At 37.1% G+C, this 51,555-nt stretch overlaps 1 protein-coding gene and 1 pseudogene across 3 annotated transcripts; one reads left to right on the forward strand and one right to left on the reverse strand.

The window, feature by feature from the left end:
- Positions 1–310: 310 nt before the first annotated feature.
- On the reverse strand, positions 311–38,888 carry PPP1CB (protein phosphatase 1 catalytic subunit beta). Of its 3 annotated transcripts, none has more exons than XM_072767892.1 (9): positions 38,774–38,888; positions 38,417–38,556; positions 20,089–20,220; positions 17,634–17,864; positions 15,649–15,753; positions 12,899–12,970; positions 7,881–8,032; positions 4,944–5,078; positions 311–2,148 (listed from the first exon to the last, which is right to left on the reverse strand). In XM_072767892.1, exons 2-9 carry the CDS (start codon positions 38,466–38,468, stop codon positions 2,044–2,046), a joined length of 984 nt encoding a protein of 327 aa, XP_072623993.1. In that variant the 5' UTR covers positions 38,469–38,556; positions 38,774–38,888; the 3' UTR covers positions 311–2,043. The 3 variants fall into 3 exon arrangements, with proteins under 3 accessions (XP_072623993.1, XP_072623995.1, XP_072623994.1); XM_072767894.1 differs by having other exon boundaries at positions 38,709–38,876; XM_072767893.1 differs by having other exon boundaries at positions 38,656–38,861.
- Positions 38,889–42,217: 3,329 nt separating this feature from the next.
- Positions 42,218–43,964, forward strand: LOC140593744 (transketolase pseudogene; annotated as a pseudogene).
- Positions 43,965–51,555: the final 7,591 nt, after the last annotated feature.

A 51,555-nucleotide genomic window follows, 5' to 3' on the forward strand; every position in this document is an offset into this window, starting at 1 on the left:
ACTGCCCTGTCTCTTACCAAAGGTTTATTTTTCTAGACTTCTTCCTATGACTACTAAGAGTACATCTAAAATTCTATTAGAAATTGCTCAACTTACACTCAGATTAATAAAATATTTAAATCACATCACATAAAAGCCTGTGTAACCTAATACATCACATGTAGTACATGAACACCTCCAGAAAAGAATCAACTCAATGTATGTCAAAGACATTAAAATCTGTTTGAACAGAATGTGTTTAAATGTCTCATTGCAAAAGGAAAAAAAAAAAAAAAAAAAAAAGGAATAAAGTGACCAGTCAGGCTTCATATCAATTAGACAACTTTTACTAAATGAGAAAACTACATTTAAAATGTGCTTTAAAACAAAATGGAATTAGAAAAAAAAAAAAAGACATATGCATTTGAAAGAACTTTTGCACTGTGCTGAAAATCAAATCTCTTGCAGTAATACAATACGCCAATTCATAAAATATAAGTTAACAGAATTCTCAATTGAACATTTTCAAAGACAATATTAAGGTCAAGAATTTCACATCAATGGTAGCACATATAGAAGGGCATTATAAATATGATGTCCATCCCTATGAAGCTTACAAATTTGACAATACTCAATAAAAGCTTTTAGAATCACATTCAAAAGGGTCTCATCCAAAGAATCACAAATCTGTGTCCTATAAGTTCTCCTTCTAAAATCTTTATGTTGACTCTTCTACTCCTTGTCATTTGTTAATACTAACCCTTTAAAAAAAGAGAACAGGAAAAGAAATGCTGCAATAAACCCTTGATCATGTACAGAAATTATTGCTACTATAGTTCACTACAAAGCATGTCTATACAATATTGTATGAACTTTGATCATGAAAAATCAGAATAAAAATCTTTAGTGACATAAGCCTTACAATCGTATACAACATTCACATGGCAATATTAGACAGTTAAGCACCCAATAACCATTTTGACAAAATGTCCCACTGACCAGCATTCATTTAAATACATCCTTCGTACAGAGGGAGGAAAAAAGAGATAGTGTCAGCTTTCCAAGGCTTGTCAAAAAAGGATTCTCATGTTCTGTGGATCTAAAAACAAATAGCAACAACAACAACAACAACAAAAAAACCCAAAAAAAAAAAAACAAAACCAATGCAGGTGAGGGTGTTACCAGAAAGTTAAGCATGCCAAAAGGTGTTTCGTGCGAATTAAAACCTAAAGCCAAGGTACCACATAATCACATTACCAACTAGTTGGGTAATACTATATGAGCCTTATCTTAAAGTTAAATGAAATGCTACTGCACAATAGAGCATCAATAAGTTAAAAATTAGAGTGCACAAATCCAAATCAGTGGCAATTTCTGTAATAAAGCAAAATAGTCACTATCAGCTGTAAAGTTTGCCCAGTCAAACTGTTTGATTCAATCACTGGATTGGATAGTTTGCCTGTTTTTTAAAAAATATCGATCTCTAAAATTCCTTTTTATTGTAATGAGGCATTAAGTTTTCTTAGTAAGATCAAACAGGTACATAAGTAAATAAGCAAGGGAAAATAATAGTTGGTGAATGTCTTTAAAGCTCTTCCCACATTTCACTTGTAAAAATGTTCAGGGAAAAAAATGTGAAATATTTGCCATTATTCTAGCAAAAACAAAACAAAACAAAACAAGCTCAAAATAATTAAACAACCAAGCAACACTAAAACCACATTACACAGATGGATCATCATGCTTTCATCTGGTTTAACTATCACATCTAGTTTAACTGGGATGCTTTCAACTTTAAAAACTGTGATACGTGAAGATGTAACTTTAATGGGTAATTTTGAATTTGGATTTAACTTTGCTGAATATAACAGGTATACTTATTAGAATACAGTGTAGCACATCTTTCTATTAGAAAAAAATTTAAGATCCTTTACCCGTCTCCTTAAGTTAAAGGTGTGACATCATAAAGGGTGTCAAATGGCTGGATGGTTTTACAGTGCACACTTATATATTATGAAGTATGTCCTTAACAAATCTGATGGTTTCTTTACAGAGTTCCTTTCTTCACCTTTTCTTCGGCGGATTAGCTGTTCGAGGCGGAGTGACAGGACGTCCTGAATTCAGTCCACCATACTGGTACTTAGCTTTCTTTTCAGATGGTTTCAATATCTTAAAGCAAATAATTTATTAATAGTGTTATTCTTTCAAGTGCAGTAAGTTTAAGAAAATCATTATAAAAGTGGGCTTTTCAAGAAATAACAAATTATAAATATTTACATAATTACATAAATTGGAATTAAAATATAGAAAAAAACCCAGGAAAGTTCCATGCACATATATCACATTTAATGTGTGCAAATGACTAAATATTTGAATACTGTTATTATTTGTCATTCCCAATAATTAACAAAAGCTCAAGCACACAAATTCTATCAACTATCCAATCCTTTAAGTAAAAAAAAAAATTTATTTTCATTTAGTTAAATAATTTCTTTATTTTGAAAGAGAGAAAGAGAGGGTGTGTACACGGGGGTTGGGTAAAGGGAGAGAGAGAATCTTTTTTTTTTTGGAGAGAGAGAATCTTAAGCGAGGCTCCACTCCCAGCATGCCAGCTCAATCTCACGACCCTGAAGAGTTGGACACTTAAACGACTGAGCCACCCAGGAATCCTCAGGTGAAAAAAAAGTCTTAATTAATGTACCTCTGTGGTGAGGAAAGAACACTCAGTTTATAAGTCAAAAGACTAAGCTGGATAGACACATAAAAAGATGCTCAACATCACTTATCATCAGAGAAATACAAATCAAAACTACGATATCTCATACCTGTCAGAATGGCTAAATTTAACACAGGAAACAACAGATGTTGGCGAGGATGCGGAGAAAGGGGAACCTTCTTACACTGTTGGTGGGAATGCAAAGTGGTGCAGCCAGTCCAGAGGTCCCTCAGAAAGTTAACAATAGAACTACCCTAAGATTCAGCAATTGCACTACTAGGTATTTACCCAAAAGGTACAAAAATACTGAATCAAAGGAAGACATGCACCCTGATATTTTCAGCATTATCAACAAGAGCCAAATTATGGCAAGAGATCAAATGTCCATTGACTGATGAATAAAGATGTGGTATAGATATACAATGGAGTACTACTCTAACCATAGAAAAGAGTGAAATCTTGCCACTTTCACCTGAATGGAACTAGAGTGTATTATGCTAAGTGAAATAAGTCAGTCTGAAAAGGACAAGTATCATACAAAAAAAGAGAGAAACATAGGGGCAAAAAGGGAGAGAAGCAAACCATAAACCGTAAAATAGATTCTTAACTATAGGAACAAACTGAGGGTTGATGGAGGGAGGTAAGCAGGGGTAGAGGTTAAATGAGTAATGTGTATTAAGGAGGGCACTGGTTATGATGAGCACTGAGTGTTACACCTAAGTGACCAATCACTAAATCCTACTCCTGAAACTATTATTACACTGTATGTTAACAAACTTTGGCACTATTTCTTTAGAGGGTAGTCACAACCTCTTTCGCCTTACTTTTTTACGTGTAGATCTTTAAAAAAATTTTTTAAAGATTTTTTTAATTTATTTGAGAGACAGAGAGAGGGAGAGGGAGAGGCAAAGACACAGACAGGCAGAGGGAGAGGCAGGCTCCATGCAGGGAGCCCGATGTGGGACTCGATCCTGGGTCTCTAGGATCACGCCCTGGGCTGAAGGCGGCGCTAAACCGCTAAGCCACTGGGACTGCCCCTTAAAAAATTTTTAAAATATATTTTATATTAAAGTCCAACTGTTTAAACTGCACAAGTTGACGATTTTTAAAGTATTTACAGAATGTACAACCACTGCTATAATTAATTTTAGAGTTTTTGTCACCCCAAAAGAAATCTCTCCCATAAGCAATCACTCCCCATTTTCATTCTCTACTACTCTAACTCCCTTCAACTCCAAGGAAACACTAATCTTTCTCTATTGATTTGTCTTTTCTGGCTATTTCACATAAATCAAATCATACAATATGTGGTCTTTTGTGACTGGCTCTTTTCACAGAGATAATATTCTTCAAGTTCATTCATGTTGTAGTATGTATCAATACTTCATTACTTTTAATTATCAAATAATATGTCATTTAATGGATATTCCACATTTTGTTTTCATTTTTACTTAATGGACATCTGGGTTGTTTCCACTTTTTGGCATTATAAACAATGATCCTATGAATATGCACATACCTGTATTTGAATACCTGCCCTTCAATTCTTTTGGGCATACCTAGGAGTTGGATTGCTGGGCCATATAAAAACTTAATGTTTAAATTAACCTTTTGAGGAACTACCATACTGTTTCCAAAAGCATTTTACATTCTCATCATCAATGTTATGAAGGTTCCAACTTCTCTACATCTTCACCAATACTTGTTATTGTCTGACTTTACTGTATTTATTCTGGTGGGTATAAATAGAGTTTAAACATACATTATAGACAGAAAATTTCAATATTTACACAAAATGTGTTGAAAAGATTCATGAAGCATCTCTTAAAACTATTCAGAGCATCATAGTATCTCAGTGAAAAAGAAATTAATCTAATCCCACTATGTTAAATGTTGAAGGATAAGGTCAAGTTCCTATGCTTGTGAACAAGAATGATTTTAAATAGCACACTATAAAACCAGAGTTGGTATATTTCTTGCAAAAGGAAACAAAATTTACGTTATTCGTTGAATTCACATTCTTTTAGTAGGTTAAGCCCCTATTTAAAGAAGTCATATAGGAATTTAACAATTTAAACACCTGCAATTTAGGTTCTCCCAAACTCTTAATATTTGATATGTACCAAAAAGTCTAGAATCTTTGTGAATAAAAACAGAAATCTCTAACAAATCCGTGATAATCACTTTTAAATAAAACTGATTTATATATAAATATAAACAAATATAAATAAATTATAAATAATTATACCTGAAATGAACACATCAAAGTTTCATCCACACTCATCATTCCACCAGCATTATCAAACTCGCCACAGTAATTTGGGGCTGAAAATAGGGTTACCAATTGTCGTTTAGCAAAAAATTCATATCCGTCTTCTACCACCTGTAAAAGGAAAAGTCAAAAGAAGAAACACACCTAATTATAGCTAATTCTCAACTGTCTATATTATTGAGATTAATATGACAAAAAAAGACCTAAAAATACACACTACTTTTATTTTTAAACTTGTCTAAAAATATTAAAATTGGTATGCCTTTCCTATAATGGTAAGGACTTAGCTTAAATGAAGTAACAGTATATTTGTGATAACTGAATATCTAAAACCATACCATACCATTTCCAAGGCATTACATATGCTAATCAGTATAGTATCTCCAGGAACCTTGGACATCAAATACTTCTTAGATGATGGCATTATATCACAACTATAGAATCCTTAATTCTTTAATGATTTAACATGATTTCTAGAATCCAGATAGCCAATTTCTGAGTGATTTAAACAATTTATGTTTCTCAGCTCTACAAATCTGAGAGAATAGAGGCAATGACACAAACATTATATATTTATTTACAGTAGGCAATAATAATTTTCTGAAGTCTTTAAGCCATCCTTTGATTCAGCAAAATTATCTTAACAATACTTGCTAATAAGAAAGCACCTTCAGGGGCGCCTGAGTGGCTTGGTCAGTTAAGCACTGAATCTTTATTTCAGCTCAGGTCATGATCTCAGGTTCTAGAGACTTGAGCCCTGCATCAGGCTCTGCGCTCAGCTCAGTCTGTCCCTCTCCCCCACATGTTCACGCTCTCTCTGAAATAATTTTTAAAAAATAAAAAAAGGACCTCCAAAATAACTTACATTTATTATTAATTTATATATATATTTAAAGATTTTATTTACGAGAGAGAGCATGTACATGTGCAGGGGGAGGTGCAGAGGGAGAGGGACAAGCAGACTCTGTATAGAGGCCCACATGGGGCTTGATCTCAGGATCCTCAGATCATGACCTGAGCTGAAAGCAAGAATTAGACTCTTAACTGGGCCACTTAGGCTCCTCGAAAATTATTGACATTTTAAAATAATTCCTACCTTAGTTATCAGGCACACACTTCTAGGATTTAGATATTAACCTTTTCCGCTATGATCTTGGTCACCTTAGCTACCCCAGCTCAGCCATACATAATGTTTGGCACTCATATTCTTTGAATTCTTGAACAAGTTTGCTTGTTCATTTATTCATTCACACATTTACGAAATGAACAGGTTTATTTTAAAAGGATGTATTTGTAGTTTGTGGTGTTTCCCAGCATATGTCTCTTAATTTTAGAGATAATATGTTTGAAAATAAGCAGAATAAGATTTTGCAAGTGTCTGGAAAAAGACTGTCCAAATAAACACAGTTCAACAACAACTTTTTAAAAAAATCATTGTCCATTTTTTAAAAGATCAGTGAATGGAAACCTAAGCTAAATCAGTGGGTACCTTATTAGGAAACTTAGCAACTCTGCACTGTTACCTAGTAGTAGGTACTACATTAATTAGTTAAATCATAAACACAGTATTTACCAAAGAAAAATTTGCCAAAAGCAGAGGATTTGGGGATGTGACTTCATTTCAACTCAACTAGGAAACTCTTAGGAAAAAGGCATGTGACACACAACATATGCAAAAAATGAGAAGCTAGTCATCTTTGTTTACCCACAGGATTACACAAAGTAGTAATCAAGTGCCATGGGGAATAAAGCCCATGTTGTAGAATAGCATATACTTAATAAACTCTGCTTTAACAAAGAAATAAAACAAGGAATCTTTAAAAGTATTATACTTACAAATTTCAAATACTTTTAGTACTCTCAAAAGTAGTGAGAAAAAAATTTATAAAGATACCTTTCAGTGAATTTACTTCATACCAGTTATGTTTTAGGGAACAAGAGGACCTGATATGTTAAATCATTAAGCTTTTGTTAATTCATTTATTTAAACACTAAACACACACAGTATATAAGTTTTAAAGGCAATAGACATTTAAAAGTCAACAAGTCTCAATCTCCTCCCTAAAGATTATACAATATAGTAGTGGTGGTAGGCATTAAAAACAAAACAAAAACAAAAAAACCCAACCCAACCAAATATGTAAACCTAAACTATATATAGAAGGTAGAGTCCAATAAACTTTCATTTACTTACCACCTTGATTTAGTAATTACCAGGATTCTGCTACATTTGTTTCATTTATCCTCCTTTTCTTTCTGCTGAGGTGTGTTTTGTTTTGTTTTGTTTTGTTTTTAAGTAATTTCAACACCAAACCTGAGGCTTGAACTCAACAGGCTGAGATCAAGAGTCGCATGGTCTACTGACTGAGCTAGCCAGGTGCCCTGCTGATATGTTTTAAAGCAAATCTTAGACATGTCATCTTACCTCTATATACCTGAGTATGCATTTCTAAAAATATGGATGTTCTTCTTACATAATAATACTATTCTCACAAGGTTAAAATAACAAACAATAACTTCTTAATATCTAATACCCAGTCTATAACAATTTTTCCAATTCTCTCGTGTCCTTTAACAATATTGTCATTGGATTCTTATCTAAAATACATAAACATCATATTAAAACGGGATCAAATATTTCTAGAGAGCGTCAGACAAGCACCAAACAAATCTGTCAGCGTTGCAATATACTACAAAAATGTATTGGCTTGAAACATTTCCTCTCAGAGGGTGAGAAGGGTTAACAGATCATTAGATTGTTAATTGTGAGATGAAGGTATAGGCATCACCTCACACCTACTACTTTCCTTGTAGAATTAGCTTTCTTGGGTCTCATTTTCCTCAAAAACAAAAAAAGCAGATTTGTGTGATGTTAATAAATACTAAAATATTCAAAAATTTTATATTTCGTACCTGATGAGCTCGACAAATCAAGTCTAAATCATGACGATTCAGAAATTTACTGACTACATCAGCTCCAAAAGTGAAGGAAACGCCACGATCATTTTCTCCCCAGCCTTGCACATCCTTATCTGGGTCAGACCACAGCAAATCACAGAGCAAACCTTTAAAGAATAAAAACATAGCAATGAAAAAACAAAGTTTATAAACTGTATCACATTTTTTCTCATGCTCCCTAGTATCCCAGTCTGCCAAATTTAGCCACTCTTTGCTAACCCAATCATGTAACTGTAACTTCGCCTGGCTGAAAGTAGCACTTTCCAACTTTCCACAAAGAGGAAATACATGTATGGCACACTCTACGTACACAATACATAGAAAAGGCTGTTCACATTTTTTTTTTTTTAAGATTTTATTCATTTATTCATGAGAGACAGAGAGAGAGAGAGGCAGAGACACAGACAGAGAGAGAGAAGCAGGCCCCATGCAGGGAGCCCGATGTGGGACTTGATCCTGGGACTTCTGGATTACGTGCTGGGCCGAAGGCAGGCGCTCAACCACTGAGCCACCCAGGCATCTTGGCTATTCACCTTTTGTACAGTTTCTCCATATGGATAAGCAATTGACCCAGCAGCATTTCCAGAATAGAGGTTACTTACACTATTTCTAGGTGCCAATCTATTCAATTAATCTATTTCGTTTATTCCTAAGCCAAATAATATACTAAGGCTTTTAAATAATCTTTATATCTGGTAGGGGTAATATCCCAACTTAGTTTTCTTCAGGATTGTCTTGGTTAATTTCAATCCTTTGTTCTTCCACATATGTATTTCCCCAACAGTTTGTGTAATTTCGTGAACTCAACTGAGATTTCAAATGAAACTGTATTTAACCTAATGACCAATTTGAGGGAAGAAAACATTTTCTACAAAGACCTAGAAGATTTAAATGAAATATGGATGAACAAAATCAGAACAGATCCTTGGCTTTAGTTCCAGGCAAAAGAAAAGAGGTCAGAGCTAAAAATATTTATGAGTATCTTTGTCATACTCACTGTTGTATAAACCTTAGGAGGGACTCAGACTGCCTTGGGAATGTCAAGTGACAAGACCAGTACATGAATTCTGAGGAAGCAAATATTTAATAGAGGCAGAGGAAGGAGAAAGGGGAGTGAGCAAAAAAATATTGAGAAGGAATAACCAAAACAAAAGGAAGAGGTTAATTAGAGAGATCTCCTTAAAGGGGTAAAAATTATCCAGACATAGGAAATGGTTAAGATTCAGGTACAATGAATAAGTGGAACAGGACAAAAGGCAAAAAATGTGGCACTTAGAAGTATATCATCAAATCTTTACGAAAGTAGTTTCTTGATGGATGAGAAGAAAATGGTTAGAAGTCAACTGTAGGGAGATGAAGAGGGGTGGATGTTGAGATGGTGATATTAAGTACTTTTGTAAGAGCTATGGTGCCAAGGAAAGGAGAAATCAGTATTAAGGGATGATTTGTTTTTAAAATGAGCCAGTTTTTTTTTTTTTGACGATTCATAAACTTCATAATACAGGTTCTATCAGGAAAGGAGAACTTCGAGTCATGATATAGTCTGTCTTAATAGGAGAATTCTCTAAAAACATCTTGTAGAATTGGTGGTAATGTACTCTTAATTTCTATCACTATTTCCTATGCTCCTGCTATGATGCTTTAAGAAGTCCACCAGCATACAAAATCCAATGAGATAGTCTCAATTTACAAGCTCTGATTTCTCAAGAACCACAAACTGATTTTTTAAAACACACACAGACTAACCCCGACACACCACCAGTGCTCTATGATATTTTCTAGTTTGTTTTCTAAAGTGAAGCAACGAGCAGGAAACCAAGATATTAATCTCCAATTTTAAGGTGACAATAAAACTAGAATACAGTTGCTTTCAGAATTATTTGGGAAATATGACAGTCTACATGCATATAAAATAATGGTAACAACAATGTGGATTTTTCAAACATAATGGAATCAAGATAATCTCAGAGTCAAGGTTTGGATATTTTATAATTCAAGTCCTAATGAACAAATATCATAATCATTTGGCTGTTTTTAAAAAATGTATGAATTTATAAATTAAACTTCTAAAGATTATAAATACCAAAGCTTAAAAGACCATTTTCAACATTTCAAAAACTTGCTTCACCCTTGAAACTGACTTGTCTGAACTATACTAACAGAACCTGATGACTTGAAATATACATTTATATCGTACCTTATTTAAAATATAAATTTTAAATAAATGGCCCATTATTTATTTCTTAATTCCATTATAGTTAACTTACAGTGCTATATTAGTTTCAAGTGTACAATATCGTGATACACATGCCCTATTATTTAAATACTAGTTTCTATTAAGTTTAGTCAAATTTATTCTAGAATTATAATCAAAATGTGGTAAAATCCATGCTTTTTTTTCCCTTTTGTACTCAATGTACTTGTACAAGTTAAGTTATGAGACAACTTAACTACTACATGCAGTATGTCAGTGGCTTACTGACAAGTGGATCTCTATACCTGTTTATAATGGTTGATGTTTAATCATTAGTAGCATTTTGACAAGTAACATTATCAAGCTTTCAATACACTGAGCAAAACAATCCAATTACACTTGAAATCAAAGACCAAATGCATGTTCCTAACAGTTCAATTTGAAGGTTTAGCCATGTTTTGCTTAGGTATTGGTTCATGAAGATTTTTTAATGACTACATTTTTATAGACTCTTTGGATCTTATGAGTAGAAAATGGAGAAAAAAAATAGGGAATAAACTTAGTAACCCATCTAGTCCAGCCCTATTTATGAATAATCAACTCCCTTTACAAAATTACCAATAAATAATTCTATCAGTAAGCTAAAAGAGCTTTGGTTTTTCATTTACAGGATGTTCTTAATATAGAAGGATTTCTAGACCTTATGGCAGTCTAGTCCTCATTTTGAAGATATTCAAGTTTGTTGAGAACTGATGACAATAACACACAAAAGGTGGGTCTGATTACACAAATGATAATGAGATAATTAATCAAATAATGTAAATCTGTTTTAAAAAAAAAACTGGTAGAAATTGAGAAAAAGGACAGTTTTGCTTATGTTACTTTCTTTTTTTCTCTTAAAAGTAGGCTCCATTTCCAGAGTGGAGCCCTACTTGGAGCTTGAACTCAGGACCCTGTGATCAAGACCTGGCTGACTAACTGAGCCACCCAGGTGCCCCTGTTAATGCTTTTTAATAGTAAGACAGCTTGATATAATAAAAATACATTTGTTCTTTGTTCCCATTCCTGGCACAGAGCTCCTAATAACACCTTTGGAATCTCCTGAGTGACAGGGATATCTTTTGTTATTCATAAAGAGCCCCTTTCTACTAAACCTGAGTTTATGCTAATGAAGTGATCTAGGGGCACCTAGAGCCCTTCAGGTTTGGGCCAGTCAACAGAAAGACCAAACACATGTTTAGAGGATTTGAATTTTCAGCTGCCCTCTCCCTCTGGAGAGGAGGGTTGGAAATTGAGCTCTATAAAAAAAAAAAAATCTCTTAAATAAAAAAATTTTTTTTAATAAATTCAATTTGCCAACATATAGTATAACACACAGTGCTCATCACATCACATGCTCTATAAAAACTCTTGAACAATTAGATTTGGGAAGCTTCTGGTTGTTGAACACACTGATACCAAAGGATGTGGGAGCTATTCACCAACCAGTATACCCTCCTCTACAAATCTCTTCCATTTGGCAGCTCCTAGGTTGTATCCCTTTATGAAAAACTGACAAATATAAGTAAAGCATCTGAGGATGTGGTTGTGGGAATCCTAGAATTTTGGGCAGTAGTGTGGGTCTCCAGAGAACCCCACTGGAGGCTGAAAACCTAAGTGCAGGCAGTCTTGTGGAATGGACCCCTTAACCTGTGGAGTTCCAGCTAACTCCATGAGTTAGTGTCAGAATCAAATTAAAATGTTAAACACTCACTTAAGTGTTGGGAGAATGGGGTATGTTGTGGAAAAACCACATACACTCAAAGTCAGAAAATGCCATAAAGGAAAGTATTGATAGCTTCAGCAAAAGGTGAACTAAAAAGCAGACCGTTACTGCATTCAATTCATAGGTTATCATAGCATTTTATGATATGAATGCCAAGATTAGTATAGGTCTTAGTACACACTGGCACTCGACTATGAATAATTACCGTTTAAAAGCCAATAGAAAACTAAGGCAACTGTGCCCAGAATTTATTTATAAAATTAAATTATCATTTGTTAATCAACAAAGAAATTTATCCTCAACTGGAATTTATTTACTTTTGCTTTGACTTGCTTCACTTACCTAGGAGTTATTTTAAATGTCTGAATAATTTTCATTATTCTTTCACAAATTTTTCACAAAACTCACCATGTATCTCTACAGCTTTCTGAGCTCTACAAATTTGAAATATAGAAGAGGCAAAAAAATAACAGAAAACTACTAGATAATTTTTAAGAAGTATTTTCAGCTAAGAAAGATTATTTTAATCAAAACACGTATCAATTTTTTTTAAAACCCGTCAAAAAATTTTTTTAAATTTATCTATTCTTTTTAAGTAGGCTCCATGCCCAACGTAGGATTTGAATTCATGACCTGGAGATGAAAAGTTGCATGCTCTAAGCCAGCCAGGAGTCTTCTTTTTGACTAATTTTCAAGTTTTTGAAGGGCATAACCAATATTGATATGAATGAAGTAATGCCAGGAAAGTAAGGAGGATCAATAACAAGATCTTTTGTGATAAGTTTAACAGAACCATACTACAGCTATATATGAAATGTAAAAGTATTGCACCTTGGGAAATAATGAGCGGGAAGTGAAATATATTACTTCAAATAATCTGTAGTTAGCTTATTCATGATTAAAAAAGCTCTATTATTTATTACATAAACCAATCCTACTTCCACTAAGTATATAATTAAGTTCAAACATGTCAACATTTTACATAAATCAACTAAGTTTCTCTATATACTCAACCTGTATCAGGGACATCAGTGGGTCTCATAATTCTCCGAATCTGTTCCATAGATTGCAGATCTGGTGACAGTCCTATAAATAAAAGAGAAGTTGTAATACTGACATCTAAACAATATTCACTCAAATAAAGAAGCGTTTAGTCAAAGTATATTCACTACGTAAAATTAAACATACTTAAGGTATCCTTTTTAATGTCACTTTTAATATACTGAGTTATTAAATAGAATCCCACTTTGATGTAACAGAACATTGTGATTATGAATTTGCCACTTTTCCCTACCAGGGAAATAAAATTCCCTTTTATTTCAAAAGATTTCTCCAGGAAAGAAATCTTACCACTCTTCTTTCTTTCCAATCATTCCCTGCCCTTCTACAGGTACATACCCAATTCCAATACTTCCTACCACTTTTTACCTCCCAATCTTAAACATGTTTACTTCCATGTTTAATTGCCTCACTCTGTCTCATAAGGCCTTCCTACACCCCACTCCAACATGTTCATGACCTTCTTAAAAGCCTAAGTGTTGATCAGAAGGATGAGAAAAAACACATGAAAATACTCTGCAATCTTTAAAGTAGTACATAAATATAAGCTAGCATTTCTCTTTTATAAATTGAAGTATCATCACATACTTTTTATATACATTTCTAATTTTAGCTAATGTTCAAAACTATTTCCTAAATGTTTAGTATCTATTATAAAATATTTCAATTAGTATAGTGATATATGTCCTATCAGAGAATAAATCATTTTTTACCTCAGGCTTAGACAAGTACATCTATCTTTTCAATACTTTTCTACTTTAATTCTTACTGTATATTGATAAAAATTAATTTTCTTAAAGTATTTTCATTAAATTACTTCCCTGTACAAAAACCCAATATGGCTTTTAAACCATTCAACAAACTCCTTTGCACTTCAGTACTCAAATCTCTATAATTTGATACCTATCATTCCCCAACATGTACTTGACATTCTAGTCAGGCCAGTCTTCACACATTCCTTGAACTAGAAACATAAAAAAACCTGTCTCAAATTCTTTTTACCTCTCCAAAGTCTACTCATCCTCCAAAACCCACGCTTCCATAAACATTTGCCTAACAATTCTCTCCCTTTCCAGGCTTCATAAAAATCACTGCCTCTACAAGTACTTTGACAGAATTAAATCCCATTCATTACACAGTATGTTTTGAAATATACTTTTTTAAAAAAGATGTACTGATTTTAGAGAAAGCACACATGGGAGGGGGCAGGGAGGAGAAGAGGGAGAGAAGCAGATTCCCTGCTAAGTGTGGAGCCCCACATGGGGCTTTGATCCCAGGATCCCAAGATCAAAACCCAAGCCAAAACCAAAAGTCAGACACAACCGACTGAGCCATCCAGGCAACCCTGAAATATATTTTATCTTACTTTTTGGAAATATACATTTTGTCAATAGGTTTTTAATTTCTCAAGACATCAGTTCATATACAATCTAGCAAGCTCAATTACACTTGGATTCTGATGAAAAGTATTTAAAGTATAGGCAGGAATATAAACATGATCCTCTCATTTTTACCAATAGTAGGGCTATCTTTCTGTCAAAACTGAGGTAAAGGAAAGACGTTTATTCAAACAGAACTCTGCTATCCTCTTCACACATGAAATTCTTTAAAGGTAAGTACTATATTTTCATTCTGTATAAATAATCATAAATTTCCAGTTACTAAAAGAGATTTTAATCCAATCATGAAATGGGCAAAAGACATGAACAGAAATCTCACAGAGGAAGACATAGACATGGCCAACACGCACATGAGAAAATGCTCTGCATCACTTGCCATCAGGGAAATACAAATCAAAACCACAATGAGATATCACCTCATACCAGTGAGAATGGGGAAAATTAACAAGGCAGGAAACCACAAATGTTGGAGAGGATGCGGAGAAAAGGGAACCCTCTTGCACTGTTGGTGGGAATGTGAACTGGTGCAGCCACTCTGGAAAACTGTGTGGAGGTTCCTCAAAGCGTTAAAAATAGATCTGCCCTACCGACCCAGCAACTGCACTGCTGGGGATTTACCCCAAAGATACAGATGCAATGGAACGCCGGCACACCTGCACCCCGATGTTTATAGCAGCAATGTCCACAATAGCCAAACTGTGGAAGGAGCCTCAGTGTCCATCGAAAGATGAATGGATAAAGAAGATGTGGTTTATGTATACAATGGAATATTACTCAGCCATTAGAAATGACAAATACCCACCATTTGCTTTGACGTGGATGGAACTGGAGGGTATTATGCTGAGTGAAATAAGTCAATCGGAGAAGGACAAACATATGATCTCATTCATTTGGGGAATATAAATAATAGTGAAAGGGAATAGAGGGAAAGGGAGAAGAAATGGGTAGGAAATATCAGAAAGGGAGACAGAACATGGAAGACTCCTAACTCTGGGAAACGAACTAGGGGTGGTGGAAGGGGAAGAGGGCGGGGGGTGGGGGTAACTGGGTGGCAGGCACTGAGGGGGGCACTTGACAGGATAAGCACTGGGTGTTATTCTGTAGGTTGGCAAATTGAACACCAATAAAAAATAAATTTATTATTAAAAAAAAGATTTTAGCCATGTTTAAAACAGTTTTAATGATCTGAGTTTTCAAACAAGCACTGCTTTGTTTTCCCATGGTGTGCATCTTAGTTACCATAGGTCTTTTCTAAACAATGGAAGGATAGTAAGAAAAACCCATAAAGCAAATTTATTAGTCTACCTCCATGACAACAGAAGATCTTTTCATCCACAATGGCAGCTATAGGCAGACAATTAAAACAATCGGTGAAGGTCTTCCACAATTTAATATTAAACCTTCGTTTGCCTATAAAAAGAATAAGCAAATAAATAAGTCTAAAACTATTTTCAGTTCTTATCTCATAGTTACAGCATTATGGGTAACTTTATACAGCACTTTGTTTTTTCTGTATTAAGTATTTCTTGAACACTTTTAAAAAGGCAGTAAATTTAATAAACATTTAGCACCTTTCCATAAAGTTAAAAAAAAAAAAACCTGGAAGACTGTGTTATGTATTTTATGGAAAAATATATCAAATACTTTTGTCTTTTATTAAAAATTTTTTTGACGTTTTTGTCTTTTAAGATCACTATAATAAAGCAATTTTGAAATAGTCTAACAGACTATTAGTTTATCTTTTGCATTCAACATGCACATTAAATACCTAGCCAAATATGCAGAAGTGAAAGGGGTGCCTCTAGAGACTGTCCATTTTGACTCTAATGCATTGAGTAACATAGCATAAATTTACTGCCAAGAAAGGACAATTTCCAAGTGCTTGACTGGTACTCACTTTTGAGTGAATTACAACTTGGCACTACAGTAAGTATAAATAGAGACACAAAGGCTATAATTTTCCTGTGGTCTAGCATAAAGAGCTACAACAAAGACAACCTCAAGCGTATGTTCACCTTTTCAGAGTTACTTGATTTTCCTGAATTGGGCAGTAAGTTCTAACAACTAACCCAAGGGAGGGAGGAAAGACATAAGCACTAATTTCCTATGTAATAACTTGTCTCTCAATGAAAAAGATTAACTCAAAGCAGTGTTTACAAGCTGTTCTCACATGAATATTTCATTTCATGTCATTTCTATCCTTTAGGATATTCAAGCTCATGTTTTATCCTTAAGAATACATCTCTACTGATAGAGCTTTAGAAAAGTGGTTACGGTTAGATGTACTATAATCCACTTCTCGTTTACTGGTCTGATTTAAACAGTTGAAACCATACATTACACCTCAGAAATAAAAATGCAACATAAAATCAAATGTGGCATCATTCCTATTAGAACAGAGCTCCACAAGAACAAAGATCTGTCTTGTGGATAGCTGAATCCCTAGTGTTTAAGGTAGTTCCGGGTATATAACGCTTCCTTATAAACACTTCTCAAATAAATGATCATATAAACCAAGGAGACAGGAGTTTGAAAAAGATTACCAAATTTAAGGTTGGAAAAAAAGCAAAAATAGATTCTAATGGAGAATTCAGCTCAAAAACCGGTAAATTCAATTTGAAAATCATTGTAACTGGTTCTAAATTATAATTAACCAAACATATGTTCTTTCCCATGCTCTAACAAAAGCAAAAGACCAAATTCGAATATAGTAATTTAGTAGTAACACTTGGAAACACTACTATAAAACACAAATCTGTGATTTCTTACTGATGAAAAAGTACAATAAGACATACCAGAGTAGTCAGTATCCTTATCTCTGTAGGTTTATAGGCATAGATTAAAATTCTAATAATAAACTTGAACTTTTAAATAATTTCATACAACTTCTCAGTATTTCTTGTAACACAGGGCCAATGAGAATTTCCATTATATCACAAGAACACTGAGAACTAAAACCTTAATGGACACTAGAAAACTAGAGGATACTATCTATAGTGACCTGTTTTATGTGGATATTTTACTCTGTAAACTAATTACAAGAGGACCTTTCAGTTGAGTAAGCTGCAGTCAACCTGAAATAACACAACCAAGGAGATTCTAAGGAACCAGCTTAATTAGTAACATGTGTCCCAGTTTCAGGGCCCTCCTCCATGAAAGACTCTTCTTGGTCCTATGCTTCATATTATATTTTTTTAAAAAACTTAAAGGAACTCCTTTGAACTGGAAAATTATATTAGGGAATATTAGGGAATTTTCCCATTAACAAAAAATAACTTATTTTTACTTACATTCATCATAAAACCCATAAATGCGATTGATGCTAGCACACTCATGGTTTCCTCTTAAAAGAAAGAAGTTCTCTGGGTATTTGATTTTATAAGCCAATAGCAAACAAATGGTTTCCAAAGACTGCTTTCCTCTGTCCACATAATCTCCTAAGAAAAGATAGTTGGCTTCCGGTGGGAAACCTCCATATTCAAATAATCGCAGTAAATCTGTATACTGTCCATGAATATCTCCTGAAAACAGAAAAAGCCAATTTTAGAACATTTGGTTACTGTGGGAAGCAGCTTCAAATGATTTGCAATGTTTACACTCTTGTGTAATCCTCTCCCCTTGAATGTAGGCTGGAGCTGGTGACTAGCTTCTAACAGGATACAGCAAAAGAGGGATGGGCTGTCACTTCTGAGATAAGGTTACAAAAGATCATGACTTCCATTCTGCTCGTATTCTCTTGCCTTTTCCCATTCTTGATGCTGAAGCCAGCTGCCTTATGGAGAAGCACACACGGCAAATAACTGAAGGAGGCCTCTGGCCAACATCTCATTAGGAACCAAGCCCTCAGTCCATCAGCTCATAAGGAATGGAATCCTTTCCTGCTGAGCCTTGAGATGAATGCAGTACCTAGGTCACAACCTTGTGAGACCCAGAACCAGAGGACCCAGCTAAGCTGTGCCTGAATCCCTGATGCACAGAAACTGTGAGGTGATAAATTCATGCTATTTTAAGCCATACAGTTTTGGAGTAATATGTTATACAATAGATACCGAACATGATAACTATTAGCTGGTAATTTAACATAGGTAACTTGTTATACCAAACAGTAAGACAAATAGCCAGAATTTAGAAATATTTAGTACAACTAACTTCTACTACCCTCAAATTATTTCTATATCAAAGCATTTTAAAGAGTACCTTAGAATTTGAATCATCTTAAGATGTTATAAATAACTACATTTGATTTAGAGTCACAGAAGAGATTGATCATTTCCACAAGAATTTTTTTTTAAATTTATTTTCAAGTAATCTCTACACCCAACATGGGACTCAAACTCACAACCCTGACATCAAGAGTTGCATGTTCTACCAACTGAGCCAGCCAGGCTCCACAAAATTTCATGCTACTTCTTGTTACACTAAGCTAATTAACTAATGAATTCAACAAACATTTTCTTAGCTAATACCTTTTATTAGCTAGGTACTGTACCAAGGAGCACCAAGCACATGACTTAATAAACACAAGAAAGAGAAAAAATTGTTTAAAGAGCACCCTTAGGGCAACCCGGGTGGCTACAGTTTGGCGCCTGCCTTCAGCCCAGGGCATGATCCTGGAGTTCCGGGACCCATATCCGGCTCCCTGCGTGGAGCCTGCTTCTCCCTCTGCCTGTGTCTCTGCCTCTCTCTCTCCCTGTGTCTCTCATGAATAAATAAAATCTTAAAAAAAAAAAAAAAAAAAAAAGAGCACCCTAAGCACCTAGAGCTTACAAGGTATGAATGTGAATCACTAAGAAACATGCACACAGGACAATGAAAATTTTACATACAGAAATAATCCTTGATTGAGCAAGGATTATTTTCCCTACACTATTTCCCACTGTTATGTAAACTATGAAAAAATGCTTTCTGTACAATTTTAAAAAATATTTTATTTCTTTATACACAAGAGAAAGAAAGAGGCAGAAGGAGAAGGAGGCTTCCCTGCAGGGAGCCTGATGCAGGACTCGATCCAGGACCCTGAGATCATGAGTTGAGCCAAAGGCAGACGCTCAACCACTGAGCCACCCAGGTGTCCCTTTCTGTACAATTTTTGTGGCTATGATGTGATTCACTCAACCTAGAGTTGTAAGTTTTTGTTTTGGGCCAAAAGCCACTATAAGACTTTTAAAAGAATATAAACTGTAATGTAATATAATCTTCAAAATAAAATCACAACAAAGGTAGAACACCATGGATAGTGTCAAACTGACCCCTAAAACTCGATTCTTGTTTTTTGTAACTGGTGTATCAGAATGCCTATTTCTCCACAACCTTGACAACACTGGATTATCAGTTTCTGATACTTTTTTTCCTCCCAATCTCACTACATTTAGGATTTGTTTTTAAATTGCATTTCATTGATTTACTAGTGAAGCTAAGGATCTTACGTTTACTGGCCATTTGAATTTCTTCTAAAATCTGCCTTCAAAAAAAAAAAAAAAAAACTTTCTCTTATATAGTCTTTCTTGTTTCTAAGAACTAAAAAATATGAACAGCGATCTTTTTATCTGATGTATATGTAACAATCATTTTCTTCTTGTAACTTACCATTTTATGAAAGTTTCAATTTCCATATTTTATGTAAATCAACCTACCAATCCCTTATACATAAATATTAAAATGTTTTCTCTAGATCTACCTTTAATGTAAATAGGGGAGAAAAACTGATATTTAAAATAGAGCTTCCAACTTTACTCATTTACATACCACAAATTTTCAGGGGTGCTTCCAACTCCAAAAGAATAGGCTGGCTGAGAAAGATCTCCCGAGACTTGATACATAAGCCCCGAACTTCTGCTTCAGTCATCTGCACAATCTTTCCTGGACGACATCCTCGTACTGTTAAACAATAAATAAAACGGTCAGTTTTTAAAAATTTATCTATAAAATAATAATCCTTAAAAAAAAAAAAGTCATACCCATATTTTGGAGATCAGGAAAGTCACACTGTCAGTAAACTACCAGGTACCCTGTTGGGTCCTATGACTAACAGATTATTCCAGGGATCTCTGGATTCTATCTCTATTGTTGCTGGTTCCTGATGATGCTCCTAAAGGCTACTGCCACAGAAACGCAGTCCTCTTTGCTCTCCAGTGGCCAACCTTGAAGCCCAAGAGACCCAATAGTTGCAGAGACAGCACCTTTGAGTACAGCCTACCCTCTCAGCAAGTCTTATATTTAGGAAAAGGCCAAAATACCATAATTAAAAACCAGTGGTTATGAAGAAAGGAAATTAAACAAAAGTAGCTGTCAGCAGGTGACTTAGTTTCACACACTTCCTCAGATTATGAGCAGTCCTATGAATTAAAAACCTTCACCTCCATTTTCTGATCAAAACAAAATTTAAAAGGTGCCAGATAGTCATTAAATTTTAGTGATTATGTTCATAGTAGAGCAGTAGCCAGTTTCCCAAAGTGGTTATAATCAATTTATAACCCACCAACAATGTTGCTCTACTTCTTTACCAACACTGAGTATTATTAGTGTTAAATTTTAGCCATTTTGTTGGGTGTATGGTGGTATTTGATGAGATTTTAATTTGCTTTTCCCTGATGATTAATGTTGATTACCTTTTCATGTGCTTAAAGGGCTATTTGGATATCGTTTTTTGTGAAGTTCATTTGTTAACTGACTGTCTTTTAAAAAACGGATTCGTAGAAATTCTTTATATATACCAGATGAATCTTTTGTTGGATCCATGTATTTTAAGTATCTTTTCCCAGTTTATGGCTTGCCTTTTCTCTAATGCTTTTTTTTTTGATGAACAGAAGTTTCTTAAAGACTTATTTGAAGGGGGAAGGAATGCGCATGGGGGAGGGAGGTGCTGAGGGAGAAGGAAAGGGAGAATCTTCAGCAGACTCCCCACTGAGCAAGGAGCCCAACAACTGCTAGGTTCTATCTCATGACCCTGAGATCATGACCTGAGCTGAAATCAAGAGTGGACATTCAACCAAGTGAGCCACCCAGGAACCCCAAGAAGTTCTTTATTTTAATGCATTTAAATCCATTTTAATTAATTGTAATCAATCTTTTTTGGTGTGTTTTACATCTAGTTCAAAAAAATTTTTCTCCTCTAAAGGTATTTCATTATGTTTCCTTCTAGATTTTTTTTTTACTGTGTTCACCTACCTTGTATTTGATAATCCATCTCAATTGTGTGTCTGGTTTGAGGTAAAGGTCAAGTTTCATTTTTACCCACACAAATATCCAACTGATTCAGCATCTTTTATTGTAAAGATCACCTTTTCTCCATAGAATTGTAGGGGTAGTGTTGTAGAAAAATCAGATGACCATACACGAATGGGTCTATTTCTGGAAACTCTATATAGTCCCATTAATTAATACAATTTGTTGTTACATCAGTACTTAATCTAGGTTTTTACATTTTCAAGTATGTTTTAAAATTGGCTTTTCTAATTTCTGACACTCCAACCTGTGGGAGTTTTAATTGGGAATGAGTATAGTCCAGGAAGAATTACCTTAACAATTTTGAGTCTTTCAATCCATAAACATCATATTTCTCCTTTTATTTAGATTGTCATGTTTCTCTCAGCAATGTTTTGTAGCATCTAGGTGGCAGTCTTGCACATTTTCATTAAATGGAGTTGAGGGGGCACTGCTTTGTAAATGTGTTTTCTTTTTCATTTTCCAGTTGTTCAATATTAGCATACAAAAATATAACTGATTTTTGAATACTGACTTTGCTTCCTATTCTAACAGTCTCAAGATCCCTTTGGACTTACTTTACTTACTTACTTACTTACTTTACTTACTTACTTACTTATTTATTTATTTATGATAGGCACACAGTGAGAGAGAGAGGCAGAGACACAGGCAGAGGGAGAAGCGGGCTCCATGCACCGGGAGCCCGACGTGGGATTCTATCCCGGGTCTCCAGGATCGCGCCCTGGGCCAAAGGCAGGCGCTAAACTGCTGCGCCACCCAGGGATCCCTGGACTTTCCAAGTATACAATCATATCATCTCTGAAGACAGTTTTACTTCTCTTCCAATCTTTGTATCTCTTTATTTTTCTTCTTCATTGAATTGGTTAAGACCTCTACAACAATGTTGAAAAAAAAATCTGCTAATGATCTTGTCTTGTTTCTCAACTTAGAGGAAAAAGCATTCAATATTTCACCATTATGATAACTATAGCTTTACACATACTCACCTAGTTTGCTAAGAATTTTTATTATGAAGGGTACTAAAATCTATCAAATACTATATCTCATCTATTGAGATAATCATGTAATCCCACCTTATTCTGTTAATATGATTTATATTGAGTGTTCAGCTTACCTTGGATTCCTAGAATAAACCCCACCAAATCTGACATTATCTTTCTTATTATAAGATTCAATTTGCTAATAATATGCTCACAATTTCTGTGGCTATATTTATGAAAGATATTGGCCAGTAATTTCCTTTCCTTGGTATCTGCCAGATTTGGGTGTTAGGGTTTGGCTTTAAAAACCACCACCACCACCACCACCACCACCAAGTTGGGAAGTGTTCTCTTTTTCTGTTTTCTGTGAGAGACTGTATAAAATTGGCCTAATTTCTTCTTTAAATATTTAGGTTGCCAGTGGAACCAAATGGTCTTGGAATTTTCTTTTTGAGAAATACTTCAAGTACAAATGTATTTTCTTGAACACATATAAGACTATTCAGATTTTCTATTTCTTGTGTCAGTTTAGCCAAAACAATTTTTCATCTAAATTATAAAATTTATTAGCATTATTTATAAAATGTTGTTGTCCTTCAAAATACATTATTTTGAAGTGATTTTCTCTGGATCACTTGAGAATAGATTGTATATATCATGCTCCTTTACCAGGATATTATTTCATAAGAATTATTCTCTTATATATAGCACAGTATAAAATAACAAAATTCAGGGAATTTATTTTTTAAAGATTTTATTTATTCATTCATGAGAGACACACAGAGAGAGGCAGAGACATAGGCAGAGGGAGAAGCAGGCTCCATGCAGGGAGCCCGATGTGGGACTCCATCCCGGGACCACAGGATCACACCCTGAGCTGAAGGCAGACGCTCAACCACTGAGCCACCCAGGCACCCCAAGATTCAGGGAATTTAACATTGATATAAATCTTTAATGTTAAGAATATACTGTAATTTTAGTAATTCTCCTAATCATGTCCTTTATAGTATTTTCTTCCCCTCTCGTACAGAATTCAAGCCAGGATTACATTACTGCTTTTATTTGTTCCATCTCTTTATTCTCCATTACTAGTTATGTCTCCTGTATCTTTTTGATATTGGTAATTTGTTTCCTATTTCTACATTATTAGTCTTTCTAGGGGGGTTTTTCATTAATCTTTTCAACAACTTTATTTTAAAAAATCATACATTTCCTTTTTATTGGATTTCTGCTTTTTATTATATCCTGTATCTTTCCTTCTACTTTTTTTTAAAAGATTTATTTATTCATGAGAGACACAGAGGGAGAGTCAGAGACATAGGCAGAGGGAGAAGCAGGCTCCTCGCAGGGAGCTCAATGTGCAACTTGATCCCTGGAAGGCAGAGGCTCAACCACTGAGCTACCCAGGCATTCCTTTCCTTCTACTTTTTTGAGGGTTATAATTTGCTTATTCTTCTTTTGTCTGAAATAGAAGTTTAATGTTCAGGCTCCCCCCTACACTAAAATATATAAAGTTCTACATCTCCCTCTAAGCATTGCCTTTTGCTACAATTGCACAAGTTTGACATGTATTTTCCATTATTGTTCAGATCAACATATTTTTTATAATTTTCACTATTTCCTCATTAACCAGTAAGATATGTAAAAATACACTGCTTATTTCTAAATATTTGAGAATTTTCCAATTATCTGCTACTGGTTTCTAGTTTATCATTACTGAAATCAGAGAATCTGAGATCTCAGATTTACTGAAATGTGCTTTGTGGTACATCATATGGCCTATTTTAGTAAATGTTCATTCCATACTATTTGAAAAATATCGTTGCTGGGTGAAGTGCTCTGTGTGTGTGTCAATTAGGTCAAGTTTACTGTGTTGTTTAAATTTTCTAGACCCTTACTGATTTTTTTCTTTGTTCTATAAGTTATTGAGAAAGGTCCATTAATTAATCTATATGATTGTGGTTTTGCCTATTTTAACCTTTTGATTCTATCAACTTTTCCTTTTTGTGCTTTAGATCTATATTAAATATCTAAAAACTTTAAGGTTGTTCTATCTTCCTGTTGAATTCATCTTTCAACATTATGCAATACTCTTCTTTACCTCTAGTAATACTTCTTGCCTTATTTTTTTAAATAAGTTTATTTACTTTTTAAAAGATTTTAATTGAGAGCGAGCGAGGGAGCGAGAGCATGTGCGACTGCATGCACAAGCAGGGGGAGCAGCAGAGGGAGAGGGAAAAGCAGGCTCTCCAATGAGCAGGGAGCCCAACCCGGAGCTTGATCCCAAGATCTGGAGATTATCACCTGAGCCAATGCAGACACTTAACTGATCAAGCCACCCAGGCACCCCTTAACTACTATTTCTGACATACACAGCCAACCAGGTTTCTTTTGGTTAATATGTGCATGATGTATTTTTCCCATTCTTGTACTTACCCATCTGTGCCCTTAAAATTAAAATATGTCCCTTGTAAACAGTAGTTAGGTCTTCTGAGCTTTGCCTGGAGTTTTTACTTCTTTGATATTTACTATAATTATAGACAAAGTTAAGGTCTTCCATCCTGTCATTTGCTTTGTTATCACATTCTCATTCCTTTACTTTTCTTACATTTCTTTGGAATAATATTATTCCATTTTCTCCTCTATTGGCTTTTTAGTTATATATTCTTTTTCTTTTGGCAGTTACTCAAGAGATAACGCACTTTTGACTTAGGTACCACTTTCTGGCCTTTTGTTCTATAGCCATATACCGCTTCCACACATTTTAAACCCTATGAGCCATAATTACTATTTTAAATAGTATTAATTTATATTTACACACATTTATCCTTATTGTTGTTCATTTATTTCTGCCGTCCTGTTCTGAGATCATTTTCTTTCAACATGAACTTTAATATCTTCTAGTACCAGTCTACTATACCAATAAATTTTCTCAGCTTCTGTGTCTTTATTTTTTCTTCACTTTTGAAGGACATGTTTACTGGATTTAGAATTCTAGGTTAGCATTCTTTCTCTTCTTTCAGCAGGTGAAGAGACTTTTCTATTGTTTTCTGGTGTGTGTAGTTCTAGGTGATGTATGTATCAACCATCATTGTTCTTCTCTGGCAGCTTTTAAGATTTTCATTTTCTTTATTTTCAGTGGTTAAGTCTATGATGGGTCTCAATATGGTTTTATTTGTATTTTCCTACCTGGAGTCCACTGAGCTTATTTAATCTGTATTTTGGTATCTTTCTCAGTTTTGGAAAAACTGGTCAGTATTCTTGGTCAGTATTTCCTCTACCTGTATCTCCTCTCCACCTGGGACACCCATTATACATGTTAAACCTTTCCACTGTCTCCTGCTTTCTCTATTTCCCCCTCTATTTTTTCCCCTCAGCACCGCATAATTTCTACAACATTTTTTGTAGCTTACTACAACTCCTTCTGTTTCTAATGTCCTAGTAATAAGCCCAACTCTCAAATTCTCTTTAATTGTAAAGTTTCCAGGTCTTTGATAAAGTTTTCCATCACTTATTTATCTTGAGCATATCTAATCAGTTAAAGTCTCTGTGATTATTCTAATATCCGAATTGTCTATGGATTTGTTCCCTTTTTTCCTCTTGATTTTTGGTCAATTTAGCCTGTTATTTCACTGAATGAAATATCTGATTATGGATGAAAATTGTGTAAGTTCTAGATGACATCTTCCTCTGTAGAGTGTTGTTTCCTTTTAGCAGCAGGGAGAATAACAATGACTTACATCTTCTTGAGGACTGTAGTCTACTTCAGTTTTGCTCTCCATCTTAGGGAGTGGCCATGATGGAATATCAATGGAAAACTCACAGTGTAATACAGCCCCTCTCACTTGGCAGGCTTCGAGGTTTGCCTCTCTGGCACTAAGGTGATGCTGGAATCTCTGCTTGGATTTTTAGCTTTCCAGCTTACTGTTTTATTCTGGGTTTTCCTAGGATCTTCTCTTGCACATGTGTACCTTAGAAGTGAGTCAATGAGAAATGTGTGGGAAATATCAGAAAGGGAGACAGAACATAAAGACTCCTAACTCTGGGAAACGAACTAGGGGTGGTGGAAGGGGAGGATGGCAGGGGGTGGGGGTGAATGGGTGACGGGCACTAAGGGGGGCACTTGACGGGATGAGCACTGGGTGTCATTCTGTATGTTGGTAAATTGAACACCAATAAAAAATAAATGTATTATAAAAAAAAAAGTGAGTCAATGACTTTAGGGGGACCTGATTCTGGGGTTAGAGTCTATGTGGTTCTCTCTTCTTTGGGATTCAAGTTTCAACTGTTTTAATCGCCTCAGACTTCCATCTTTCCTTTAGTCCAGTTAAGACTGCCACTTTTTGTTTGGGATCTATTATTCCTCTGTACCTCCAGGAAAAAAAGCCAGTGATTGGTGAGCTTACTGGTGCTTCCCTTTTTACAGAGATCAAAACCCTCAAAAATTTTGTGTTGCTCAAGTAAATATAGAAAAGGACACAAAATATGATTATAATTAGCCATACATTATTCAGATAATTACATATAAAGAAATTTGAGGAATAACTTGCAAATGCCTAGATACTAATGGGTCATAACCCCCTATTTAATCAATCCTGACAGTATCAGTCACATAACTTTGGTGAAAGCACCAAAGTCTCCTACTCCTGATAGGTAATCTTTCTGCACAAACATGTCTACATCAGGAAAGGGGGAAAACATGGAGCTCTGAGGGTCAAATCTGGCCCAACTCCTGCTATTGTGAATTTTTATTTTTTTAAAAATTAAGGGAAAAAAAAGACACATAAAAATTATGTAACTCTTCAGTGTCCACACATAGTGTTCTTCTACCAGAACACAACTACTCTTGTTATTTATTTTCTTCCTCTCACCCCCATTAAATTATGTATTATCTATGGGTACTTTCATCATACAATAGCAGAGTACATTAGTTGCAACAGAGAGACACAGGGCACTCCCATCACTTCACACTGCTTCTCATGGTACTACAAACTGCAGAGATACCCTTATAACTCAACAGCATCTTGAGTGTCATGCTTCTTGCTGTACTGCAACAGTTCATTCTACTTTTATTACAGTGCATACTCATCATGTCAAAGCAGAAAAACAGAATGCAAATGTTATATTTTTAAAGCACAGTGCAGTGTGGATTATTATTCTGTTACTGAATCAGATGGCTAGGCATTGTAACATTACAGCTGTGCTCAAAAAAATATGTATATATGTGTGTACACACAGGGGTGCATATATATTTACAGTACCAGACTAAGCACTCATCACAACATTCCCATCTCACCAGAATCAATAGAAAAATTTGAAAATTTTAAATGGAATTTCATCATAGAAGAATTTCTTCACAAAAATAAAATGAGACTGCAACCAAAGTTAAGTTTCTAACTGGCTTGTGTGTTAGCAAGAAACACCATTCACTAATGGTGAGTTAATGAAATGTTTGATTAGAAAAGCCAAAGTATGTTCCAAGAAAATAAACTTGTTTAAGACTATTAACCTTCCTGTAAAAACAGTTCTTGAAGTGTTGAGGACAATGGGAACATCAATAATCAATCAAAAAACAAGACAAAATGATTTTGAGTGGTCTTCCTTGGCTCTTGGTGAGTTCACAAATATTACTGATACTTACTTAACTGTTGGCTTATTTGAGGAGCCAATATGAATTAAGTGACCGAAGAGTTAATCTCTATGAACCATCTATGTGGAACTACAGACAAAAATATTTTCCAGAAGTTGAGAAAAACAAAACAAAAAATGATAGTGGCAAAAATACATATGGAGTGCAAAAAAATCTAGTTAGACAATTATACAAAGCTTGTGAAAATTTAACATGTTTATACTGTATGGAGCAATTGCTCAGCAGAGAGGCATTTTATTTTTAAATTTTATTTATTTAAGGGGAGAGGGGCACAGGGAGAAAAAGAATCTTAAGCAGGCTCCTCATCCGGCTCAGGGCTTGGATCTCATGATCCTGAGATCATAACCTGAGGTGAAATCAAGGGTCAGATGCTTAATCAACTGAGCCACCTAGGAGACCCAACAGAAAGATATATTAATCTATCACATATTGTTGAGCCACTGGTATCAATAGTGAACATCATTAGTGTTCATGAACTTAACCACTGCTCATTCCATGAGTATTAGAAATAAAAGCTAAATATCTTGAATTACACTACCACACAGTAGTGTGGTTTAACGGCCCAGTTGTGACAGTAGTTTAACGGCCCAGTCGTGACAGTTTTATTGTTTTTTTGAGCTCAGAGCCAATTACTGAAATTTTTATGAATGACAGCAATCATTATCACTATTATGGGGAGTTTTATAAATTAGATTTTGGGGCAAACCTGATAGTTTCTTAATGATCCAATCTAAAATTCTAAGGCAAAAAAATACTTAAACACAAAATGTATACTGTGGTGTCATTTTGATAACTAATGCTGCTTGAATCACAAGCAAATGTCAAAGCTGCTTTATATACTCCCAGTGTTGCCAAAAGTTAAAGCAAGATCCTCATTTCCTCACAGATTTGCACTGGAGATATTTTCAAAGATCAAGCCACAATTCCAACAACATTCTTTAGATCTCAATGCTAGTACAAAATATATCAAAATCTACTTAACTGTGTAAGCTCAGTAGTTTCCACCTAGCCCTCTACTGGAATTAATTAGTGTGCAATGTGATGACACACTAAAAGGCAAATATCAAGAGAGGAGTAATAGAATTCTATAAACGCTTTCCAAATGCCTAAAATCATTAACTAAAATCATATGCCTGTGGACTGATATCAGTATTTGGCAGCACCTATCTGTGTTAAGATATCTTCCCAAGATGAAATACAGAAGATCTCATTATAGATCAGCTTTAACAGGTTAACTCTTGCAACTGAGCTTCAATTAAACAAAATGTTATCTTCTCCCAAAAGAAATCCCCTCTTCTCATGATTACACAATTGTATTCACTCATTATAGTTCAAATTTCATATTAACTTAAAAAAAATTTTAAATGCAGGTTTGTCTTTTAAATTACAAACAATATGTGAAATGCAGGTATTTTTGTGCATATGGTGTACATACTAATTTTGTTTCAATAACCACCTGTTTTCTCCAGCAAGTTCTTACTAGTAACTGCCTTCTCTAAAACAAAAGATGCCAAGAAAAAAGAAGCAACTCCACTATCATGTTTGCCCCATGAAATCTTAGTAATCCTCATTAACCTTTAATATTTTAATTCACACTTACTCTACTCTATCCTACCCGCCCCCAAACTCACTCAAAGTTATATATGAATCAATAGCAAAGTTAACTTAAATCCAGACTTCCTAAATTTCCTAATTTTTTTCTGTAGGATAAAATGGCAATTTTTCCATATTTAGCACATAAGTCTCCCTTTAAGCCACATAAAGTAATAAATAAATAAAAATCTTACAAGTGGCTAAAATGTGTAATTTTTGTTTTAAGTGAAACAATTAGGGAGCTGTCATACTTTCCATTTATCTTAAATCTGCTAATAGGAATAATTAATGTGGACTTTAGGAGGTCTGTGTAATACCTCAAACCATAATAGTGTGTACTTATGTGAACATACATATTTTTCTGAGAAGGCCTATGGCTTTCATGAATTCTCAATGGGCCCTATGAATAACCATAAGTCAAAAACTGATTCCAGATACACTAGTAAGCAATTAATGAGAAAACAGTAAGGAAGAAAAATAACAGATACAAGTAAGACCCAGATGTTTCAGGAACAGAAGAAAAGTCCCCTAGTTCTGTGATTATCAAAGTGTGATCCCCTTCTCCACTATGTTGACATCTGCATGGTACAAAAGCAATAGTGGGCAAAACTGCTAGCACCATAGCACAAACCAAATCAGTGGCACCAAGCTGTACTGGTAGTCACAGATAGCATTCACTGCCGTGCACTTAAAGTGAAACACAAAAAAGTTAAGTGTCACTTAAGAACACTCTCGAGTAGTAAAAATTATCAATTTTATTAAATTTCCATCGTTGAGTATATACCTTTTTAATATTTTGTGTGATGAAGTGGAAAGTGTCCATTTCTGTATACCAAAGCACAATGGTTGTCTTCAAGAACAGCACTCGTGTGACTGTTTTACCCAAAAGCCCAACGAGGCACATTTTTCACAGAACATCTTTTTTATTGGAAAGCACAACTGACAAACTATAGTTATTTACAATTAGGTATTTAACAGATACTGCTGAAAATGAACAAAGTGAGTCTGTCATTTCATGGAAAACAACTGACAGCATTTGTGCTAATGATAAAACCCAAGCTTTCAAGTGAAAGTTAAAATTTTGGAAACCTTGTATCCAGCACCACGAACTTGACAGCTTCTCCATACTTAAAAAAAACTTCTAAAATCTTGTAGTACTAACAAGTATGATTTTTCTGAAATCTTACAGTATTAAAAAATACAATTTTAAAAAAAATATTTTATTTATTTATTCATGAGAGACACAGAGAGAAAGAGAGAGAGAGAGAGAGGGAGGGAAGGAGAGTAAGAGACACAGGCAGAGGGAGAAGCAGGCTCCAGGCAAGGAGCCTGATGTGGGACTGGATCCCAGGTCTCCAGGATCAGGCCCTGAGCTGAAGGTGGTGCTAAACCACTGAGCCACCCGGGCTGCCCCAAATATGATTTTTTAAATACTGTATAAGAGGTGTTCAACATTTGAACATCCGCATAACTCAGTTTAACCAATATTTTCCAAATGACCAATGCATGTTGCAAAGAATGTGTAAGATACATTTAAAGTGAAAGATTAATGCATTTTCATGAAAATTAACAAAAAAACTGATATTTCAGATTCCATATTACAACTAACCTTTATACTCCTTCATTTTCCAAATACCTATCTGTATGATTAACTTCTAATAAAACCAGACATTACAGGGATTTACTTATCACATTTTTTGTTGCTTTAGAAAGCATTATTTATGCTAACGTGTAATGGGTCATTATTATTTTTAAATGAACTAAAAAATTTTTTTAATTGTTTAATTTCTAACACAGTACCAGTAACACACATAAATAAAAGCTCTTATCCTCTATTCTTTTGAGGAATATAATGTGGTCCCAAGACTCAAAAAGTTTGAAACCCACTGCTCCAGTCCCTAGCCAAAAGAAGGCATACAACAAATCTCCTTAAATTACCTTTCACCATGTTATTCTGCCTAGAAATATCTGCCTCTCAACACCAACACTAGCATGTCAAACCAGATTACAAACTCTGGATGATGGAAATACAAAAGAAGTCTTTTACACATACATACACATATATGAGAAGAGTGGGAAAAAAAAAGAGAAGAGTGGGTTGTATGCGATTAATACAATGTGGAGGACACAATATGTTAGATCCTCACAAGGAATAGCCATCTCAAACATTACTATGGGGAGTGTTCAGAGCTCAGCAGCATAAAAAGTCCTCCATTACAGTTCAGATTTATACTAAATATTAACAGCAGCTAACATTTTCTGAGCTTTTATGATGTATTAAGAATTGTTCAAAGTGTTTTATCTGTTCAATCTTTACATATGCATTATGAAGTATATACTTAGTATCACCCCCAACATGCAGAAGAAATTGGGCCAGAGCTGAAATTAAAAACATGCAGAACCTGTACCTTAAACCAGTATAAATATCACCTCCCACTGTATCAATACTGATGAATCTTGAGTAAATACATTAACTGAGTAAACATCTGATTATCATTCAGGATTAGTGTAACGCATAACTACTGGAGTTTAGGCCTGATGTTCATAAAATACAGTCCTCCTTTCTGTCACTGTATAATTTAGATCTGTCTCTCACTCAGAAGCCTGGGCATTTTCTCTGATTACTTTGGCTCAAATATCTGATAAATATTCAAATAACATAGATGAAACCTACAAATACCTATGAAGTTTCCTTTTCAATTTACTAATTGAAATAAAAAGTCATTATAGCCATAAAATATAACATTAAAGAAAGCTATATAATAGATGTCCTTAAACTTCTTTTATTATGAAAAGTAACTTTTGATTTCTCTCATCTTGAAATGGGAGGTAAAATTAGGGGAAAAGTTAAAGTAGTGTTAGATAAATACTCAGAGCAAAAAAATACTTTGGTCAACCTGTAATGACTAGATGGGAATTTAGTAATATTCTGATGAACATTCTGGGGACAAAATTCCTTTATAGTGAAACAACCCTGTCAAAACCTCCAAATTACATAGTGTTGGCATATATCAGAACCCAAAGGCAATGCTCCAACTATTACTTAAAGACCTCTTGTCCTTGCACAGACACAGGTAAATCTGGGAAGGCAGAAAGAGTCCTGAGGCCAGGGATTTTGAGAAAGGAGATATATTCATCTGTCTATGTATCTGATCTCATAAATCACTCTGCTACACATGTGAATAGAGGCAGAATAAAGGCCAACTGCTGCTGTCCTTTTATTACTTTTTCTATTGCATTACAGATACCCACCTAGAGCAGGGACTGAATTCTCCATCACTAGGAAAAGACTGGCTACTGGTTATTTATACTTGCTTAACTTCAGGATGAGTTTCTGCATTTTCAGTCTTCCACCTCTAGCTGTAGAATAAAGACTAATTTCCATTAAAGCATTTTCAATTTTATTAACAGATGGAAAGTCCCTGTTGCATGGTATATCTCAGAGAATGAGAAGTAAAAAAAATTTGCATTCCACCTACTAATAACCAAGACTTCAAAGGTAATCCAATTCAATCCTGGGGAAAAGTAGAGTTGTACAAGAGATGTGACCCTGATCACTTTCTCCTTCCTATATTCACTGATCCTCTATTTTTCCAGGAAAAGTAAGCCTTGAAATGGCTACTTAGAGCTGCTAGAAGGGAACGGATTGCTGCATAAGGGTATAAATTTGTATCCACTCAAAATTAAATCCTAGAAGATTCAATTGGGAATTCCCATCCTCCACCAGCAGCACTGCATTTACAAACCATTTCTTCTCTTAGCATCCCTATATCCCAAGTCTTCCAGAATAAGCTTTGTTTCAGAAGTACTTATTGATTTTAGTTGTTGTTTCTAGATATCTTGACATTCTTATATACCTGTATTATTTTACCTGTTAAAATGGAGAACACATGCCACACTAATGAATACTGTTAAAAAGCATGGAAAATAAAAGAAAAAAAACCTACTAGATACAATTTGCTATCTTCCCCATTAAACCTAAGTCTTAATATAATCCTGTCTCTAGATTCATATAGAAACAGATTTCTAAATCCCAATGAATTCTAATCTTGGATTTAAATATTTACCAGAAAATCTCCAGCTCCACATTCAAATAACAAAACAAAAACACTTTTGGATTACTTCAAACTTGTCTCACACTTACTGGAATGAATTAAGAGGAAAACAAACTTTATTTCTGAATCAGTTAAAAAAATGTACCACACCTTTATATATACTCTAGCTTCTCATTCAGGAAGAAGTTAGGAGAGAAAGTATCCCTCAGATGATCATCCCTATTCCTCAACCTGCTTTTTCCTAACAAATCTGGTTTTGAATCTATACACACTTTCCCTGCGGAAGTTGAGGTCGAAGCCGAGGTCACCAGGAGCACCTAGACTACTAGCACTTCCTTCAAACTGCTTAACCTTTAGACTTTTGGGTCATAATTAAACAACTGAAATTGGGGTGGGGGGGGGAGGCTTTAAACAGTCTGGCAGTTCCTCAAAAGGTTAAACATATAGACTCACCGTATGACATGATTCAGTTCCTAGCTGTTAGAAGTGCCCACACAAAAACTTGTACATGAATGTTTATAGTGGTATTATTCGTAATAGCCAAAAGGGGAAACTGCCCTAATATTCTCAAGTGATGAATAAATAAAATGGGGTATATTCATACAATGGAATATTATTCATTCACAAAAGGAATGAAATACTGAGACATGACACAATATGCATAAATTTTTGAAACATCAAAAAAAAGCCAATCACCAAAGACCACATACTATATGTTTTTATTTATATGAAATGTCTGTAACAGGCAGAATCCATAGAGACAGAAAGAATAGTGGTTACCTAGTGCTGGGAGAGGGATGAAAGGAAAAAGAGGTACTGTCAAACTAAATATATTTCCCGGGATTAAGAAGCAAGGGGCTAATGGGAACAGGGTTGTGTTTTGAGGGTGGGTGGTGGTGGTAAGAATGTCCGAAAATTGATTGTGGTGATGGCGGCACAACTGTGAATATACTAAAAACCATTGAATTATACACTTCAAATAGGTAAATTACACAGTATGTGAATTATATCTCAATAAGGCTTTTATTTAAAAAGAGCTTTAATGTGTTTTTATTAATCTACTTCATTTTCTCAAATCCATTCTTTTTTAATCTTCAAAAGGACATATAAGAAAACTTCCTATAGGCTTAGTCTGTCTTGGCCTAACTGAATTTTTAGAATACATAATCCACAAGAAAGGAAATGATCACAGAAGGTTCACAAATTTCAGGCATATATATACACATATAATATACACAATAAAATATGATATATATAATAAGGATGTATTCATTATCAACAGGTACAACCCAGTTTTTAAACACCTGGATCAAGTCTAGTTGGGAACAGAGCTAATGGGAAGCAATTTTTCACCCTATCCTCTTCCCAAACACATCAATCTACTCATTTCACTTTACCTCCTCCCAAAATAAAGCAACATTTATAATTTGAATAAAGTTTGCAAGGGGATTATGTTATACTCCCACTGCCATTCTAACTCCTTTTTGAACTAATGATCAACGTAAAAAGCCTTCGCTGGGTTTTCATTGGACATCCACAGAAACTAGATTTAATTTAAACAGTCAAGAGCACTATTATAAGCTACAAGAATGTGGTAACAGGGTCACTACAGGGAACAGCATGGCAGGTGTCTTTGGCTTTTAGTTCTAAGTAAAACTTAACCCAATATACTGGAGGGATATGCACTATTCACACAAAAAAATAGTATATGGTTTTGTATTAAATAAATTTTTAAATGTTCTAAAAGCGCTTTGAAAATATTATCAGTCGTATGCCCACTCCAAAAAAGAAAAAACACAGAATAACTCATAAAATGTAGTTACTAAAAGCTGATTGGTAATTTGATATAATAAAGAAAAAATTGAGAACATGTTTTGGAATTATGATCAACATTTTAAAATGAGACGAAGTCCTAATTTCTCCCCCTAATGTGGAGACATTCTGACTAAATTTTAACTTATATGTTCATTTAATACTTTAAAAAAAAACCTAACTATAGTTATTCTGCTAGGCAGCTTTACAAAGTACCATCATTTGAATCTGAGTTAAATTTAACCAGCAAGTAATATTACTGAAAACCAAGGCAGACAAAAACATTTTTTTTCGCTTAAATACTAAAAATAATTACTTTTTAGAAAATCCAAGTCTGTTCTGGATGTCTCTGCACAGGTCTAGATTTTGGAAAGGGAAAAGAGAAGGAGGCCGCAGAACCTAAGAATCCCAAGAAGGTACTGTCAAACTAAATATATTTCCCGGGAGTAAGAAGCAAGTAATGAGGGGATCCCTGGGTGGCTCAGCGGTATAGCGCCTGCTTTCGGCCCAGGGTGTGATCCTGGAGACACGGGATCGAATCCGACATCTGGCTCCCTGCATGGAGCCTGCTTCTCCCTCCGCCTGTGTCTCTGTCTCTCATGAATAAATAAATAAAATCTTAAAAAAAAAAAAATGAAACTCTACTGATAGGAGGGTGTTGAATATATGAACTGAGAGGAGGGTGGAAAAGCCCAGAAATCACTTTAGACTGGGAGCTCTTTTGGATAAAGAGCCTGTATTTTCTCTTTGGATTCCTGGTGACTAACCTAAAGCAAGTCAATAAATTCTTGTTAATGTAAAAGAGGAAAAATGTCTAGACTAGATTTCTCACCAAAAAAAAAAAAAAAAAAAGGCGGGGGGAGGGTAAGGTGGGAGAGAAAGAAAGATCGTCCAAAGCCAGAACCGAACATTTAATTTGAATTCACAAAACTAATGGAATCACTCAGCCTTTTTCCTTCCATATCTTTCTTCCAATAAACTTGAACAAGCTTCTAGTGAAGCTACTGATTATCTTAAAAAAAAAAAAAGTGCATCTGACTTAAAAGGTTCAAGCTTAAACACTTAAAAACACGTAAATCTACTGTTCTATGCCTATAAAGTATACAAATACGTAAGTGTATGAAAAGTAGACGTGAAGAAGCTGAGATACAAACATTAGGTATTAAAAACAGTTAAATTTACAAATCAACTCTAAAATGGATAAAAAAAAAAAAAAAAAAAAAAACTAGTGAGCCTGGGCTTCCCCAAAAAGTTAACGAGACATTAAAATGTCCTAAGTTCCCTCTTAGAACAATGCACAATTACAAACTACAATTCTTTTTTTCCAAAGTTAAGTATCTCATCTACCCAGCAAGATGTTCACATCTGTTAAAAGTCCACCAAGTCTTAAGCAGTGAACGCTGACTACAGGCACCAGGGGGCCTCCCAGGAATAACTTGGTAGTAAAGGAAAAGGTAAGTAAGCGTTCCTGGTAAAACTTTACTCCTAAAAGACTGCTGGAAAGCTTTCACATCTGGAGCAAATAAACCGTAGTTTGTTACACAACGGGCACACACACAACGGATGAGATACCGACTGGGAAAGGGAACTAGCCCGCCCCCTCCCCATCCGTCCCCCAAAATACAAACTTCTTTGATGGTTTTCCAAACCTAAGCATAACACTGCGCTTCACCGTAGTAAACAGTTACCTTCAGGTGATCTGAAAGCAAGAAGTCAGCCAGTGCGTATGCACTCCGACGTTTCCAACAGAGAAGACTAAATTTTTGTTTAAAAAGCCTGTAACTTGTTTTCTACACACTTACAAAGCGACTAGCGGTGATGTAAATTTTAGGGGTAAAGGGATTCACAAACAGAAGACTTGCGATTAACTCTGAATATTATCCTGACCTCTCCCATCTCTTTCTTCCCTTTCCCTCAATCCTCCATCCAGGCACAAAACTCTTCAATAAAAGCAGAAGCACCCGGAAACTTCAAAGACTTGCCAATACCTTTTAAACACAGGAGAGGCGTCACCTCAGACCTTTCCTAAGTTTGTGCAGAATTTAAATCCTGCTCAAACCTGTTCGTGAATTCTCAGACCCGAAAGCCAATCCCGTCAGCAAACGCGTCTACCTATTTCTTTCCTGGGTGCACCTTCAGCTCGATCAGAGACTTCTATTTCACTAAGTCAAAAAAAAAATTTTTTTTAAATAAAAAATAAATAAATAAATAAAAAGAGGTTCTCCACTCCCGCTAATGTTATCCTCTCTTTAATCAGAGTTCGTCCCGTAGCATCGTGTTAAAAGCGCCGAGGAGATCCAACAATGGTCTCAACGAGAAGGTTCTCATAAAATTCACTCCCCGGAACAAGAATCAGAGGCAGCCAAGGGCAATGCACAAAGAGAACAGAGAAGAAATACACGTTCCACGGGCACACAATGCACAGAAGCCCGCATCCCCGCGCCCTCGCACCCTCCTCGGGAAGGGTCACCCGGCGCCCCTGGCTCGCCCCCCGCCCCCCCGGCCGGCGCGAGGCCGTGACGGTGCCCGAGGGCCGGCGGGGGCACCGCCCGCGGAGACGGCCCCTCTCGCACCGCCTCCCCCGACCGTGTTCCCGGAGGCCGCTCCCCCCCTCAGCCCCCGGCCAAGCAGCCTCCCGGCCCCGCTCTGCGGCCGCCGCGGGGCGGGAACCGGGGTCCCCCCACGGGCTTGGGCGGCGGAGGGGAGACGAGCGCTGAAGGGGGCGCCCCCTCCCGCGGCCGGCCGGGCCCCGCACTCACCCTCCAGCAGTCGGGTGATGAGACTGTCCACGTTCAGCTCCCCGTCCGCCATCTTGTCGGCACCAGACGCTCCTTCCCGGCCGCGGGAACAAGGGCTTCACGGCGGCGGAGGCTGCGGCGACGGCTCGGCGCTCCCTCACCTACAAGTCACGCGGCGTTTCGACCCCGGCTCCAACTCCCCCTTCTTCCCCCGGGCCCTCCCCCCACCCCCTCCCCGCCAAGTAGTGGAGCGCGCGTACCCTCGGAGGCACACAAGGTAAATAAATAAATAAACAAGTGGGGCCCCACGAACCGGGCCGCGTCAGACCCAGCCGCCACCTCCTCCTCCTCGGCACCGCCCAACTCCGCAAAGCTCACCAGCGCCGCCGACGGCCCCACCCGCAGCGCCACTCACTGCACACCGCCCTTCCCCGCCACCGCGCCACGCAGCCCTCCGCGCAGGCGCACGGCGCACGCCTCCGCGGCCTCCCCCCGCCCCCCCCCCCGCCCTGGCCTTCGCGCAATCGCACTGGACTCGGTTCTCCCGCCGCCGCCGCCGCCGGCGCCGCCGCGCAGGTGCGTCGCGCTCCCTCGCCGCGGCCACTGCGCCGAATCGCCGCGGCCACTGCGCAGGCGCCCCGAGGCTGGCGGGGTTCGCTGGGGCCCGGGGAGCTCCCTTTCCGCGGAGCGCGCGTGGGCAGCGCTGACCTTCCCGCTTCCCGGCTGCTCGGGCCGGGGCGCCCCGCACGCAGCGATGTTGGGCCGTTCCCGCCTCGCTTTTCTCTTCTTGGCTTCCTTCCCTAGTGTTGCAAGCAAGTCACGTTTCCGTTCACCGGGAAACGTGGACCACACTACCCCTGGTGGAATCCCAAGTTTGCGCGTTTGGGAAGCCAGAAGGGGTTATACTATGCTGGAAAAGTTTGACGTTGCAAATAAGGGGTATCGTACCCTATCGTTCCACAAGGCTAGTTGCCCGAGTGTCCCTGGATGAAATACATGTTAAAGTGGGCTCTGGAACGGCCAGCAATAATATTTTACGTGGGAACCGCTCCCTATCTTCTGTACTCTGTTCCACACATCTTATATTTCTGTTCACTTTGTGCATACTATTTTTTTTTTATGATTTTATTTATTTGAGAGACTGGGGGGGGGGGCGGAGCAGAGGGAGAGGGAGAAGCAGATTCCCTGCTGAGCAGGGAGCCTGATATGGGGCTTCCCATCCTCCCAGACCTGAGCTGAAGGCAGGTGCTTCAGGTGACTGTGCCACCCAGGTGCCTTGTGCATACTATTTTTTCCCCAATGCTTTCTTTGTTCATACCTCCATTATATTGCTTAATCATCCTGCCTTGCAATTGTTTATGCATTTATCTCCTGCAATCGACTGTAAGCTTCTGCAAGGTAGACCCACCAATTATCTAGCATATAGAAGAGAGGGGCAAAGAAACATGGAAGTTCAGAAAGGTTGGTTGCCCAGGTGTTCCTTCTAATACATAATTCTGCCTCGAGAGAGGTAGAGGAAGAGTAGCCATGCAAAGGATCCAGGCAAGCCAGAGTTTTTTGCCTGTTCTAAGAGGGTGGTCAGATCAGAGGTCTTTACTCATTCCTAAGGTGTTTGTCCAGAAACTCAAGACAAAATACTATCCCAAGCTCAAGCCAGTGCTTTTTCTTCTCACATATCATTAATTCTAGCTAACATCGGGATTCCTGTATGTGCTCTGGTACTATTTTACATCTTCTACGTTATCTTATTTAATCTTTAAACCAGTCCTATGAGGTAGGTACTATTATCTCTACTTTACAGATGGGATTAATTGACGTACAGAATGATTAGATTGGTAGCCCCAAATTACACAAGTGACTGACAGATCTGGGATTCAAAGCTAGTCATCTAGTGCCAGAGTTCGCATTCTTAACAATTGTGATATACTCCCTTTCAGTGTATGTAAACTGTGATGCTTAAATATGCATGTACCATCTCACAAACTTGGAAAGTAGAAACCATAGGTTTTGTTTGTTTGTTTATTTGTTTTGAGGGGCAAGGAGGAAGCATTGTCCAATCAAGTGCTTTATAATGGCCCAGATGACTTATTAGGGCTAAAACTTCCTAATGCCTTCCCCCCCCCTTTTCTTCATTTTGGGATTTTGCTTGTACATAGAACAAGTGACAAGCTATAATGGTGATCCATTATAGAGTAGTTTTCACAGACTCTTATTTCCAGTTCATCTCGGGGCCTTTAGGGGTAAAGAAATGGCTCATCACACTCTTGTTCTATTAAAGAACACTTTTATATCAAAAGAAGGGATTTAAGATAGCTTATGAAAATACATGCAGTAGGATAAATTAAAAATAAGTACAGAGAAAAATAGAACAAAAGAAAACAAAGTGGGAAAGATAAAATAAAGCCACTAGTTTTGTATGCAAAGTGCATGGCATAAGGAACCCTTGGCTTGCTAGGGATAGGCCACAAATATGATTCTAAACTTTTTAGCAACCAGGGAAAAGATCAGTTGCAAGTGGAATAAATATACTAGATGAATTGGAACTGGAATTTGAATACACCAGCTGTGGAGTTGGATCCCACTTTCGTATATCTCTTCCATGAACCTCTTAAAGAGTAACAGGATGCTGGGAACAGTTAAATAAGTGACTGCTTATCTTCCAATTTTTTATGGGGCCCATGAATCCTATGAAAAAAAACCAAAACAACTTTGAGCCTTGTCCACGATTAGGGTTTAAATACATGCAAACATTTAATGAACAAGGGATGCCCAGAGGAAAATCTATTACACAAGGAAAAAGTAAGCATCTTGAGGGAAATCACCACAAGTGGTTCAGAGAGAAGCTAGTCTCAGCAGAGTTGTGGGAGTCAGAAGGGATTGAAGAGTGGTCCTGAGTACTGCACAGACATCCCCTTCTCCAGGTTTTCTAGTGCTTTGGAATCCTGAGAAAGAAAGGGCAATTATAAAAATGAAAGAGCTATATCATTAGAGGCCCAGCCAACTTTTCTACAGGATCTCTTTCCAAAAGAATTATATAAGAATTCAGATTCAGAATTCCTCAGATTTTGAAGTTTAACTGGTTCATATACTATATATTACTTAACACCCCAGCAGCTTCTGGGGCATCTCACTATAATCTGAAACACTATTTTTTTAAAGAAAATCATATGAATATTCACATCATGTAAGATAAATAAGACTACATTATGTCTTATATCAGTACAAGTCAGATGTGCCATTAAAGCAGCTCCCTTTTCTTCCCAGAATATAATGTAGTCATTGAAGGATACAAAGACAAAATATAAAAATCACCTATAATTTCACCAACTATGGAACTTTCCTGTCTTATACCTGAATATAATCCTATTTAATAAAATTGGAAAAATAAAATAAAATAGGGATCATATCTCCTTTCCATTTTATCCTACTTTGTTAAGTGAGTTTTGGTGCCACATTTATGTGAAACTCAGTTTTCAAAGTTTATTTGGATTTTAAAATGTGGATAAGAGGGTCTCCTGGGTGGCTTGGCCAGTTAAACATCTGACTCTTGATTTCAGTTCAGGTCATGATCTCAAGGTCATGGGATGGAGCCCCACATAGGACTCCATGCCCAGTGGAGAGTCTGCTTGAGATTCTTTCTCTTTTCCTGCCTCTCCCCCTCCCCATTCATGTGCACGCATGTGTGCTCTCTCTTTCAAATAAATAAATCTTTAAACAATGTAGGTAAGGTATTGAGGACAGAAGAAGAGGTAAGAGGTGGAGATCTGCAGGCTGGAGAAGACAATGTTACAGGCAGTAGCAACAGAGGCAGTTGGAGCCACCATGAGGTTCAAGGGTAGGTGGGTACCAAGAAGAGAGAAACGCCACTTGGCAGCTATTGACACTAAGGAGACTCTTGACCTGAATGTGAGCAGTGTCCTATTGGCAGAGTGGAGATCATCAGTTAGGGAAGCCAGCAGCTTGGAAGCAGAGACATGAGAAGGCTGCCAGTGGTGTAACAGACATTGGTTGGACCAGGCACTGTGGTTGGCAGCAGCCCTGTAGAGCACCCATACCTGGAAACCAGAAGACTTTAAAGCAGCGGACTGACAGGTAGTGGTTCTGATTGCATATAGGAAATTGCCTCTTTGTCTTTATGAATATGTGGCAAGAGTCAGGAAAGGGATTACCACGGTAAGGCCCTGTTCCTTGTTAGACCAGCGTTGTTAATCTCAGACCAAAGGGCAAACTGTTAAGTGAGACTCCCAGCCCAGTGGGACTTTAGATAGTGGTATGCTGGAGCCAGCTTACACTGACTCATGGGAGTCCATTGTTAATCTTTCAGGAATTCTGCAAGCCAGCTGTTAAACAGGGCCATTATTTAAAAATTAAATTATATAGACTTACAAATAAATTACTAGAAACAAAGGCAATGGTTATTCAAAACTCATCATATCCTATTTAGTTTGCTACATTTTACTGTACTGTATAGTCTAGAGATTGTTTATATCTGTTGTATCTGTATGGGGGAAATACTATATGCTACTGTATATCTCTTTTCCAAATCCATGTTCAGTGACGTCATATTGGCCATGGGAGGAATATTTACATTAAGGAAATTAGCAAATGCTGTAAATCTAAAACTATTTCTGCTACATAGCTTGTTGTTAAACATTTCATTGATCTCTTAGTTTTATGTATTTGAAATCTTATGAATTAGGGATATCTATATAAGCATATAGATATATAGATATATAGATATTTAAAACATAATGATAATGTAATTCAGCAACATGATTCAACAATTAAATTTTCTTTTCAGGACAAGATATAGTTAATGCATCAAATTTATAAGTTACTTTGTGATGGTAAATGCTCTAAAAAAATATTTAAGCTACTTCAATTCTGTACCTCCATTTTCCCCACAGGACACATAAAATGTGATGTTATATTAACCCTCTGTGCGAATTTTGCCTTATTAAACATCGTGCCTTATTTTATTTAAAAAAAAAAAAAAAAAGCCCGGTGGAATTAGCAGCCAATACAAAGGGCATCTGCTTCATCTGGACCAGCCGCCCAGAAAACGCCATCATCTATAACAACAATGAGGATTTCCAAATCAAACAAGCCAAGGTGGTCCTGAAGAGCAAGGATGACCAGGTGACTGTGATTGGGGCCGGAGTGACCCTACATGAGGCCTTGGCTGCTGCTGACCTGCTGAAGAAAGAGAAGATCAACATTCGTGTGTTGGACCCCTTCACCATCAAGCCCCTGGACAGAAATCTCATTCTCGAAAGCGCCCGTGCGACCAAGGGCAGGATCATCACTGTGGAGGACCATTACTATGAAGGTGGCATAGGTGAGGCAGTGTCCTCTGCCTTGGTGGGTGAGCCTGGCATCACCGTCTCCTGCCTTGCAGTTGGTGAGGTACCAAGAAGTGGGAAGCCAGCTGAGCTGCTGAAGATGTTTGGCATTGACAGGGACGCCATTGCACAAGCTGTGAGGGACCTTGTCGCCAAGGCCTAGGGAGGGTAGGGGGTGTGAGGTAGGGGTTCTACACATTCCTGAAATTCTGGCAAAGGTGCTCAAAGATGTATGGAGTGGAGTGATAAAATATATGTTTTAAGAAAAACGAAAAAAAAAAATACCACTGGGCTAAAGTATACCACTGGGCTTAAGGAGACATTTGGGTTACACATGCCAATATCCTTGAGTAATCTCAGAAATGTCTGTGGAGGAAAGTTAGACTTCCTGATATCAAGGGACCTGGAGAATTATAATTTGGGGTATTTATAACATCATGATCTTATATGTAGTTACTAACAGAAAATGTCTGGAACCCATCAGTGCCCATTAGACAAAGGCAGACCAGTGCTCAAAGGACTCAACCATAACTCTACTGAGATCAGAGAGATGTCCCTATGGACTGTCCTCACAGGAGGAACTCTGGAACATAGTAAACAGCAGCCTCATTATTCCTTTTAGTTAACACAGCATGGGCTTTCATAACAATGTTTTTATATGCCTTTCAAAATTGGCCAATAGCAAATAAGGTGTGAAAATAAACAGATTTAGGTAGCAAAATGTGGAGACTGTGATAGTGATGTACAGCTCTTTGCTGCCCTGACTAACCCACACTAGCTTACAAATGAATGAATTGACATTCATTGGGCTGTCCCTCCATATTATGATTCCTCTTAATCAAGTCTTTAATAAGTCTAAAGTGGCAGCAAGTTCTAATTTTACTAGATATAGCTTGAGGGTATCTATTCTGTATATCAAATATTATAGGCTTTTGTAGTCAACTCAATTGAAGGATATTGAGAAACCATACAAGGACACCGGCATCAGAAGAGGAGCCACCCCTCAAAATACAGAGCCAGGCTGAGGTGGCACAGCAAGTCAGAGCCAAGATTTTTTTTTAAGATTTACTTTTGGTTTCATGTCAAGACACGTAAGAGAGAATAAACAAGCCCCAAAGTTATCAGCAAAGTCATAAGGCATGTCCTCTCCTCAAATTATAAAGCCAGATATAACCAAACGCCTCTTCCCCTGCCCTTGGCCAGTAACTGCACCCTTTCCAATTCTGGCCGCCCCCCCCAACACACACATATGAACTCTCAGTGGAGCATCATCTCCTAAACTAAGTTTCTAGTATAACTTTCATGATAAAATGATTGAAAATAAATGCCTAGTAATTAAAGAACTTAGCTGGCTACATAGAACTGTTAACTGTAAGAGAACTACCACAAAGGAAGACTATTTAATTTTTGAACAGTTGACCTGTGATCCTTATTTTTCTCTTGTAATTAGATTACAGGGCCAGCTGTCTATTTAGGTCACTCCTAGCTTGTTACAATAAAACCATGTCATCTGCATGTATGAAATTTTTTCTCTTTAGGGAAAGAGATCTCCCATCCTGCTTATTCAAGATACCAGGGAATAACAAAATGTGTTTGTAGGTGAAGAAAAGTATACAACATGTAAAATTTTGTTTCAAAGGAAATGATTTAAATGTTTTGTTTCTAATGATGGCTGCTCTTCTCATACAGCAAATCCCAATTATGTGTGAGTCAGCTTTTCAGTTGGAGAAGGTTTACAATTCTGAATGGATTCACAAGTCTGTTTCAGTTGGTAAATAAAACAAAGCATTATTAAGTTTTCTACTGTAGTTATAAAATGAGTAGCTCTTCCCTAAGACCATGTTAAAATTAATGGCATATATCTCCTAAAACTAAACTTAAATGTGTCTGTGAGCTGTAAAAAAATGATTGAATACTGATAGGTCCTGTTATGTAGGAAACACTGTTTAAATAGGACGTTAACGAGTTATTATTTAAATCTTTATTGAAACCAAATATGGTCTCTTATAAATACTATATATTCATGATTGACATCTCCTAATGGTACTTGTTATTTAAGGAAATCTTACAGTGAGTGGACCTCTAAAGCAAAGTGAATAATGAACTAATTAAATATTTATTAAACATTTAGTGTATTTGATTTTCTGCCAAAGACATGATCTTCCCAACTTTGAAGTAGTTTACTGACTATGTGGGGGAATGACCACAAAATGATTTTGATAGTGGGAAAATCATTGGCTTGGAGGTGGGTGACCAAAGTAGCTGAATAACCTGAGACAAATCCTTCTCTTTCTGAATCTTGGCTTTGTTACCTACAGAATTAGTTAATTAATAGATGATCAGCAAAATTTGTTCCAGCTCTAACAAGTCTTTGACTCTAAGATACACAAATGAAACCAAAAATGTAACATAATATTGTACAGGCCGTCCCCAACTTAGGAACTGGATCAACTCCAAAAGGTCAATTGTTTGGAACACAGAATATATTTTTTCCCACAGAGATTGTGGTACAAATGGTGGTTAAATTCCCAGATCAGTCTGCAAAATCAATTTAATCCTTAATGTAACTGTAGGAAAGTATCCATGGTAATACAGAATCTAACCACCAATTATAACAAAGTTTATGGGGAAAAGCCACTGAGGATTCTAATTTGGCATGGCAGGAAACATCTATCAGTGTTTTCCACTATCCTGTGCAATAGGCATGAAGACAGTTCCAGTTGTAATTCACAGGCAGCATGGAGAATGAAGGAAGCTGGGATACCTCTGATCCCATAAGGGGGATGGATACCTCATAATGTCTAGGGGTTTGGTTGCCAGGAAGGAGTTGGTTCCAAAGCAAAGGACAGGGAATGTAAGGGCAGGAGGAAAAAAGGGAGTGAACATATGTGCTGGGAACTTTTTAAAAAAGAAACTATTATTTTTGATCTCATTCATTTTGTGGTTGAGGAAGTTGAGCTCTGGAAGGTTAAATTACATTGTCTTAATAATGAAACTAAAATTTGAATCTGAAACTTATGATTCTTAGCCAAGATAGCTATCTATCTCTCCCTCCCTCCCTTCCTTTCTCCCCCTCCCCACCTCCCTCCTTCTCTTGCTTTCTCTTTCTTTCTCTCTCTCTCCCCCACCCCCACTCTCTCTAACTTTTACTTGAAAGCAATAATGGCATTGTGCAAGGACCTACTCTTTTCATCCCCTCCTTCCTGTGTAGGAATCGCCTAGGACCATGTGCCTCCATGCCCATTCTCATTTAAGTGTTCATCCTCTGGTCTTCCAGGGCAGCCTGGTCAACAGTCAGCACAGCAGTTTTCTATTTTGCCCCAACAGTGCCACCAGCTCAAAGAATGACTTTTTAGTTGCTAAAAAAAAAAAAAAAAAAAAAAAAAAAGTTGTTCTGGCCCTTATACATTTCAGGCCAGAGAATGTGATTGAATAAATCTAAATCCTAAATTCTGATAACATTAGGATACTTCTAATAGTGATGCTTCTGTTAAGACAGAACCCAGACTGGCTGGCAGAGCCAGGTTCCCAATGCCCAGCTGACAGGCATGACTCCTTTGTCAGAAAGAAGGCTTCTGATTGGCAGTTCCTACCATGTGCTGGGAATTTTTACTGGCCTTATCATATTTAGCCCTCCTGAAAACCCTGTGAAGGAAGTATTTTCCTTTATAGATGTGAGGATGAAGGCTCAGAGGCTTTGGACAACCAGGCAGTGGGACTTAGAGGTTGGGGCTAGTTAGGGACCACCTCTGGTACGCTGCTGTGACAGGAAGTGGGAAGACAGGAATGGAGGGATGGGCTGGGTCATTGGCTGCAATCTGCTTCAATGGCAGGGTGGGTTAGCTCATAGCAGGTTAGGCTTGAGCAGAAGGTAGATGATTTCACAATGGGTGGGAGTCTTCAGGGATGAGAAGGAAGGAAGGGTCATTCTCGGCCAGAGCCAGGGGAAGGTTAGAATGCCTGCCCTGCACACCTGAGAGGGCTCCCATAAGCAACCCTGATGTGTCCATACTCTTATGCCAGGCCTGAAGGCCTAGGGCTCAGAAGTGTGGTCCAGATCCTAAGCCTTTTAGAATTCCAAAGAGAAAGAGGGTCTTTGAGGTCATTTAAGGACTTTATAGGAAAACTAGGGGACTGTGAACAGGGTGTGAAGTATTATGGGGAGTATTATGGAGTTAACTTCAGTGCCTTTCAAATAAAGTGACTATGTGCTAATTGTCAGGATCATCTGGGAAGCTTTTGCAAAATACCACTGCTGTTTGATTCCCCTCCTCCCAGCAAGGATGTCCTATTTAATTCTCAGCATTGGCAGCAGTGGGATACATATTTTGAAACAATGGCCTGGGAAATTCTGATAGGAAACCATGCATACCTCCTCCACTTTTCATTTGTATAGATCTCAAAAAATAAAACAAAACATATCAAAGAGAACAACTCAGAAGAGCCAGGGGAGGGTTCTTTAGGCAAAGGAAATATTTCTGGTAAATTTTGTGAAAGTGTAGGGAGGCTGGAGTGCCTGGGGCAGAGGGGTGCCCCAACATAGTGGTAGGAATCAGTGTGGGGTAATTAAGATGGGCCAGCAAGAAGGAACTGGAATGCTGGTCCAGAGAGTTTAAACCAGAAGCTGATTGAAAAAGGAAATGATTTATGTATTTACTTGTTCAATAAATATCTATTGAGCGCACCTACTCTGTGCCAAGCACTGAGTTATATGCTATACAGCAGAGAACAAAAGAAAGTCTTTTCCTCATCAAGTTTATATTCTGGTACAGGCGGTATAGGGTAATCCATCCATCCTAGTGTACTTGGGATTTTCTGGATTCTGGCATTGAAAGTTTCTTGCCCCAGGAATGCCCTGGGCAAACCAGGATGGTTGGTTCTCTAGAAGATGGATTGTGTGTGTGTGGTGGTGGTGGTGGGGGATGTTAAGGGTCAGGAAGAAAAACAAAGCAGGGAAAGAGGCTGGGGACAAAGAAGAATGCTACTTTACATAAGGCAGTCAGGGATGATCTGTCTGTAGATGTAATAAATGAGCAGCAGTCTGAATACAATGAGAGAGAGAACCATGTACAGATTTCAGGGTGGGTGGCAGAGGGGTGATTATTTCTAGCAGAAAGAAGCACTGTGTAAGGGCCCTGTGGTGGAGATGTGCTTGGCTTAGATGAAGAACAGCAAGTTGGCAGAGAGGTTGAGAAGAAGAGTCAGATGCAGAGAAGGGCTAGATAGAGGGAGTCATGTAAAGGACCCAGGATTATATACATTTGGAATATAATACCCACTGGGTATTGAGAGCAGCGGTATGACCTAATCACTCTGAAGGTAGGGATACAAGAACAGAAACAGAAGGAGCATTTAGAAATCTCGAAGAGTTCCTTCTCAAAATGTTTGATTAGAGAAAGAGAAGGATACAATGCCATTTAAGTAAATTAGCCTGCTATCAGACCAGCCTGGGCAGGATTGGGTTGACCCAGACTACCCTACAGTGATGGCACTGGAAATGAAGAGGAGGAAGCATCTAGAGTTCCCTTAGAGATGGGATTAGCAGAAATTGGTAGTGTAGGATTTATAGGGGGATGAAGGAGAGTGGTAGATCAAAGATGATCACTAGCTAATCTTTCCCATGGTTTTCCAGGTTTGCATTTCTCCCTCAGTTGTCCAGAGCCAAACTTCATGGAAGAAAAGAATGTGTTACACTCTTGTCTTTCAGAATGAGGAAAGTTCCAGATAGAGCAGCAAGAACAGGCACTTGGGATCATACAGACCAGGGCTTACACCCCAGCTCCACCATAGTCGAGCCACACTGCTCAGGCAGCTCATCTAAGTTGCCTCAGTGTCCTCACTAATAAAATAGGAATAATGATGCCCACCTTGCAGAACTAGTGAGGCGCACTGAATGAGGTCACACTCATAAAGAACCTAGATCAGGACTTGGCAAGCCCTCAGTCTGGGTTCATCCTCTCCCCTTGTCTATACACCCTTGGAGTTCAATATGTATGCCTGCACACTTCTAGAAGTGATCAGTATTTTATATGCCATTTTGTGCTCTTTGCCCCCTTCCCCTTTCCCCAGCCCACTTATTCCATAAGCACATCTCTGTGTAGTGGCAGGGCCCAGCCCACATCATTTGGTCCCTCTTCTTCATCCTCACTGATACTGCCTCTGTGCGGATTGGCCTTTCTTTCCACTTGGGCAGCTGTGGAAACATCCCGGTCTCAAACCCACCCACCCCCCACACACACTTTCACATCCTTTCGGCCCTGCACATCATCTTCAGGGTACAAGCTAAACAATAAGCAACACCTTGTACAATCCACTTGCCTCTGCCCACTTTGCCATATTCTGTCCTTCCTGATTGACTCCCACCTTTGGCCCACCCTCCATCCTCCACCCCTGCCAAATGCACATGTTCATTCTCAGTGCTCCTGTGGTACTTTGCACCTACTGCTACTTATCTCTCCATTATTTCTGTTTAAAAGGGCAATGGTAAAAAAAAAAATAAAATAAAAGGGCAATGGTATTTTGTGCAGTGGTTCAGAGTTCATGCTCCGCAGCCACCCAATCTCCATCTCATTCCCAGCCCTGTTACTTATCAGCTGGGCCTAATGAGCAGAGATTAAGTTGAAAGACAATGACATTTCCCTATGCTGGAATACTAGAGCAAGTTTTTTCATCATTGTGCTTCAGGGATAATAATACCCACCTCACAGGTTGTTGTGAATAGTAAGAGTTAATACATCTAAAGCACTTAAATAGTACCTCCTACATAGTAAGCCCTCAAGACACATTGCCTATAATTATTACATCTATCTCTCTGAGTTTGAGTTCTATGAAGGATGAGACTAGATGTAATTCTCTTTTTAAAGAAATAATCTATCTCTTCTTAATAGTCATTTAAATGTTTGTTGAACAAAGACATAAGCAAATCTTTGAAAGACTTTTCCCCCCTTTACTTAGCTGTTTCTTGATGGCAACATTTGGGCTATGTCCAAACTTTTGTTAATAAAAAATGCAGTTGTTAATATTTGTGTAAATTTTTCATTTTCATTTCATTTCCCTATAGTGTATTTCCCTAAGTGGAATTATCAGTTAACGAAAGGAACAATTTTATAGCTCTTATACATATTTACAGATTGTTCTTCAGTAAGACTTGTCCAGTGACAACGTAAATAGGAAACTAGTGAAACAGTGGTTTTATTTTTCTGTACAGAATATTATGCAGCAAAAAAAAGAATATTATGCAGCCATTAAATAACATATTTCTCCACAATTTAACCTCACTGGGTTTTATCATTTCCATTTATTTTTGTAAGTTTAATAGGTGGGCAGTGGTATATTAATATCATTTTATTTTGCATTTTTAATGAGCCTCTTCATTTTTCCAGGTGGTGATTTACTACAGTTATAATAAAATGTGCAAACTTTTTATTCATTCCCCTAGATTACTTAGGGAATATAATTACATACTGGTCATCCCTATATGTTATGTTCTGATGTATTGTGTTTTTTAACTTCATCTATTTTGTTTCTATCAGTGGCATCAATTAAATAAAACTTTAGATTATTAGGGCTTGGAGGAACTTCACTGTCATGGTTCTTATTCTTTCTCTGGAGAGTATAGGAGACTATCTTAATGACCTTAGGGCAGTCAAAAACATCTTAAACAGGATATAGGGAAGCCTGGTTGGCTCAGTAGTTGAGCATCTGCCTTTGGCTCAGGGCATAATCCTGGGGTCCTGGGATTGAATCCTGCATCAGGCTCTGTACAAGGAGCCTGCTTCTCCCTCTGCTTGTGTCTCTGACTCTCTCTCTCTGTGTCTC

Source organism: Vulpes vulpes, chromosome 8, assembly GCF_048418805.1.
Source record: "Vulpes vulpes isolate BD-2025 chromosome 8, VulVul3, whole genome shotgun sequence".
NCBI lineage: Eukaryota > Metazoa > Chordata > Mammalia > Carnivora > Canidae > Vulpes > Vulpes vulpes.

Bases quoted from the DNA above. Each gene is read 5' to 3' on its own strand.
- PPP1CB (XM_072767892.1), bottom strand. From the start codon at position 38,468: ATGGCGGACGGGGAGCTGAACGTGGACAGTCTCATCACCCGACTGCTG. The intron at 17,865-20,088 runs GTATGTAAATGA...TTCTGTTTTCAG, and splicing joins AGCACCCCTGAAAATTTGTG to GAGATATTCATGGACAGTAT. The intron at 5,079-7,880 runs GTACGAAATATA...TTCCTTTTACAG, and splicing joins TGATTTGTCGAGCTCATCAG to GTGGTAGAAGACGGATATGA.